At 40.3% G+C, this 72089-nt stretch overlaps 2 protein-coding genes across 2 annotated transcripts in view; both read right to left on the bottom strand.

The window, feature by feature from the left end:
• The window catches only part of LOC135477678 (integrin alpha-9-like), a 38586-nt gene extending 9985 nt beyond the window's left edge, over positions 1-28601 (bottom strand). The window contains exons 1-15 of the mRNA XM_064757864.1: positions 28238-28601; positions 20747-20868; positions 20023-20105; positions 19351-19498; positions 18232-18296; positions 16954-17011; positions 15859-15945; positions 14139-14224; positions 13548-13604; positions 6880-7020; positions 5108-5210; positions 3626-3808; positions 2540-2740; positions 1795-1958; positions 1-37 (exon numbers count right to left, since the gene is read on the bottom strand). The exon at positions 1-37 is cut by the window's left edge and continues 89 nt beyond it. Of these exons, the coding sequence (XP_064613934.1) occupies positions 1-37; positions 1795-1958; positions 2540-2740; positions 3626-3808; positions 5108-5210; positions 6880-7020; positions 13548-13604; positions 14139-14224; positions 15859-15945; positions 16954-17011; positions 18232-18296; positions 19351-19498; positions 20023-20105; positions 20747-20868; positions 28238-28407 (1705 nt within the window). The 5' untranslated portion in view covers positions 28408-28601. The remainder of the gene's footprint in view (positions 38-1794; positions 1959-2539; positions 2741-3625; positions 3809-5107; positions 5211-6879; positions 7021-13547; positions 13605-14138; positions 14225-15858; positions 15946-16953; positions 17012-18231; positions 18297-19350; positions 19499-20022; positions 20106-20746; positions 20869-28237) is intronic.
• Positions 28602-33241: 4640 nt separating this feature from the next.
• LOC135477884 (integrin alpha-4-like) lies at positions 33242-69600 on the bottom strand. The gene is made up of 22 exons (XM_064758095.1): positions 69564-69600; positions 62660-63331; positions 61324-61448; positions 58958-59049; positions 57437-57646; positions 56291-56339; positions 55602-55688; positions 51345-51430; positions 50235-50291; positions 48477-48620; positions 48095-48197; positions 46831-47013; positions 45764-45967; positions 44627-44799; positions 43723-43854; positions 42506-43017; positions 41023-41227; positions 39876-40034; positions 36885-37004; positions 36002-36097; positions 34306-34425; positions 33242-33816 (listed from the first exon to the last, which is right to left on the bottom strand). Exons 2-22 carry the CDS (start codon positions 62824-62826, stop codon positions 33496-33498), a joined length of 3345 nt encoding a protein of 1114 aa, XP_064614165.1. The 5' UTR covers positions 62827-63331; positions 69564-69600; the 3' UTR covers positions 33242-33495.
• Positions 69601-72089: the final 2489 nt, after the last annotated feature.

Below are 72089 nucleotides of genomic sequence, written 5' to 3'. Positions count from 1 at the left end.
GTTCAAAACCGACGTCGGTGTATTTGTCTTTTCTAGGCTGTCAGCAGAAAAGAAAAGGAAGGGAATATTCTACAGACCAAAACAGATATTTATGTTTATTGTCGTAAAACTAATAATAAAATATTTAGGATTATTAAAAACAAACAGCACAGATAGTAAAACCAGAGCAGCGACGATAAAGTGCTGCTTGTCAGATGGTCACATGTAACCGTTGAAATACGGCCCATACGGTCAATTTACCTCAGTTAGGGTTTTATTTTTAAGTGTTCATGTAAATGTTAAATGATAGCCAATTAAACGCCCCCTAGCACCATAACTTGATTAAGCATACTTGGGTAAAAATATAGTGATGTTTTAATTGCAATTTAGTAGATGTCACTGGTCTGGAATTAGTAGCGTTTACAACTAGCTGGAGACATTACTGAGATCTAATGCGACTGAAAGTGGGCCCAAATTACCGACAGATATCAGCTTATTGGGCCCAAAAAATTTCTTTACACATTAGTCAGTGGCAATTGGTATATCATGTGACAGGACAGTCGCATGCAGACATATCGGAAAAGGGGTGTGAGAATATGAGTAAGGTGTGACCCCAGTGAGTATTAGATGTAACCTGTATGAGTAAGGTATGGCTTCAGTGAGTAAATTGTGACCTTAGTGAGAAAGGTATGGCGTCAGTGAGTAAGATATGACCTAAATGAGTGAGATGTGACCTCAGTGAGAAAGGTATGGCATCAGTGAGTAAGATATGACCTAAATGTGTGAGTGAGATGTGACCTCATTGAGTGAGATGTGACCTCATTGAGTATGATGTGACCTCAGTGAGTATTACGTGTGACCTTAGTGAATAAGGTGTGACCTCAGTGAGTATTACATGTGACCTTAGTGAATAAGGTGTGACTTCAGAGAGTACTAGTACTACGTGTGATGTCAGTGAGTAAGGTGTGACCTCAGTAAGGTACGGAAGTGCGGGATCACCTGCGGCCTTGGGCAGGTTCTCATTGTTCATGAGATCTTGGCAAATGACCGTAATCGTGTGCATGAAACATTTTTGACTCTGGCGTTAAACAGCAATGAATTAAAAGAACTAATCCGAATCTATCAGATTTCAGTGACATAAGCTAACAGGTTTGGGGAACAGTATATGCCTAAAGATGAAAGCCGATTGTTTTAAGTTTTGGAACCTTTTCAGATCATTACCTGGATTTATTTCATATCCTTACACATCACACTTGATTGGTGTTTGGTAATAAATGGTTATTTTGCAAATTTGACTTCAAACTATCGATATTGTAAAGGCTCTTTTCTTTGGTTGAGCAGTGTTAAGGTGATATAAGACCTAACACTTACATCTTAAGTTCAAAGCGTTTTTTATTTGATTACAGTTTACTTATTTATTTATTTATTTATTTGATTGGTGTTTTACGTTGTACTCAAGGATATTTCACTTATATGACGGCGGTCAGCATTACAGTGGGAGAAAACCGGGAAGAGCCCGGGGCAAACGCACAACCAGCATGAAGGTTAGAGTTTTACACCGTGCTCAAGAATATTTCATTTACACGACGGCGAGACGAGTTCGGAATAAAGTTGGAAGCATAAGCTTTGCTTGTAGATAACATCGACGATAGGTAATTGTGAGGATGCTAGAGGTGAGGTCAAGCCTGTGGCATGGGGTCGAAAGGTCAAAGTTATCAGGTGGTGACAGTGATGTAAAGCGAGCGTCGATTATGGGGCGCATGCGCTGCAAGAAGCAGGCCAAGAACCTCAGAGGCTTTGGCAAACATGTTTTACCTGTATGATGACCTGGTAGTTGAACCGGACGACCTTCCCACGCAACAGCGTCAGGTTTCGGTGGATTGATGGAGAGATAATGTCGGACGTCATTATGAACTGGGCTCTGCCGCTCTCTTCATCCGGATTGGTCAGTGTGTCCGCTCTCAGCTCAAACTCGATGTCTAAATATATATATATATATATATATATATATATATATATATATATAATACAGAACTGTAATCACAACTGATCTGCAAGACTTCACTGTACAAATACAAGCAACACTACCGTAGGTTTACGCAATCTTACCATTTATTTGCGCACACTGATTTTAGCTATAACTAAATAAAAGTGAAGTAAGTATATTGCTGGAACCTATATCTGTTGATTTTTTTTTATTTTTAGACTTTGAATCATTTAAAATTTATCATGAAATACATTCGCATGTTTGAATTAAAAGGATGGTTTTATGGCGCATACTGCCAGTGGCAAGCTTTTCTCACGTCACATCACTCTTTCCTCTGTATTCACACCCGGGCGAAGTCTTTGTGAACATTAAATCCATTTACCTAAAAAAACTAATTCGCGCAAAATCTATGTAATCTATTGTTTATACCCGCCTTTGCGATAACAATTTGTGGGTAAACTGGTAACAGTGCGCTTGTATTTACGAGAGAACAATGGTCTATCCCGCACGGGGCCGTGTCGCCAATGCGCGGGAAATGGCGTCCCATTACAACAGGATTGCCATGCCACTCACCCAATGTTGGAGGACATTGTTTTCCTGTATAAGCGAACGTTAGAGTGACGTCAGTGCATACGTAAATCCTCTGACGAAAACGACAGCTGGGTTGCAGACTGATGACGTTATGTCCAATGTCAAGCGAAGCTGACACCGAAGCCACGGGTACAGTCCGTAAAGTGACCACGTGATCTGACATAGGGGCGCCCACTGCCAGGTCTGAAATAAAAAGTAGACTGACTGATGAAATGATTACCGTATAATTTAGCGCCACTAGTATAACTGAAGTCTACATGAGAACTTGCATTTGTCGGCAAACTTTAAATATTTATGAGATGAAGTCTGACAGTATAAAAAAAAATTGCTCGTGCTAGGATGCCATTATTTCGATAATTTCACAAATATTTTTTGTACCATTTCGGCCATTTCACAAGGTGTTTAACATTAGTTCTGTCATTTCACGCCGTTTTCAAAAATCTGTTGGTCAGATACGACAATATCTTGGCCATTTCACAATGTGGTTTCCTTGTGACCGAGCGTTTCTAATACTGGCATGAAATGCTTTGCCGAAAATACCAGACAGAACATCTCCACCCAGTCAAGATATAATGATACGGAACCAGTCAGTACCCTTATTTACGCTAAGTCGTAAGTCAATATAGTGCCAAGATTGCCGGTACCAATGTTAAGGTCTTTGGTATGACCTGGCACGTGACTGAAACCCTGGTGCGTCGCTAACAAAGATAGCACTGGGTTATTACGCTGCCTTATGCAGTCTAATTCATTTATTCATCTGACTTTTGTTTATCATCATATTGAGATTGTTTTCATATTCATGATGGCCGTTAGTTTTTTTTGGAAGCCCCAGGATAAACCACCAACATTTGGCAATTTACTGAGTAACTTTCCCACGTGTGACCATATTCATGGAAGATAACAGGTATTTAAGGCATGTGAGATTCCGCTAACGGCTATTGATCGCTTATTATCATCAACGTCTTACATGCAATGGAAGCGGGAGAATTATCAACTTCTTTGTTCAAGGGTGTGTCTGAACCCACACCTGACAACTAACACCTGAAAAGCAAGCATTAAGAGTATTACCAGGATATCCATTTTCATCCGTATCAAATGACTTGGAGATCGACCACCCAAACCCCCTCAAGTTAGGTTCAATGGACTTTCCCTGAATAGTTTGAGAGGGAGTTGTTCTTAAACCAGTTGAGCTCCCTTGATAAATGTAGATGGCACCAGTGGTGTAAGCGAAGGGAGCTCCAATGATGACATCTGAAACAATGGAGACGGCATAATACATCGGTGTGTTAAAATTTGTAAGGACGGTTGTGATGATCTATTCATGAACACGCCAGGTCAACGAATGTGTCAGAGAGTTAACATTTCTGAACACAACTTCAAATCCAAATTGATGAGGCTCAAATCATTTTGAGTTACTGTTCATCGATTTATTTGACAGGTGAGTTACGCCGTAGAGCTCGGGAAAAACACACGACCATTCGCAGGTTACCTGCATACTTCCCCAAATACCACCGAAGATGAAGCCAGAATGAACCAGGATTGAAATCACAGCGACCGCATTAGTGGGAGGAGTTATTATTCATGATTGTGACATGAAGCTGTTTTCATGGATTGTGACAATCACTTTGACAGAAGGCATGATTCCCAATCTTGAAAAGAGGCAGATTTCCAATCATGGGAGACAGGATTTCCAGTCATGGGAAAAAGGATTCTCCACCCTTGAAGGAGGCAGGATTTTCAATCATGTCAGGCTGGATTTCCAGGCATGGCAGATATTCATTAAAGTTGTCTTCTTGCATAGTAACTCAACCTTGAAGGTATTACCCTTTAAATCACTGTAGTGCGCTGTTAAGCCATTTACATTTGATTTGACAGACTTGACGCTAAGATTGTATTGTTGTTCGCAAAAGCGAAAAGGCAAAGAAACGGAGAGACGGAAATCATAGGAATAAGACATTTATTTATTCTCCAACTGGTGTTTTACGCCACATTCTAGACTGTTTCATTCTAGACTGTTTCACTTAAATGACGTAAGGCACAGGATACTGAAGAAACCAGGAACAACTCAGGGGAAGCAACTCTACATGATTAGAAGTTGCAGATGAACCAATAGAAGCTGACGATTGGTTAAGGGATTGTGGATTTTAAACAAACACTCCTATATTATGCTCACCCAAGGAGACAATGGTTCCCAGTGCTCGGTATCGGAGAGATTACCAACGCTCGACGATTTCCAGTGCCGAGAGTTGGGAGGAAGGAAGATTTGGCAATGTAACAGAAGAAAGGATTCACAATGTCTGTTGGAGGTAAGATTGCCAATGCTGGAGGATTTCCGATGATGAAAGACGCAAGAATTTGTGATGCTGAGAGAAGAGAGGATTACCAGTGCAAGTGGATTTCCAATGCTGGGAGTTGGGTTGATTACCGATGGTAGAAGATATTTAATGCTGGGAGAGCCAGTTTTCAAAATACAGGGAGGAGTGATGACTATGAAGCCTGGTGCATTTGCAATGCTTGGAGGAGGCAGAATTCACAATTCTTCCTACTCACCGTTGAAGTCGTCGTTGTTTAGATCACCCACGCTTCCGATGGTCGTTCCAAACCTGCCTCCGGCCACACCCGGGCCGACTAGCGGATCTCTCGCTACCATATACTGAAATAAAGAAGATGGCACTGAGAGCAATATTCACGGTATAAGAAATAACTAACATCAGAACACTGAACAAGATTTTATCACTATGAAGAAATTCCCAAATGGCGGTAACATTTTCAGAATTGTACTCAAGGGCGGAGTATTTTTTTTTTGCTTGTGACCTAAAGCTGTGCACCAATCTCATTAAAGTAGAACATACTGATCGCTTCCTGACTGTTCCATTATTAGATGTGAAGGAACACGGGTTCCTCTCCCGTCAGATGAGCTCTTTTTGAATGCATGCCAACGCCAATCTTTTGAACCAAGTGGAATCATTGCTTCAAAACACAAAACCATGATTTTTTTGTGTCATGAGCCGACTTTGGTTTTCGAATTTACGACAGGAGAAGTTTAACAGAATAAGCGATTGGAAGTAAGTGGTACTTCTAATTAACCACGATCCGGGTACTGGATTATTATCTGCCAAATGTAAAAAGTGGTTCTATCTGTAACCGGTATACTTCACCACAACAACAACCGCCGCATGAAAGGGATAAGCCCCCTACGCTCACATGAAAAGAAGTCTGTTTTAATTTGGCCATTACAAGAAGACTCGGTCTTACCATACAGGTATAAATTGTCAGTATAAACCTATGGCAACCTGCGGATGGTCGTGGGTTTCCCCCGCGCTCTGCCCGGTTTTCACCCACCATAATCCTGGCCACCGTTGTATAAGTGAAATATTCTTGAGTACGGCGTGAAACACCAAGCAAATAAATAAATAAATAAATAAATAAATAAATAAACGTATATATGTGAAATGTGTGATGACCGGTATGTGCAACGCCTCATCCACGTCTGAAGTAACATCTGACTCAAAGATACTCATTTTATTGCAAAGTTTCTTTAGATAGAAAGAAAGTCTCTTTTCTGAGTGATGCTGATTGTATTCAGTTAGTGCAACACACTATTCTTTTAAATTTAGCGTACGTGGGAATGTCTGCCAGCAGCCTGTGGATGGTCGTGGGTTTTCCCCTAGCTCTGCCCGGTTTCCTTCTCACCTTAATAATGGCAGCCGACATATTCATTCCACGTACTGTTTTAGATTGTATAAGATTAACAGGGCAAAGAAATGGCTCAGCTGATTAGCGCGCTAGCGCAGCGTAATGACCCAGTAGCCTCTCACAGCTGTCGCTGTGAGTTCAAGTCCAGCTCATGCTGGCTTTCTTCTCCGGCCGTAAGTGGGAAGGTCTGCCGGGAACTTGCGAACGGTCGTGGGTTTCCTCCGGGCTCTGCCCGCTTTCCACCCTCCATAATGCTGTTCACCGTCGTACAAGTGAAATATTCTTGATTACGGCGTAAAACACCAATCAATTATATAAAAAAAATTTAAATATAGCACACATATTCATTCCACGTACTAGTATAGATTGTATAAGATTAACACGATAACATATATCGTGTGTGAGTATCCAGTCATGATAACAGAACACATTCTGACATCACTCAGCACAAGAGACTTGCATTAAAATTAACGTATTTTAGTGTATAGATTTGCAAAGCACCAAACACGGATCATCCACTGTGGTTAATGATTTTAGCAGGATAAAAATTATGTCAGAATGGCGGGTGAAAGAGGCCAAATGCTCTTTTACATCTGTGCTCATGAATGTGATTTAGGTATGCTTACGTCAAGCTTGTTGCTTTTATACACGTACACCTTTCCTTCCTCATACGTTGAAGAGTATAATGGCGCCCCAATCAGCAGCTCATCGAAAGAATCGTTGTTTACATCAACTGCACAGACCGCTGCTCCAAAGTAAGAGCCAAACTACAACACAACACTCTCTGTGTTAACCTCAAACCATGCTATAGACAAACTGCCACATAACCAGTTGGTGCTTACATCAGTGGCATATACGAATGCTCAAAATTGCGAGCCAAACTTAAACATAAAAATATCTGATAAAACTATCAGCCCTTTCCTCCAGCCACGTAACAGTCAAACTGCAACATAACTAATCCGTGTTTAAATTCATTACATATAAGGATGACAAACCAAACCGCAACGTTAACTGTCACTGTTTACCATAAAGGCGCTGTCGGTAAATATCAGTTATTATTATAAAACGAACTGAAACACAGAACAGTCTTTGATCAACTTAACCTCCTGATAGGTGGCTCAAAAGCAGCAACATGACACCTCCATCCATGCGCCCGACCGCCGCGACACAAGACAAAGTTCTTCAGTACATTAAACGCCAATCATATTAACTTAAAAATAAATAAATAAATCTGATATTTAAACTTTCTTTTTCTTTCCACACGCAGATTGTAATACTTTTATGTTACCGTCTTTTGATGTAAGAAAGTGTAAATAAATAAAAGACTCGAAACAGCGTCTCCATTCAGACAGTCACTCTATTCCACTCACTTCATCACCTCGAGCAGTCCCGCAGTATGTTACTTACGTATTATTAGCCAATCGCTATGCTGCAACGTCATGAATATTAATATAGGGGAGCTGATCATGTGATGTATACATACACATGTGCTATGATGTAAACAAATGCACGTTGCAAACTAAGAAAATATAACACACCCCTTCTTTTGAAGAAAAGCTAGTGGTATTACATTCTTTAAGAAATTTTACTTCTAAAGGACTGCCCGAGTATACATTTTAAATGCAACAAATTTCAATTTAAAACAAAACAGATTACACTGCAAACTGTAAGTATTTGTAGAGTCAGTTTGATACTTAAAACTTGAGTTGGAGTCAAATGTCAAATGATATCCGTGGTTCACCAGGTTTTAAAGCTAAACACAAATTTATCCATCCATTAAACTTTCATAAGAATGTCAAGATCACACAATTCGGAACAATTTAACATAGTAAATAAAATTATCGTAGCACTTTGAATCATCCAAATCCATAAATCTGAGTAATGGAAAAACTGAACCTATCTGTAAATGCATCGCTCATTTCAATGCCGTGGAATGATAGAATCCAATGAACTGAATAGAATGCACACATTAGTCAGATTCACAAATTCACTGTTGGAGCTGGAATTAGCATTCTGACTGAGATCTGCAACTGAGAGCAAAACAAACTGTGCTCACAATAACACACACATCCACTTTATCCAGTTATGAAATCAGATAAAATCTTGGATGAGTTGTATTTTCCAGCGGTGGAGGTGTCGAGCCTGTTGATTTGTTGTTCGGACTGTTGGCCAGTGGTGCTGGTTTGGACGGAATGATGTGACCACGGTTCCGTTGATAATTTCCACCGTCAGATGTCGAGACAATATATGATCGTGGTATCTCGGCTACTTTTCTCACTATCGCTGGTTTCCATTTCCCATTGAGTTGTTGCATGTACCCATCCTCTCCTTCCCTTAATGGTTTTTGAGATTGGGTGTTAGGGTTATAGTATTTCTCACTGTTCATCCGTTTCTGTGAAAGTCGCCTTTGTACATCTTTTGCGTTTTGTACAGATGGACGGAGCGGTTTTTGTTGGACTGAGAGGTTGTCTCGAAGACGACGACTCATTAGTAGTTGGAGCTGGCGTAGCGGTTCCATCAGTGGGTGTATTTCTGTAGACTAATATCCCATGTACGGGTCAGTACCGTCGGTCTGGGCTTTATTCGTGATCCGTTTTGCTGTACCGACATACTTCTCAGAAAGTCCGTTAAATTAGTGATGGTAGGGGCTGTTCATGGTGTGCTTGAAACCCCTGCAGCGAATCTTTTGAATTCTGCAGATGTGTATTGCCTTCCATTGTCCGATATCAGTTCTTCACATATGCCGTGCTGGGCAAAGATTGATTTCATGTGATTGATGACACTGTTGGCGGTGATATTAGGTAACATGCTGATCTCAAAATAGTGACTATAATAATCAGCCACAATGAGATAGTTACGGTAGTGTCACTCAAACAGGTCTGTGCTTACAATTTTCATGGCCCGTTTGGTATCGGCGGTGACATCATCCGTTCCTTCGGTAGGGAGGATCTGTATTCGAGACATGTGCTACATCTGTTCACATAGTCCTCAATTTGTGAACACATGTGCGGCCAGTAGAGAAATTCTCTAGCACGTCTTTTGCAAAGTTCCATGCCGAAATGTCCTGCATGTATCCATTGCAGCATATCGACATGCACTGATGCTGGAATCACAATTTTGTCACTTTTGAAAACTATGCCGTTCAAAACAGTCAGTTCGTCTCGCACATGCCAGAATTCTCTCAGATCAGCGTGCACTTGTTGTTTAGTCTGTGGCCAGCCTCTGTGAATGACAGACTTAAGTTTGATGAGAGTTTGAACCTTCTATGTTTCCTATTTGATTTTTTCCAATTTTTGATCAGTTACTGGGATCCGTTCAAATACTGCATGAACGTCCTCTTCCAGGGTTGGATCTTCATGTGCGTCATGTCCAGATTTGTAATTTCTCGAGAGTATGTCCGCAATCGGAATTTCCTTTCTGGGACGAAAAACTACGTTTAAATCGTAGAGCTGTAAGCGCAGCATCATGCACTGTAGTCTGGATGGTGCTGAAGCCAGTGGTTTCCGCATGATTATCTCAAGCGGCTTGTGATCACTGTGTACTGTCACTTGTTTTCCATAGATATAAGAATGAAATTTCTCACACCCAAACTGAATTGCCAACATTTCTTTTTCTATCCGTGCATAGTTTTGCTGTGTCGGCGTAAGTGCTCGTGAGACGTAGGCAACTGGTTTGCCTTCTTGAAGAATGACTGCGCCAAGGCCTGATTCTGACGCGTCTACTTGGATGGTGACGTCATAGTATGCTAACACCGGTCCTGGTGTTCGCGTGATGATGTATTTCACCTGTTCAAATGCTTTGTCGCAATCCCATAGCCATTCAACATCTTCTTTTAAGTGTTCTCTTATTGGAGCTGTGGCTGTGGCAAGTCCTGGGGCAAACTTGGTGAGGTAATAGATCATACCCATCACCGTTTCCATTTCCTTTTTCGAGGTAGGGGTTGGCATCTGTTCAATCGCTTTAATCTTGTCTGGGTCAGGTTTCAGACCTTCCGACGTGAGAGTGTGTCCGTTGAACTTTGTCTCTGTGACCCCAATTTCCATTTTTGCAGCATTCAGGTGTAGGTTTTTGTCACGGCATCTCTGAAGTAGTTCTCTGAGTCGCTCGTCGTGCAGTTCTCGGGTTGGTGCGTAGAGCAGAATGTCATCAACCAAGACCTCAACGCCGTCAAGACCTTCCAGGGCTTCGTGTGCTTTCTTTTGAAAGATTTCCTGGGCTGATACAAGGCCAAAAGGTAAGCGTGTAAATGCCCACCTGCCAAAGGGAGAGTTAAATGTTGTGAGTTTACTGCTTTCATCATGTAGCTGGATCTGCCAGTGCCCTGACTGAAGCCGACTGAAGTATTTGGCACCTGTCGGTTTATGTATTATATCCTCCAATGTAGGAAGTTGATAGTGCTTTTGCATTATGTTTTCATTCAAATCCTTTGGGTCGATACATATCCTAAGTGTGTTTTCTTTTTTCGCGACTGCCACCATTGAGCTTACCCATTTTGTGCGCTCGTCAATGGCTGTGATAACGCCCATTGACTCCATACATTTTAGTTCATTTTTGACACGATCCCTTAAGGCTACGGGACACGCTGTGGTGCGTGCACAACTGGTAGTGCTTTGTCTTTGAGTCTAATTTTGGCTTTTCCTGGAAGACAACCAAGCTCTGTGTGAAGATATCCTTGTTCTTGTTGACCACTGATTCTTTATTCGAAAACTGCTTTGTGATTGGTTGATCAATTGTCATAACCACTTTCACCAGGTGTAGCAGCTTACAGGCGTTGAAGCCTAGGAGTGGTTTCGCTGGGCTATCCACAACTACAAACTCTAAGTTCCGAATAATGTTTTTGTACTTGCATGGTACCCTGCATTTACCTGTGACTTTGAGTTCATTACCACCATATCCTGAGAAAACGTGTTTGTAAAGGTACTTCGCTTGACAGTAATCCTTTGTATGTTTCTGTGGGAATGCAATTTACCTGTGCTCCAGTATCCAGTTTACACCTGGGAGTTTTGCCTGTTTCCTATTTCAGTGTTTGCATAAGCTTCATTTTCGTTGTCTTCAGTTTTATTAACTGTTCCTAAAAATAGCACATTGTCTTCAGTATCAGTCTCTGTGTAATGATCATCTTCACAAACAGCATGAGCTGATTTAGACCTACACATTTTCCTGAAATGATTTTTGATGCCACATTTCATACAATTTTTGCCATTGCTGGGCAAGTTTCTGACTTCTTATGTTCATATCCACACCGGCCACATTGAGAATTGTCCTGCTTGTCATTTGTGTTCCCTTTCTGAAACTTCTTAAATTTCTGTTGGTTTTGTCCCTGAAATTTCTGTTGACCAGTTTTGAATTTATTCTTTCCAAATTTATTCTCAAATTTTAGTTCGTGGACTTCAACGGGAGTTTTGTTCAACACTTTCAATTGTTCACGTGATATTTCTTGAGCCCTGACAATTTTTGTTGCTTTTTCTAGAGTCAGATCATCTTCTAAGAGAAGTTTTCCCTGAACTTCAGATGAATTTGAGCCCATGAGAATCCTGTCTTTAATCATGTCGTCTAGATCATGAAAACTACAGTCACAACCAATGATTTTTAACTGAGTGACCCATTCGTCCATCGATTCTGACTGACCTTGACCCCGTTGATAAAATAACTTACGTTGTACCGACGTGTTTTTCTTCGGGTTGCAGTAGTACTCGAAAAGTTCGAACAGTTTCTCTGGCTTCTTAGAATCTTCTTCTGAAAGTTCACCACTAGAACGTCATGCTCTGCAAATGTCTCTGCCTTTTTGTTCGATATTTATCAAGAACTGTGCGGCTTTTTGCTCCGCTTTCCACTTGTAGGCATCCGGTCCGGTGAACACGAGGTGCATCAGTTCTTTCCATCGTGACCAGTTTTCTGCAACATTACCGCTGTCGAAATCCATGGGAGACATCTGTTTCACGTTTGCTGCCATCTCGAGGGTTCTTCTGAACTTCTGACACCATGTAATACTTTTATGTCACCGTCTTTTGATGTAAGAAAGTGTAAATAAATAAAGGACTCGAAACAGCGTCTCCATTCAGACAGTCACTCTATTCCACTCACTTCATCACCTCGAGCAGTCCCGCAGTATGTTACATACGTATTATTAGCCAATCGCTATGTTGCAACGTCATGAATATTAATATAGGGGAGCTGATCATGTGATGTAAACATACACATGTGCTATGATGTAAACAAATGCACGTGGCAAACTATGACAATATCACACAGATTAATTGAGGTATATTAAGAAGAGGTTGGATTTCACCAGTTTTGTGTGATCATTTGCAGGCCTTTCCACTGTCATTGCTGGTATGGTTTTAGTGACTATGGTGTAGAAGTTTGCATTATGTAAATAGACGCCTCAGAAGTTAGAAGCTCAAGTGGAAGAGGTAAACTAACTGCACTTTGAAGTTGTTCAAGTACTTGTACCTGTTTTCCCTGATGTTCAAGTACTCTTACTTGTTCGCCCTGACGTTCAAGCACTTGTACCTGTTCGCCCTGATGAACAAGTACTTGTACCTGTTCGCGCTGATGTTCAAGTACTTGTACCTGTTCGCCCTGATGTTCAAGTACTTGTACCTGTTCACCCTGATGTTCAAGTACTTGTACCTGTTTTCCCTGATGTTCAAGTACTCTTACTTGTTCGCCCTGATGTTCAAGCACTTGTACCTGTTCGCCTTGATGTTCAAGTAAGCTTACCTGTTTGCCCTAATGTTCAAGTTTTTTTACCTGTTTGCCCTGATGTTCTCATATTCTTACCTATTCACCATGATGTTCAAGTACTCTTACTTGTTCGCCCTGATGTTGACGTATTCTTACTTGTTCGCCCTGATGTTCTCGTATTCTTACCTGTTCACCCTGATGTTCTTGTATTCTTACTTGTTCGCCCTGATGTTCAAGTACTCCTACCTGTTCGCCCTGATGTTCAAGTACTTGTACCTGTTTGCCCTAATGTTCAAGTACTTGTACCCGTTTTCCCTGATGTTCAAGTACTCTTACTTGTTCTCCCTGATGTTCAAGTACTTGTACCTGTTCGCCCTGATGTTCAAGTACTCTTACCTGTTTGCCCTAATGTTCAAGTTTTTTTTACCTGTTTGCTCTGATGTTCTCATATTCTTACCTATTCACCATGATGTTCAAGTACTCTTACTTGTTCGCCCTGACGTTTTCGTATTCTTAGCTGTTCGCCCTGATGTTCTCATATTCTTACCTGTTCGCCCTGATGTTCAAGTACTCTTACATGTTCGCCCTGATGTTCAAGTTCTCTTACCTGTTCGCCCTGATGTTCAAGTAGGGTGTCCTTAAAAGTCCTTTTCATGACGATTACCTGAAATTACACACCGAGACTCTCATCAGTCTCTGTAAGCTGTGACGGTTACAGTCTTCAAATGGGATCTGATGAAACAATGGCAAAGTAATCTCAGACTACAATATTATAGTCTAATACATCACACTTTTACTTAAAGAAAAGGTAGCTTCGGTTGTAAGAAATTAAGATGCTGTTCACATACCAGACATTGACCAAAGAAAGGTTGCATGAAAAAAAGACGAAATCTGAATTGTTATAAATTATGCGGGTAAAATTTTAAAAATATTTTTTCAAAACACCTGCCAAGAAGGGACGAAGTTTGAATTCTTACAAAATAATGGTGTAATGCTTTGAAAACATATTTTTTAATGAAATATTCTATAAAAAAAATCTTTCTCACAGAACAAGTGTGATCATTGCCTGCATTTGAAGGTGGGAGAATGTTGGGTATCGGGACACAAATGTGGGCAAATATTATAAACATCGACTGGAATTTAACGTCTGACAATAATTAAGATTGCGTCATTGATTATATGTCAATGCAGCTCGTACCTTGCCCGTATTATTCCAATTTGGACTTCCGGTCACTAGCTGGAGGTGTCGTGTGGAGAAGAAATGTCCAGATGTCATACTGTAAGCTGTAAACAAATCAATATTTACTTATTTGTGTGATTGGTGATAAACTCAGGATTTTTTCAGCTTTGCGTCGGCCATGGATTTACGGAACCGAAAAGTTAGCCAGCATACCTGAACATGTACCTAGCAAACCTGGATAAAAATCCGCAGCCAAACTGACCGTCATGGACTCGAACACACGACCACTCTGGTCAAGATCTTTCACAAACTGCCACTGAACGGCGCGGCCAGCCATTACACCATGGTGGTGATAATTTAAACATACAGTATGAAATAAGAGCATAAGCCCGGTTTGGCAAATATCACGTTTATGCATAGTCATAGGCTATGACTGAATAAATTTCGTGAAACAGCCTACGTAATTCAGAGGCAATGTTCTTTTTTCATAATTAGAAGCAACAGACCATTTAATGTTTTCCTTTTTTGTGTGTTTTTTTTAGGGAGGCGGGGTGGTGGGGGGGGGGGGGGCGTATTGGAGGGCAATCACAAGATTCAGCTATGCCCAAATCCGATTTCTTTGTTCAATTTCAGAAAACTTTTTTATGACACCGGGAATGCAGTCAACTGTTTTAAGGTGGACTTCATTGGCCATATTGATAATGCATGTCATCAGTGGAGTCTCTCCGATTTCTGTTCCGGAAATAGGAATTTAATGTCACATTTGCTTCTCTGTACATAGCCACATATTACATGGGTTAATTTCAATCAGACCTGAGCACAAATGTGTAGAAAAAGTTGTGTGACGTAACTGACGACATGCATCATCGATGCGGTTCATAATTGCCACATTGGTCGTGGGTTTTGTTCGGGCTCGGCCCGGTTTCCTCCCACCATAATGTTGGCAGCCGTCATATAACTGAAATAATATAAATGAATGAATAAATAGACAGATAATTCTCACCTTACAATCCATTTGATTGATATTCATTCAGTAAAATTATAAATCTTACACTAAGTAAAGATATTGTCAGATGCAGTTTTTATGCTCTTTTAACTGATAGTGTTTTACAGTTACTTCCCTTCAAACCAATACATATACTTCAATCAACAATAAATGCAGATCTCAAGTACAGCTCATGCTGGCTTCCTCTTCCGCCGTACGCGTATAGGTCTGCCAGCAACCTGCAGATGGTTGTGGGTTCCCCTGGCCTCTGCCCGGTTCCCTCTCACCATAATGCTGGCTGCCGTCGTGTAAGTGAAATATTCTTGAGTACGGCGTAAAACGTAAATCAAATAATTAAATAAATACAGATCTACATTTTGCCAGAATTGCTAAGTTGCTGTATGCCAATCTCTATTTCCAAATAGCAATAATGACATTGTAGTCGCTATTTTGTCTAAAGATAGGAAGACCTAGTTTTAGGGGCAGATAGTTGATATACTTCCTAAATTTACGCCACTATATACACGTTTCAATTGCAATTAAATATTTCTTGATTATAACCTGCCTATTATTTTTGCTTAACCTTTGGCTTCCCTTTCAAAATTATTTCCGTCACATCAGGACGGTGTTCCCTTGTACATGTAGCAGAGGGCCTTAATACCACCATATGTGGCTGCCCCACTGCAAAACCATGCTAATGACACCAGACATGACTCTCCAAACAACGAATACCATAAACAAACCAGAATTTACCTGTATAGCTGTTTGAAGGGAACTGCTCTCCCAACATGGAGAGTGAATAAACATCAGTGGTCGTGTTATCAATGTACGCTATCCCACCTGAAACAAGGCAAACAATGGATGTAGGTTTCATCAGCTAATGGGGATGGGGATTCCATCCAATAATGGGGATGGGGATTCAGTTTGCAAAATCACCAGAACGAACAAAAATACGGTATCAATAAATAAAATACGTGCAATGCACTATACCAGCACTCGCTCATTAGCGCAGTTGGAAGAGAATATGTTTACAATGTATATGTGTTTACAATTATGTCAAAATATGTCAAGTTCAACGAAAAAATAGAAGGTTCTTCTACACGCACATGACAAGGTGCACATCAGACACACTTGGATGAAAATTGCTTAAAACGTTTAGAGATATCGTGTTTAAAAAATCCTTTCAAAAATGTAACACGAATGACCCCAGAGACCTTGAAAAAATGGACCAAAACCACATAACATAGACACGGTTCTTTCAGGTGCATAAGTGCACATGCAGTCTAGGTTTGATACGAATTCCTGTATACAAGCGTTCAAATCGTTGTGTTTACAAAGAACAGAACAAACGGACGGACCGACGGCCTAACGCCAGCAACTACCACAATACCCGTGGGCCAGTGTTGGACGAGGAGTATGCATACAAAACCACGGTTTACGGTTTCTTCACAAGACGCTCAATTACTCTTGCCATTGTTGATGTTTAAAATTCTCCTTTTTATTTCCGTCATGAAATGTATATTTCCTCCGAACTACAACATTAATTGTATATCTTGTGTTTGACAACATTAAATGATGTATGAGTATACTTTCGTCCACATATTATGCGCATACAGTCTACTCGTTAAAACACTTTCAGGAAAAAGAAACCTAAAATACTTCCTGTTAGTCGTTTTTAAACATGGATCCCCGATGACAAATGACAAAGCCATTGCGCTGTTTTATGATGACGACAGATAAAAGCTACACTCCGTTTTAAACAGCTAAGTGGCAATTAGACTTTCTCTTCTTGTTTCTTTGTGCCACTAACAAGATCGGAGAATACAGCTGACGTATTTGAAACCTCACCTTTCCAATCATAATATCCCGGTGCTCCAGCAACTAATTCAGATTTGCCATTCACCGTCTGGAAAAGAAAGGTGTCAGCTGAACTGCAGTTCGCGCTGAGAATAATTTAGGATTGTTCATGTATGGCATAGTCCTTTTAAGAGGCAATACCGGAGATATTCGGTAAAAAAAATCGCTCGGCGCAAAAGCTGTTGAATTTTTGCTATTATTTTTACAGCAAAGGTTAACAGAGCAGATATTTTAACATTCACAAAATATCCGCTTTATCTATGTAAGTACGTTACCGTTCAAAGTTAGTAATAAAAGGCAGGGTTGCATTATAACTTATTCAAAGTTTAGAGTCACTTTAACACTATAAACAGTAGAGGTACGAGCATGATGTTTACTGATAGCGGATAATTTGAGCTATCCTTAGTCAATATAAAAATATTGGTTCGATTAGCGAATATGGACTTTTTGTCTAAAAATTTCCAGCATAGCCTTTTTAAGATAATTGTAACTCTGATCATGTAATACAACAAAAGAGCTCCTGCAAATGGAGGTATTTTAACAACGCTTGTCATTCAGTTAGTGCATAGAGATAAAACGGGACATAAACCTTAGGTATTTCAACTTAGCAAACCGAAATACTCTCTGAAAGGCATTTGTGTTCAAAACACACACTTTTGTGTGATAGCTTACTTTGTATAATGACTGCTGAATTCTCCTTTGCTCCCCTTTGTCCCAAGACAAGTGTCACTTACCTTTGTGTAATGGTAATGGATGCTGACAAGCCCCCCCCCCCTCCCCCCCCCCACGAAACCCACCTTTACTTACCTTTGCGTGTAAAAAACTGAATCCCACCTACGTCAGAATAAATATAACTAAAATTTATGTGACGAAGGTTGAATTCCACCTGTCTCTGGTGAAATGTTACTTACTTTTGTGTAATAAACGTTGGATTCCGCCTGTCCCTGGACAAATGTTAGTTACGTTTGTGTAATGAACGTTGAATTCCACCTGTCTAAGAACAAATGATGCTTATCTTTGGATGATGAACATTGAATTTCATTTGTCTTAAAACAAACGTTACTTACCTTTGGATGATAAACGTTGAACTCCACCTGTCGTAGAACAAACGTTACTTACCCTTGGATGATGAACGTTGAATTCCACTTGTCTTAGAACAAACGTTACTTGCCTTTGGATGATAAACGTTGAACTCCACCTGTCTTAGAACAAACGTTACTTACCCTTGGAACGTTGAATTCCACTTGTCTTAGAACAAACGTTACCTACCTTTGAGTAATGAATACTGAAGCCGCCTTGACCCATTCCCTTGATGTATTTGTCACCATGTACCACTGTAATAAAAGTGTGACAAGGATAATCAGGGATTTCGGAAATTGTAAATTTATCGCGCAATTCCACTTAGGAGAATTGTTCCCTATATTTGGCATTACCCAAATGTCCATGTATCCAAAATTTTGCAACAGTAAAATCTTTCTATGAATGTTACCTGCAAATGTTAATATACATGACAATGGCGTCGTTTAAATGTCTTTAATAAAGATCATTCTGCTTAACTTGAAAACCAAATGACCGAAAATCCGTTTGTTTTCCCACTAAATCCCTATAGTTGCTAGTTTTCAACCAATAAAGATAGGTTCATTGCTTGATTGACACAGGGATTTATTGAGCTATATTACGAGACATATTGCTGGATAGATTGATATCGTTATGGTATGGATTGTGTATTTATCTGAATCAATTTTCAATAAGATAAAATATACTAAACACGTACAGCACAGGGAATAAACCGACAGCAGTGACGACAGTGTGATAACTGGCAAATGGTCACTACATAACCAGTGAAATACAGGCTCCTGTCAATTTAACTAAGTTAGGGTTTTATTCTGACTGTTCATGTAAATGCTTAAATAGTAGCAAATTACACTCCCCATGGCACCACGGCTTGAGCCGAATAAGGCAGTCTGCAACGCGTAGCATTGCCCTGGAAAGCGTCTCCCCAGCAACACTGATTATGTAAGTAACCTACATTTCTCCTCCATTTGCCAGTTGTCACACAGCCCCGAAGATGGATCGTCCGCTTCATGGGGCGGTAGATCTCGGGCTGGTCAAAAGACCTTGAAAAAAGGATAACTTCCTCGCGTGGCGTTAAGCATTTAGAGGATAGTGCAACGACTGGTTGACCCGTATCAGTATAATGGTTCGGGTGGGGCTGTTTACTTGCCTTCGGTAAGTCGTCTCAGTGAAACAGCACTAGATAAAAAGAACGGTGGAAATCCGTCCTGCAACATGCAGGCACACCGCGTGCAACCCTAAGGACTTTTTTGTTGGCATATGCCTGAAAAATTGTTCATGACGACGTTAAACCCCAAGCACTCATTGACTTACATTTGTCCTTTACCGAGCTTCTCCGAGGTTTCATAGGCGTGTAGGTAGCAGAGAATCTGGGTGGATTTCCATAGCCTATCTCGTGACATCGGCCTTGAGCCAGATAAGCAGCCTGAATTCGGGTATTTTTCCATAATGGTGCGCAGGCTGACAAAAAAAGACCTCAACATTCACTGCATGAATCAAAACATTTTCTTCATTTTTCCTCAAACTTTTGTTGATTTTCCAGCCATTTGACCCCTCGGCCAGTGGAGTTGTTAGATTCAAACCTAGCGTTCGCTGTTTTGACTAAGGCTTTATTACTTGTTCCATAATGGTGCGCAAGCTTGAAGAAAAAAGATGCTCTCAAAATTCCCTCCATGGCTCAAAATATTTTCTTTGTTTTTTCGCCAAGCTTTTTTTTTTTATTGATTTTCCAACCTTTGACCCCTTGGCCAATGAAGTCGTTAGGCTCAAATATAGCATTCGCTATTACTTGAGTAACAATAACAGCTTTGATTATTCCTTGATCACTTGAAATGGTATTGACATAACCGACATTGTTATTCAGGAAGGTAGAGAGCGCTGTTGTTCTATCAGTTACAAAATTTACTTCCCTTTGCAAAGGGCCACACTAAGTGTGGACCGCCTCCTGAAAAAAGCTATGAAACATGGACTTCCGCTCCTACTCACAGTGATTCTGGGAGAAATCTCCTCGCCCACAGCAATGCTGAATCCAAGCCGTTGATTTTCTATCTGGACTGGTTTGTTATCGTCTGCCAATCACAATCGGTGCATCATTCATTTTCATGCCAATTGTGAAACATTCTGAAAATTCTTCGAGTTGTTCTGTAGTATATATATCTAAATTCTCTGTTTGGTGAAACGTACTTGGTGATGGTGCTGTTCTGTGTTTTATCTACGATTTCCTGTATTTAATAACACCTGCTGCCCAAAAAAAAAAATCAAAGAAGAACAGAAACGCATAGGTAAACACAAGCATAATTTAGTATATGATTTTCAACCAGGTCACAGAATGAGAAAGTCAAAATGCCAGGATTCATGCAACAAGCAACGATGAGACCAGGGACCGTATTTACCAAGCAACTTCACACTCGGGTCATATTGTGATTAGTACAAATTTTAAACATTCTGGAGCGAAGCACTTTAATTGTAACTGTGTTTGAATGTTTGAAGGCTTAAGACGTATGATAAATACGGGCCCTGGTTCATCTCACCATTTAGTGTCACCCCTTAATATGGTGAATTTTTAACATCTTTCGGGCTTTGCAAACTCTGCAGAGCCCAGAGGAGTCCATCGCACCTCACCAGATATCTAAAAACAATCCTGGTTTAAGGTCGCAGCGGTAGCCAGCGTGAACTTGATTCGAACTCTTAGCGAGATTACAGGACTTACCGCTGACTCCCATATCTAGTTCGGTACACTTGATTTGGTCATAGCTGCAGTCAAACACGGACCCGGTCTGGAGAGTACCTGGCTGGAAGGTCGAGTTAGACTTTGGGGCACCAATAATTAACCTGCAAAAGATAAAAACAGACATAAAAATGAATACAAATAAAAATGAAAACGTTATAGAGTGACTCATTGATGTATTGATTGCTCGTTCATTCATTTATTTCATGATTCTTTGATTGAGACTGACTGAGTGACTGAATAGGTGGCTAGATAGGTGTGAATGGCTGGATGGGTGGATGACTGAATAGGTGGAAGGATCGGAGTGAATGGCTGGATGAAAGGCTGGATGGGTGGATGACTGAATAAGTGAATGGATGGGTGTGAATGGCTGGATTAATGGCTGGATGGGTGGATGACTGAATAGGTGGATGGATGGGTGTGAATGGCTGGATGAATGGCTGGATGGGCGGATGACTGAATAGGTGAATGTATGGGTGTGAATGGCTGGATAGGTGGATGACTGAATGGGTGGATGGATGGGTGTGAATGGCTGGATGGGTGGATGACTGAATAGGTGGAAGGATCGGAGTGAATGGCTGGATGAAAGGCTGGATGGGTGGATGACTGAATAGATGATGAATGGGTGTGAATGGCTGGATGAAAGCCTGGATGGGTGGATGACTGAATAGGTGAATGAATGGGTGTGAATGGCTGGATCAATGGCTGGATGGGTGGATGACTGAATTGGTGGATGGATGGGTGTGAATGGCTGGATGGGTGGATGACTGAATAGGTGGATGGATGGGTGTGAATGGCTGGATGAATGGCTGGATGGGTGGATGACTGAATAGGTGGATGAGTGGGTGTGAATGGCTGGATGAAAGGCTGGATGGGTGGATGACTAAATAGGTGGATGGATGGGTGTGAATGGCTGGATGGATGGCTGGATGGGCGGATGACTGAATAGGTGAATATATGGGTGTGAATGGCTGGATGGGTGGATGACTGAATAGGTGGATTGATGGGTGTGAATGGCTGGATGGGTGGGTGAACGGAAGTGTGGATGAGTGTATTAGAGATGGAATGATAGGTGGATGGATGCATGTGAATAAATAGATGGGAGGATGATTTATGAGAAAGTGACTGGACATGGATTTCAGATGGAATGATGTGTGGGTGAATGAATGGATGGGGTATGGATGGATGGTAATGACAGAAGGGGTGGATGAGGTATGAATTTCTTGGTGGATGCCTGAGTCATGATTGAGTGGGTGGATGGGTGGAATGAGGAACGTTTTTGCCCTATCCATTTGAGAACAGGCAAAGATATTGCACCAATATCTTTAACTTTGAAATAGTGAGGTTTCCTGCTTTTTGCTGCAGCGAAAGGAAGCACGCTATAACAAACTTTAGAATAAAAGAGTTGCTTTTGTGGCTTTGTCGACAGAGGAAAAAAAAGAACAGCGATATTTTAATGTACAATTGTGTGTTTTTATCATTTTCTTGTGAATGAAATCAAACAGATTGACATGGCGATAAGACGAAATTTGATTTATAAAATGTCGCCTGTCGAAACCATATTTGTGCATGAAAAGCGTCACCTGGTAATATTTCTACAATATACAATATGCGGCATTTGAGCCTAGAAATGTCGCTTTGTAGCTGTAAAGATTTTTCTAAAAATGAGACATTGTAAGTTAATATATGTCTTCAGTGCGACTAAGATAAGACGGTAAAACGAAAACGTAGTATTTTAACTTTCCGTTCAACGGATTGCTCTTGCGCAGAAACAAAGAAAGGCTGTTGGTGTCTTCAATGTTATTTTCACTTCAGCTAATTAGCATGTTATGAAATGCACATGTGTAAAACTATATCTGGAAAACGACAATTAACAGCTAAAATATTATGAGGCCGCGTTGTCCCCATCAATCTGTGATCCAAAAACCAGAAAACCGCGATATTTTACACTAAAACACTAAAAGAGTTGAACATTTAAATGTTTAACAGTTAAATGTTACTTTGTCTCGCGTTAAATAGTAGAGAGATTCGACAAGTTAATGGCAAACTGGGCGTTTCTCAAGAGTTGGGTACACAGTGTTAACGGAGTGTGCGATGGCTACAACGAGCATCCATACAATAAACGTATAGATACTATATAATTCTTAATTCTTCTAATTTTCAGGACAGATATTATTCGTGCTAAAAGAAAAAATTACATTTCTCTCTCAGTTGTTTTTTTTTTTTTCGAAAAAACAAAGATTTGTTTATGGTATTCAATAGATGGACTAACCATGTGAGAAACTGAGTGTTCAGTTATATGAATATTGACTAAAACGAGCAGACCAGATATCCACAAAATTAGAAGAATTACAGTACACAGAGTTGATTTCGATTGGTAGTTATGTTAAGCTGCTACACAACTGCCGGCCTCCTGGTCTGTGGACGACGCAGACAGGATGCCCTCCCGGATGTTACAAATCGGGCAAATTGAAAGCATTGGTGAGCCATCCATCAGCTGTGATATTATTTATTAACATTGAAATGTTTTATGTAACTATAAATATGTTACATGCAACATTTTGGCAGTGTTGGAGGAGAGAAGGTATTCATTATCTTAAATATTTTCTTATATTCTCTTTTAAACTAAGCTGAAATGTTACACATAATTTCAATAATGTAACATCCAAAATTATATATATATATATATATATATATATATATATATATATATATATATATATATATATATTGTTATGTATGACTATTTAACGTCTTCATGTACTGTTAGTCTGCGGACCTTTGTGAAAGCATAACAGGCCCTGTTATATATGTACAGCGCGGACCTGATGGAAAGCACCTTGTTCAATGCTCTGTTTATTTAACTGGCTGTTCATTGGCTGTTAATTCTGTGTTTAAAAATAGTTGAATCCACCTGGGACGTATATAAGCCGTGTTTTCTGTGCAGAGGGGAGGTATTTTTGCTGCATCCACTGGGAGCCAGGAGAGTGTGCGATGCTCTCGTATCGAGTCCATTATATTTATATGAGCTGGTGATGCCAGTTTCGTTTGGGAGGACAGATTTTTATGCCGACACCGTTTGTGTACCACAGTAGTACTGATGTCTGGTTTATGTGAATTTCTGCGGAAGTCACGTTTATTGGTGTTCGGATCTTTATTATGATTATACAGTGTTGACTGTGTAGTTTGTTTAACACGCTGACCTCACCTGACCGACAAGGTCGTCAAGGACTCTAAACTGAAGTTTTCAGTTTTGCAAAGGACGTTCGTCCTGCCACAAGGTGACATTACTCTACGTCTCTGAACGGCTCGTTTGTGAGTTTCTGCGGGAGATGTGATTGTTCTAAAGTGGATTATACCTCCATGCCTGTATTTACCCTGTGTTGTGCTCTGCGGGTGTGACGTCATTCAAAGGCTTGACTGTTCCAGTTCTGTGTAACCTGTGTACTGTGTTCGTGTTCGCTAACCTGGCGAAGTACCTGTCTAGGACAATTTGTGACTTGTGTGAATTGTGTGTTTATCCCATGATCTTTACGTTAGATCTCCTGGAACACGTTCCTTGGGATGCAAAGGTGAACTGGAAACTTTTAAAGACCGGTAATACTGATGTGTATGTTGTTGTTGAACTGTCTGTAAAACTGTACGTCTCATTTTATATATAAAGCATTGTTTACATTGTAATATTGAGTCACTGAGTCTGTTTTCTGTTGCTGCTTTCAATACCGTAACAATATATATATATATATATATATATATATATATATATATATATATATATCTTCGAAGTTCTTCGCCTTCTTATATATATAGTTGTGGATGTTTTATTTATGATTATAAGCTAACACTTTCTAAGTTGTCACAAATTACCACTTTTTAAAATACTTAAAAATGTTGCAATCTGACACTATCTTACGTTAAATTAAAGCTTTTAATTGTTTTACTGCGCAAAGAAATGTTAAAAATCTTGTAACTATCATTATGTCAGAACTTGCGAACAACCATTATGCCCATTATGCCATGTTACATTTAACATTATGCCCTCTCATTTCAAAAACAATTAACCATGCTGTTTTATCTAGCACTTCAAGTAACTCCCCACTCACTTAAGGCTGTCATCAATATTGTCATTCAACATTTCTAATGTCAGGTAACAAGCGGCACTGAGAATTGTACTGTGCCCACGTCCTGTGTAGCCTATAGCCACTGAAAGCCAAGTAACTTTACCAACAGCAATGCCCGCTCCGATGCGAAGTTTTCTCCGCCCATAAGCAGTCCTGCCATCATATATAAGTGCAATATACTTGAATTCATATCGTGTGTACATCTGTACACATATCCCTGTCACCAAATTTGATATTTGCTATAGGTTTCGATATCACCCTTGCTTTACTCAATATATAAGTCTTCAGAGAATCTACTCTTTCGACAGCCAATGGCATCGCGGCCAGCGTACTTCAGGCAGGGCATTTTCAGCCAATCATTGATTGTCCCTTAAAAGTGTGTATTTCCTTGTGTCGAAGCCTTCAGAGAAAACTGAACCAGTAAGCCACACCCAAAGTTTACCTGAGGTAGACTCGACACTGTCCATTTGAGTAAGCTGTGTAAAAGTATAAAACTAAGTGAGACAAACAACTGTATAAGTCAATGGTTGTCATAGCATTGAAAATTGCTTCAGCCTATACATGACTATGTCAGTGTTTCGGGTATGTTTGGCCGCGTCTACCCTCATCAGATGTCCACGACAAAGATTAAGGTAGCATATGCTATAATTTGGATTTAAGCAGGATTTCACGCAGGTTGCAGCCTCCACGGTAGGTGATTTGAGGACAAAGAGGAAACATTTCATTAGAATCTTTATTTCCTTCAATCAGATGCCAGTATTTGTTAAGGGTGTTTCTAATATTCCTTTGACAAGTTTGATAGGTCGTTATAAACCGTTTGTTTGTTGGACACGACTTTTGTAGTCTTCTTTTTCCTATGGATTCTCATAGGGCGGTCCTCAAATTTGTCTTTGTTGAAAATGGAATCAACCTCAGTTTCCGAGTAATTTCGATTAAAAGAGTGTCGATTTCTTAAAGAAATCCGGCACATTCCTGCAGTTACGACAGTACCTGGTGATTTCACCACTAATAAAAGATTTAAAGCAGGGCGGGTGGTGTGCCGACCCTATCTGTAGATGTTGATATGTTCCGGTGGGCTTTGAATAGCATTTCAGATCAAGGATGCAATCCCGTTTGAATCTTTCTCCTTTAAAAATAGTCATGTTGAGAAAGTTCATTTCTGAATTTGAAATCTCATCGATAAATGTAAGGAATGAATATTCTTGGTTCGCAAGCTCAAAGAGATGTTCAGCAATACGTCTGCTAGACTTCATGGTAAGCTCATCATTTCCGAATCGTTTGTGAAAGATTATACTACTGCGATGTGAAAATTTATTCGGGATCCGACTGATGTGCCTGAATATGGCAATGTCACAAAGTTCAGGGGAAGGGACTGCACCCTGGGGCGCACTCACTATCTGCTTGTAATGTTTGTCGTTAAAGTTAAACTCATTAGAGTTTAGAATAAGGTCATTTTTCAAGAGTGACTGATAAAAGGGGCGATTGATATCGTATCCGGTAAATGCAGTAAATGCGGTAAATTTTTGTAGGAAATATAGTTGTTGGCATGCGGCAGGAAATATCAGGTAGATATTCATGACACCGTTTATCAAACTGCTTTGTGTTGAGTAATTCACATACATCATGGAATATCCTGTTCCGATTTCACGGTAGCGAATACCACCATAGAGCTGCCTGTTTGCCTACTTAGTGTAATCAGAGACATTGTGTATTAGAGTACTATTGTCCTTATCAGCTTTCGTAACGATAATTATACGGTAGGGCATGCGTGATTTATTAAGAGACTTCTTTTCTCCCTCCGAGAGGTTGTTCATACCAGTGACTTTATATGAGTGGTTTGGTTGCATAGAGATGATTCTCCACAGTCATTTGCTGGAGGATGGACAATTTGATATATGCGCTTAAAGGGAATGTACCTTTGCTTGTTATCTCTATTGGCATTGTGTAAATAAACCCTAGTTCTCTTGTCTTTTTCAAAAGTCCTAAAATCCCACATAAGATCTTGAGAACCAATATATGGGGTTGGGACAAAACTGAGTCTTTTAGATAGGAGAAGAATATCGTCCTCCGTAAGAGATATACGAGATAGGTTTCTGACAAACTATTTAGCACTGTCCAGCGCTTTCTCTTTTATTTCAAGCTTCTCTGTAGTGATACGTTCTACACATTTTGCTATACGGCTTTAACCTTAGTCTTAGAAGAGAATCTTGAACGCATTTTGTGCTGAGCTTGTGCGCTTCGAGCGGGAGGTATGCTTATTCTGCTAAAGTGGCTTTAGCGAAAAGTATGCGGTGTATGAAATAAATTGCTTTCACAAAAGACGTGGAAGTGCCAGCGCTAGAAAATAACTCTCTGCCCTCCCCCATTCCATGGTGTTATGATCTCCTGTCAGTGTCAATAACTAAGGTGGACTTGAACCATGCATATTTATGAAGGAAGTTCACAGCTTTGAAGAGTTAAGGGTTCAGTAAATTAAGGTAGATGATGTCGGATATCGCTGGCTAGATTACATGAAGATTATCTGTACGCCACATGTGGAAAAGTTCGTTAGAAACATGCCATTGGTCGACGGTTTTCCTTAACTGATAAAACTCACCGTCATTGTGAAAAATTAACAAGGTGTAAAATAACAATCAAATAAATCAGCCAATAATTCATTAAATAAATAAACGAATGTAGGAGTACGTCGGATTATTGATTTAAAAGACCAAGCAATTATAAATACATTTTTACGTAGTGCAGGGTTACCTCCGTGGCCGAGGTGGTTATCGTGCCCGCGCGCGCAATGACAATGTTCAAGTCCAGCTTATGCTGCCTTCCTCTTCGGTGGGTAGGTCTCCCAGCAACCTGCGGATGGTCGTGAGTTTTCTACGACAATTGCCCTGTTTCCTCCCACCATACCGCTGGCCGTCGTGGTATAAGTAAAATATTCTTGAGTACGGCATAAAACACCAATCAAATAAATAAATAAATACATGTAGTGCACACGTTTGACAGTATAACTGTAAGACGTCGCTCAAAACTGGACAAAAGTGGGAAGATGTTAGAAACATGCAAGTTTCTTTTTATATATGATGGCCTGAAACACGATGACGTTGTGCGAAGTCATATCGTGACGTTGCGCTGCGTCAAGAGGCCGTGTCGTTTTTAAATTGCTATAAGTCACTGACAATGGGGCTGCGTTGTACAACGCTGTCGCAACGCTGCCCCTACGCTGCCTCAAGCGTATTCACCATGGTGACAGATCTCTTCACCGTATGTTGTCATGGAAATTGCACCAGGTACAGTATACGACTGCCTCGAAGAACGGGCCCCAAGCTAAACCCTAACGACGACTGAATGAATGACTTACCGCACTCCCTGTGAGTCATTTCTCAAGATCCCCAAAGCAAATCCGAAGTCAGATCCAGCTGGCCCTTGTTGTAGTCGGGACAGATTGATGTCAATGTTAAAACATTCTGCTATGTGCAGTATTGAGGTTAAGGCGAGAGTCAAGCCCACAACTATGTCGTTACATAGCATGACGACTGCAGCAGCAGAAAAACAGGCGTACTGCCAGAGGTAATGGGACGTGATACACGAGGCCAGACCAGTTACATTGACAGATCAAGTAATGATGATTTCATCAAATCAGCCGGAAGTGACAAGTCCGAGCGTCCGGATTGAACCGACGAGTGACGGCCCGACACAGGGATGTGCCCATAACCATGTCATACCAGAGCCTATTCCGTCACATGACAAACCAACAGGAACCGTAACTCTGTAAGGCTTTCCTTTAGCTCAGCTCCCCATGACGCTTATCAGAAATGTAAATTATAAGTGGTTACTCTTAACTATTGTACATAAAGTTGTATTTAGTATAATTGCTAGCATGCCAATGTTGTCAGCTCACGCTGGAAGATTCAATTATACTGAGGGTTATTTTAACATGATCCCCAGCGCGGCTTAAAACCTCATCCGCCTACATCCGACACGACTTCCCTTTTTGGGTTTTAGCTGCATATGTGACCGATGTACGGAAGATTAAAAGGACCAAGAGTTTGTTTGTTTATTTGATTTACACGACGGCGGTCAGTATTAGGAAACCAGAGTGCCTAGCATAAAACCACCAGCTTTTGGCATGCTACTGACGAATTTTTCCACATGTGACGTAAAGATATGGACACGATATTAGTTGAACGTAGGTTAAGCAACGTATGTTAAACAACGTAAAAGGCAATATAAGGGTCGTTGGCCTCTTATTGTCGGCAAACACCCACAGTCAGAACTATTCAGTCAATCAGACAATCAGTCAGAATAAATTAACATTACAGTATTTGATGATTTAATGATGAACTGAGTTATCCAATAGCTAATTGCTTATTGCCGCTCGTAATGCAGATACAACCACACCGGGTCTACCTAAAGTGAGTGGCTATGCGTTTGAAAGAGAGCTCGTGATGTTAATTGTTGACAGAACGCGTTGATGTACAGTACATCTATATCCTTGGGTGCTCGTATGCATACAAACCTGACACAGATGTTTTATCTTTTTTTATTTTTCACTATTTGTCAGCCTTCCCATAACGAATTATGTACTGTATAATTACAGGATAATTAGGTCCAACTAGAAAATTTATATGTCTTCCATCATGTCAACTTTCACACAGTGCACATGCATACGTTTATACCGTCACGGCTGTAGGCAAACGCTGCCTGAGCTACACTCTACAGCATAGAGAGTAAACAGAGCAACAACGACAGTATGATGCCAAATGGTCACAGGCAACCAGCAAAATACAGCCTCTTCTCACCTCAGTTTACCTCAGTTAGGGTTTTATTTTAACTGTTCAAGTGACTGCTTAAATAGTATCAATTTAGAATTCTCAAGCGCCATGGGTTACGCTGAAGTAGGTAAACAAAAATGCAGAAATGCATTTATTTAGTCGTGGATGGCCTCGAATTAATCAAATGCTGTGTTATCGTCAGGATTAATACAAAAGGTTACTATTAAACAATAAATTAATTACTAAGGACTACGTTATTACCTAATTAATACATATTTATGATATGATCATTAACTGAGAAGGGTTTCTGACTGACCATACGGTGGTCAGATAACATTCGATGTAATGTGACAAATGTCAAAATGGCGTCCAATGGCCCGAATATACAAGGGCTGTTAATTTGAATGTAAGGATAACCCACCCTTCTTTGACATAGATAACAGAGATTATGAGTGTGCCAAACCAGCTGGCAATCACCCCCTATATATCCGTGTTACCCCATTGGCTCAACAAGATGCCTCATACGTAATATGTATTACTCAAGTCGTGGGATTTAATACTTGGCCAATACGGTCGGTTCTCGGTAGTCATACATCCGTATCTAACGCCCAAAACTCGACAGGACAATAGCGTACGGAATTCAAAGTATGACAGTTTGTTCCGATTTGAAAGTAAAAATATTTTCATATGTCATTCAAGCAAATGACTAAATATGGTGAGTCAGTATTCCTTATCATGCGGTGACATGTGACAAGGAAGGTTACAGGAAATGGAGAATAACATTACATGTATGCCTTAGTCAACTGGTGATTCTACGTGATACGTTAAGAACAATCTGCACAATGTTCGTCAATAAAGCGTAGATTTGAACCTAAATAGCCATACAGTGGACTTTTGTATTAAAGTTAGTGCTATTCAGGTGTGTCAGTGTGATTTCTCCTCCTTAATTCTCGAGTAAAACCTGTACACGCGAGTAAAACATGTACGCGGGAGTAAAACATATACACTCGACAAAAACGGCAAAACTTCACCCAAGGATTGCTGTTACACGCTCTGAGGTTGGACACGCGACTAAAACTAGCGCCATCCTCACCCCATATGTGTGTGTGTGTGTGTGTGTGTGTGTGTGTGTGTGTATATATATATATATATATATATATATATATATATATATATATATATATATATAGCTAACTCTGGGTCTACTGTACGTGCTTTGAAATACATGATCTAATGTCCCTAATAATAAGGCCTGTAAGATTTTGTCACTTGAAACAAGTTCTATTATAAATATATGACTGAGCTTTCGCCGCAAATCTGCATACAGGCTATCATTATTTTGCAATATTTGACGTCCAAACCCACCCAAGAAGATAATTAGGAAGGTTATCAATTTTATCTTATTAATTTCCTATATTCTATACACCACCTGATGTTAAAAATGGGAGAGTGACCCTACCGTGCCATAAAGTGACAATGCCACGTCGTAAACGGCTGTCCCCCTGTTGTCCTAACGTTGTACATGTATATTTCGAAACCAGTGTATTGGGTGATAGACCCACTGACTGATAAACCATGGGCATTCCGACCCTTATTCACACATTGCTTCTTTAATTAAGCTTATGGACAGATAACATAAGTCTGCGTTGTTATTTCAAAATGGGTTTATTTAGATATCTTTAGAGGACAAACATGGCAGTGATAAATACACGAAACGTGCAGACCACGTGACTCGTACACGTACAAACTATTCACATTGCATTAGGAGCAAAGTATTGAATACAGCATGTGCAAGCACGACTGATACAACAAATCAGTCCAAGGATGAAAAGTTAAAGCTTTATTTTGAACGCTATGAGTAGAGCTTGCGAATGACTACCAGGTGTAGTGTATACAATCTATCCATATATACAATATATTTTGTCACATTTTACGTCAAAAATACGTACCATCGGCTTACGTACACTCATTTCAGCTGTAACTTTACATCATGTAAATTTACAGTCAGAATGAAGCTGTTGGTCTATAGGGAAAAAATGCTCTGTATATCAAACTACCTGTTTATTTTACTGTAAAATTGCACCGCTTTAATTGGAGTAATTAAACTTGAAGACTAAAATCATTTACATTAAATTAGTTAACTTATAGGACCGTAAATATATTTTTTTTAATATTATCCAAATAGAAACATGCCCACATTTAACTGACTCGGGATTTACGCAGGCCTGGCCTAGACAGTTTAGGCGCTTTTGCCAATTTATAACGAGTGATTTTGCACCAGCAGTCAGACAGATTGTATGTCTAACGTCAGGAAACACGACCTACCTCAGGTTTAATTGATTTCAGAAATGTTCTAAAACCAACTATCCCAAGAGTAAAATTAAACCCTTGACTATCGAAAAATCATGCGTAAGTGAGCAAGAGCAGTCAAATTTGTGTTGAACTATACTACCTAGACTACCTAGATTCTCCAAATGCCAGTTCGGATTTCCGAAGAACCTGCTTGCTAAGTATACATTTGTACACAGATTAATTGAACTTGAATAAGGAAAACTTAAGAAATAAGCACTATGTTATTAGTAAGCACAAACGAATGGAAACTATTTACATTTATACTGGTGTGAAGTTTGCATTCCCCAAAATCGATTATAAACAGTACAAAAACACTGTATGCTCTGCGTCTTTATAACTTTTCTTTGTTGGTAGAAACAAAATGGTCATATAATGTTCTGGTACTCAATTAAATTCATTTATCTGATGAATAATGAATAAATTAAATTTAACATTTTGCTGTACAATATATCCAATTCATTTATTTTAGTTGTGTATTTAACAGCTCGTACGGTATCACGATCTATATAAACGGGTATAAAAGACGAATTATAACATAATGAATGAAGGATATAATTTTTTGCAGTTACAAAACAATGAATACAATATTGTCCAATATATACATATATTTACATGCACTCATGTAGATTTTTGTGTTAATACTAATTTCAGATTAAAGGAATAAATACACTGAGAAAGGTAACGGAGTTCCAACTGCAAGGTCTTCACATGAGCTGTTTTTTTTGTTGTTGTAAAAATGAAAAATCTATAGACACGGAAGTTAAATGTCATACAGTTACTATGAACAAAGTTGAATGTGATCAACAGTCTGAGATTCTTGTCATTGCTATAGCACAAAATTTAGGGCACATTTAAACCACACAGTTGTCTCAACGTGTCACGTTTAACTCCGACGGGTGTCACAGTGAAACGCTACTGATGTGACTCCGCTCAATCAGCATCATGTAAATTTCAGTTCGCAGCAAGGTCATCGCAATATTCACCTTCTTCTTCACAAGCAACGCATCCAGGGTTGCCTCCCCCTGTGAATGAACTTTCTGCTTTTGCATTACAATGGGATACCAGCAGAAGTCCAAAGTGGGGCGTATGACGTCATTTTAGTGCCGCTAATCGTTCGACTGGTGCTTCAGTAATGCCACGTCAGAGTGAAAGATAGAATGTGAAAAGCTGGATGAAATGGCCAAAATAATGTAGAGCCGCATAAATAAATGCTGAAGAGCCGCATAAATAAATCTCTGAATGCAATCTCGTTTTGGCGTAATACAGTTCATTCAAGTTTTAACGTAAAATTCAAGGCCAAACTGTACTCCTGGTGGATAAATATCACAGGACAAGGAAGAATAAAACTTTCGCATGAGTATATGGATCCCATTTAATGAAGCTAGACCCAGTCATTCAGGACTTTTTTTCAATTTTTACCGACAAAGAAGAACTGTAAATTTCTAAATCAGGCAGTGCCAAGAAGCTCAGTAAATCTTGCAAATGTTTTCACCTAAACCCTAGTGCCGAATCTCGTCGCTTCGTCATAAGTCAAGTTTGAAAAGGCTCTGTCTGGCCGATCAAAGATAAAGTTTTTCGTTTCGCGTGACGTAGACCGCGAGAGCGTGTCAAAGTCAACGTCATCAGGATATCGGGGAGATTCAGGTGGTTCCGAATCTGTGTGACCGGCTGCCGAGCTTACGTCTTCGGGTATTCCCGTCTCGTTATCGGTGGAGTTCGAGTTGGTGCCTCGACCGCTGTCGGAAGGCGTCGAGTCCGTTCGGCTGATCAGTCTTTGAAGCTCTTCTTGTTTAGCTCTCCGGAAAAAGCCGATCTGTTAACACACAAAAGAAGGAAATGGATGATCTGTAGTATAATTTTGGAACAAACTGCGTAAAGTAAGCCGCCTCCATCGGCCTAGTAACTAACAGCCCAGTTCATTTATTTATTTATTTGATTTGTGTATTACAAATATTTCACTTTCACGATGATGGGAGGAAACCGGCAGAAAACCATCATCTGCAGGTTGCTTCCAAATTCACGTACGGCCACAGACTAAGAGGAAATCAGTAAGCGCTGGACTTGAAAGTCACAGCCACCACATTGGTGAGGGATTTCTACGCAACCTTGCCTCGCTAACATGCTAACAACTCTAACACGCCGCCCACCCATACTCCTCGCGGTGTGGAGTGGGAGGGGGGGCGATTGTTCCGCCTGTTCACAATGCTTTCCTCTTTATAGAGCACAGGTGTGTCTGAAATGTCACTTGATGTCTTAACACTTCGGTTACTCCACAAATGAAATGCACTATGTTTTCACTGACCTTCCATAATCCAAGGTAGACAAACATTAGCACTATCACTCCACCCGCTATACACACCACCAGAATCCACGTGTTCAGACGAGATCTCCCGAGAACTTGCGGATATATTTCAGTGGTCACCTGGAGGCAAAAGACAAACAGTGTTTTCAGTGATATCAAAAGTTACTTAACAATTGTATAACTTAAATGCACGCAACACAAACAAAATGAAGGTCTGCTGGGAGTAGCTGGCCGGAGACCCCCATTAGTTTTCCATAAGCGACAATGTTAACGTTTAGCGCTGTGGCTCAGTCCCAAATATTCCGTTGCCAGTAACCTTTGGTGCATACCTGGCCCAGCCTGTGAGAAAGCCATAAAAATCTTGACATAGGTTGACTGTCAAAATCTGGACCTTTCTATGCCGGCAGCTGGGAGGGGTGCCTAGCAACGCCAAAGGGGCGTCACTCCCAGCCTCATCACCACCTGTCTCCCTGTGTCCTCTCGCCCAGAATTTCAAACTTTCATCAATAAAACTCATACCTGCCCAAAGCTTAGACAGTTTCCATCATTTTGATACCAAGCATACACCAGTACACCAAAAAACGGCAGACTGGCAGCAAAAAAAGACTTTACACCCTAAAATACACAGAATTCTGAAAAACGGAAGTTGTAATAGGGGTCTGTGTCCAGCTAGGATTCAGGGTTTACTCAGTATGTACTTACTATGACAGTATTCTGTGAGAAGCTAGATTGAGGGCTGATTCATTGTATACTTACTAATACTTGTAACGCTTCTGTGAGAAGGTGCAGTTAGGAGTGTTTCTGTCTTGAGTGTGTACTTATTATGAAAGTCTGTAGTTGGAAGCTAGATTCAGGGCTGATTCAGTGTGTAATTACAATCAGAGTGTTCAGGTAGGAGCTAGAATCAGGACTATTTCAGTGTGTACTTACTAGTACATGTACCTCTCCCGTGAGAAGCTTCAACCAAGCTTCGTACAAGATTCAATGTGTACTTACTACCACAGCCTTCTGTTGGAAGTAGATTCAGGGTTGATTCAATGTGTACTCTCTATTACAGTCTTCCGCGAGAAGCTAGATCCAGTGTGTAGTAACTATCAGAGTCTTCTGTTGGAAGCTAGATTCAGGGCTGATTCAGTGTGTACTTACTATCACAGTCTTCCGTGAGAAGCTAGATCCAGTGTGTACTTACTACCACAGTCTTCTGTTGGAAGCTAGATTGAGGGTTGATTCAATGTGTACTCACTATTACAGTCTTCCGCGAGAAGCTAGATCCAGTGTGTAGTAACTATCAGAGTCTTCTGTTGGAAGCTAGATTCAGGGCTGATTCAGTGTGTAATTACTATCACAGTCTTCCGTGAGAAGCTAGATCCAGTGTGTACTTACTACCACAGTCTTCTGTTCGGAGCTAGATTGAGGGTTGATTCAATGTGCACTCACTAGTACAGTCTTCTGTGAGAAACCAGATCCAGTGTGTAGTAACTATCACAGTCTTCCGTTGGAAGCTAGATTGAGGGCTGAATCAGTGTGTACTTACTACCACAGTCTTCTGTGCGAAGCTAGGTTCAGAGTCGATTCAATGTGTACTTACTATCACAGTCTTCTGTGCAAAGCTAGATTCAGGGTTCATTCAGTGTGTACTTACTATCACAGTCTTCTGTTGGACGCTAGATTCAGGGCTGAATCAGTGTGTACTTACTATCACAGTCTTCTGTGCGAAGCTTGATTCAGAGCTGATTGCATCCTGCTCAATTTGAATAGCACCAATCGTCTGAAGCTTGATTATTCCGTTTGCCTGTGGACAAAAGATCAATCAATGTACGATCTCTTACTAATCAGGTGTTTAACATCTCCTGTCTGCTTCAAAGCCATGTTGGTCATATGATGGCGACTTGAAAAATAAGATGTTTTTATGATTTTAGCTTAAAACAACAATCAAAACACGAAAAGTCAAGAATATAAAAAGAGTCCAGAATGGAGAGTTAACCCAGAGCAGCGACGACATTGTCATAGCCGGATTTCACCGGTTACGAGTGACCATTCGCCAACTGGCATACTGTCGTTATTGCTTTGATTTTACTTTCCGTGCTGTACTGTCGTGTTTTATATCACAGCTTATCTGAAGTGTCTTTGTTACACAGGAGAACAGCATTGTGAAGATGTAATCTAATGTGTTTTCCAGGAGGGTTTCGAAGTAATTTCGAAACATAGTCCAATTTTCGTATAAAACTGAGATCCTCCTCCCAGAGGTTAATTATCTCTACTTCCCAGTTACTATTTATTTATTTGATTGGTGTTTTACGCCATACTCAAGAATATTTCACTTATACGACGGCGGCCAGCATTTCGGTGGGTGGATTCCGGGCACAGCCCGGGGGAAACCCACGACCATCCGCGGGTTGCTGCCAAACCTTCCCACGTACGAGGAAGCCAGCATGAGCTGGACTTGAACTCACAGCGACCGCATTGGTGAGAGACTCCTGGGTCATTGCGCTGCGCTAGCGCGCTAACCAACTGAGCCACGGCGACCCCCTCTACTTTTCAGCATTATAATATTTTCATATTAGAAAATGAATTATTACCTGAAGGTTAATGATGGAATCCTCGTAGATTCGACCGAACACTGTGAGGATAGCCTCTGCTCCCGGCTTTAACCTCCTCAGCTGACAGGGGACAGTCACACAGAGGGCGTAAGAGCAGTTCTGAAAGCACATCCCAAGCACATGCATCCTCGTAATTAGTGTTTGTTCATTTCAGTTTGATAGCCCATATACACCAAGTATCAGGTAGTACAAGAGCGTTAACAAATGGGGTACCATTTCCCGCGCAAAGACGAGAAAGAATGCAAGCTGAATTAACCGTAGTTCTCTTGCAATGAATCTGGGTACAAATTTGCAAAAGTGTAGTAAAGTTAAGCCAGGCTTAGATCTTAAGACCAGTCTCATCCAAATACAAAGTAAATGTCACTTTATTCTGGACTTCTCTTTGCATGTAATTCGTAGTTTTTATACTTTCATAGTTCTTTAGTGGTTTGTGTTATACGTCATTTTGGGAATTGGCCTTGCGATTATTGATCTGGAACGTCCTTATTGGTTGACGACTGGTATGCGAATGTCGGTTTCGGCGCATAGATCAGTACACTTTTGAACATCTATTACGGTACCCGATTGTCGACAACACGTCATCGCAAAGGCAGAAACTAACGAAAGGTTACACTGCTTAAGACCGAGTTACTATTTGTGGGAAATGCTACCTATTAAATAAGAAGAACAAAGACAACAATTATGATAAACTTAATTCAGCACAATGCCATTATTTAAAACAAAATGTCACTTCCTAAAAATGGCTTTTAAATGTAAAACTCCAAAAAAGACCCAAATACATGTGCAAGCATCCTATAGTCTATTTCATTTAGCCAGTCGCCTGTATTTGGCTATCTGTAAAATCAGTCATACACAATATGTGTCAATGAATTTTGGTAGTGAGTCGGCGAGATTTTACAGACAGCAAAGTACAGGCGACTAGCTAAATGAAATAGACTATAGTATTTATTCACTTTAGTCTGTTATGGGCCACACAGACCTCCGTAAATAAAGGAAAATACTGGTAACATATTACCAGTGACAAACAAAATTCAGTGAAGGACCTGGTACGGTAAGGCGGAGAATCGGCCCCAGAGAGGTAGTGCAAATTAAAAAATCCCAGCGCAGCTCTGTAAATTTCCAAATCTTGATAATATATATAAATCTTGTGAGAAGTATCCATAAAAGTTATATGGCCATAAAAGAAATGATTGCGCAATAATAAAACGCTGTGCTCTTAATTTACAATATGAAGATCAACGTTAGCCAGAAAAATATCTTTTCTGAAACTTTCATGTGTGTATTTCTATGTGTTATCAAGTTTTGTTTTGGTTAACGTTTGTCTTCATATGTAAAACACAAACTTTATAATGTGATCAATTTTGTCATATTTGGCAAGTTTGAAATAAGTATTTCTGCTTTAGTCTGTCAGTCATGGTACAGTGGACTAACGACGTCGCTGTTGAGAAGAGCTTGTACCTTTGGAGTAGTTCGAATCTTTGTGGCAATCTTTATTTTTCTTTTGTGTGAGTTAAGTTAAAGGCCGTCTTGTATTAAATAAGTGTTATCTTAGATTAGAATGGTTTAGATATGGTATAACGTAATATTTGAAAACTATAGCGTTATATATTTAGTTAGTTGATTAGTTCATAACTGTCTGTTCAAGAATTTTTCAGAACGTTACATTTGTGGTTTTCACAATTCTACAGTGTTTAATGTAAAAAACAGATACTGAATCGGGCTACAAATTTCGATTTCATGACCTGCACATCGAATGAGTGCATGCTTGAGAGCTTTCTAAGTCGCATAATAGCCATATAACAGGAAGAGAGGAGTAAAACAGAGCTGAAAATAAAAATTAGCCTTGATGAGCCAGTAGCTGTCACTAACAACTTAGTTAGTTTCGTTGCCTTAGGTGAACAATGTCTTTCACTGGGGCCGATTCCCCGCCTTAACATACCAGGCCCTTTGCATTATTTGCGAAACAAAAAATACTTCTTTAAGACAGCTGTCTAAAAAGATACCCCAAACACTGGCATACTAGAGTATTTAGTGTACTAGTATAGTGTATTTCAGACTGATACAAGCTAAATAGACCAATTTACAAAAAAAGATGAGAAATTACGTACCTGTACGGAATCAATGATAATAGCTACATATATGACAAGTAAAGTTTTATAAAAATTTTATACAATATTTAAAAAACACATCTTTAAAATGTTTTTTATTTAACTCGCACAATTATAGGCGTATACGTGAATTAAAAGTGGAGGTCTTGTCATATTCCTTCGGTACAGATGAAAACAACTTCAACTTTATACTCCTCTTGGTGGATATGCCCATCTCTATCTTTGCTTTACATTACTGTCACCAATAAACACGTTTGCACATTGAAAATATCCTGTGTGACCCATGTGGGCTTCTTTAGCCTTAGCCTCACCGCTAGTGTCTTCACGCGAACCCACAATCAGCAAGAAAATTGCCTCGTGCAAATCTACCACACGCTTCAACACGCCTCCACACGCCTCCTTTTCCTTGGGTCATCAGCCAATGAAAAGGCCCCAATGATCCACAGAGTATATATACCGGCCTACAATATTGGACGCACTGTATCGCGTGTTGCCTGCTGTCAGAGATTATCGCGTATTATATCTTGTAATTCTCGGCAAACATTATCTAATCTGTATGTGTCAACTAAAAACAGATAAAAACAGCACATTACACATTAACACATTTATATACTTTCGAATATCTCTGGTAGTTTCTCTTGAGCGTTGTTTTGGAAATTGGCCTTGAGATTAGTATCCCGGAAACGTTCATTTTAGTTGACGGCTGATATACCAATGTTAAATTGATCGCCGTGACCCCAGTGGCTGAGTTGTTGAAGGCTACGTGTGCAAAGATTTACTATCGCTGGCAGCGATGTAAAGCAAACGTAGAGAGCGGTGCATTCGCTGTAAGGAGTATGTTTCAACCCTTTTTTTCACTCACCACATATAAGTCGGTCATTTTGCCGACATCTCGCGGTTTTCTTCGACGCTCACTTCGGTCAATCAAGGAAGCTGTGGCATTAATAACCTCGAACGGCGGTATATGAGAAGTCTGACATCCGCCAGCAATGTCACGTGGATTTCCATTGGCTGGAACGATCTGTTGACAAAAGTTTATAATTGACATTGACATATTTATACAAATATTGTATAAAAATTTTATAAAACTTTATTTGTCATATATGTAGTTATTATCATTGATTCCGTACAGGTACGTAAGTTTTTAGCTTTTTTTGTTACATGCTGGCTCCCTCTCCGGCCGTTAGTAGGAAGGTCTGCAGCAACCTGCAGATGGTCGTGGGTCTTCCCTGGGCTCTGCCCGGTTTCCTCCCACCATAGTGAAATATTCTTGAGTATGGCGCAAAACGTAAATAAATAAATAAAAAAATAAAGACCGATTATTACGTACTCTCGAAATAGGTGCAAGGGTATCGCATTTGCCCATTTTAAAGTCCAGATATGATATCCAAATAAAATTGGACAATATATGGAGCAGATATTGTATCAAAACCAACAGCCAATCGGAATAAAGGAAATCGTTGAATATGCAAGATTTTGACACGGTTCCGACTTTACACAAAATAAATCCGCACACAGAATTTTGCACAATTGAACAATATTTGGAGAAGTTATTGTATGAAAACCAACGGCCATTGAAAATGACAGCATTCATTCATAAAACCTGCCCAAATATCGGGCGGGTTTTCAGACGTAATGTGAGCTTCACAAAATGAACTTGCTCACAAAACCTTAGAAAAAATCGAACAATATTTTGCGCATTTACTGCAAGGAGACCACAGCGGGACGAACGGAAGGGTAAATCCAAAAATTATTGATATCCTTATCTTTCACTGAAACGTGAGATACACATGTGAGAAAAGAAGTAATTAATTAATTTATTTATTTCATTAGTTGTTTAATTCTATACTCAAGAATTTATCACATAATTTACCCAGTTTACTAGGTGGAAGAAATGGGGTGCCCAGGGTAAACTACCGACTTTTGGCAAATTAATGACGAGCTTCCCCACGTATGATGCACACCATATTGATAAAAAAAACAACTGGGCTTCATTTATACTGACTGACCTGAACAGAAGTAATCTGATACAGCGGTTTGCCGTCCCTCGTTCTGATGGGAACGCTGACGTTGACGTTGACGTAAGGCGTTATGCTTCGCCCAGTGTTCGCGACGCTGAATTGGTGATCAAGATGCAGGAGGCGTTGTAAGGGCTCCTCCTGCTCCGATTTTGTCTTCTGTTGGCGGTACGTCAACTGTTCAGGCCGTGAAAACCTGGACGGAAACAAGGGTCATATTTATTAATAGTGCACATATGCCTGTGGAAATCATGTCTATACCATTGCCTTGATAACTGTCTTAGAATCGAGACAGAAACGTTGCCAACCAATAAACCTAACAGCTGTTATCCATATAGCAACGTGTCAGTCTCTTCGTAATGCCGTACACGTGGTAAGTTATTGTGCGACATGGACTAGGTACCCTCCTAAAACTAATCCGTTAATTTTAACATAAATTCTGTTGTCTTAGTGATGTTGGAATGCATTCTGCTATTGCAAGATTGTCCTGTTAAACATAACACATATATTCTATTAATTCAGCATAAGGAGTCTTTTAAACTAACAGAATATTATCTTGATTATAACATAGTATTAGGCTATTATATTAAATTACATTCTTTCATCACTCACACAACAGACTTCGTGTTAAAATAAACAGATTACTGTATTGAGTGAAGAGGTATACATTTTCCCATGATGGGCATTTTGTGAACAATGCTTAAGGGAACTACGTTTTATCTTGGCATATTGAACAGTCTCAAATAAAGACATTGTTAAACAATGTCTGGTGTTTATGAATTTGGGCCGCTATCTACTGTCGGGTTCTTCATTCTAGTGACAGTTACAATCAACAGGTAGTGCATGTTGAGGAATGGAAAATCAAGAATTGTCAGCTCTACACAAGTGATAATCAAATATCACTTATCGAGATTCTGACAATTCCTGATATCATGTCCCACTAACATGCACTATATGTCTTACTATACCATAAAATACAGTGTACTTGCACGGTTGGTATTTAAAAAGCTGAATTCGTACAACCACAGCTGAGATAACCGTCGTCTTTGTTGTTTACTTTCCAAACAAGCATACGTCAGAGATCACACAGAAGGAGGTAACTGCAGTAGAATAAACGCATGTGCACGTGGTCGCTGGATATTAGCGCGAGATCGTTGGCTAGTGCCTCGCGAACGTGGTATAATATTACCTTATGAGCGAGACGTTGTTTTGCTTGAGGGCATTATTATTTTACATATGTCTTGCAGAATATCACCTCATTGTGTATTGTTTTGCTTGAGCGCATTATTACTGTACATATGTCTTGCAGAATATCACGTGATCGTGTATTGGCCAGTGGAAACCAAGAATTACTGTATATGACGTAACAGTTATACAGTTATAGGCCAGAAACCAGCACATTCTTTGATTGACACATTCTTTGATTGACTATTGCACATTCTACAGAAGCCTGAATCAGTTCCCCCAAACTTACCCCGTTGTTTTCAGCTCCACCTCTCTGTGCAGGGAAATTCTCAACGTATTAAAATTGTCGTGGAGAGTGAAATTCCTCTCTTCGCTCTTTGTTGTGGCCTCCAATTCTATGGTGGTGAAAGGGCCGCTTGGCTCAATCTCCCGGACGTCAAGTTTCACCAGAAAACTCACTCTGTTTCCGGTTCTAAGCGGGTTACCAACGTTACACTCAAGAACTGTCATGGCTGCCTCCCGCTCACTCCGCAGTTTCCTTGACGACGAACACCGGATTTTTGTAATCCCTTCCGGGTTATCACGTGGCACCTCAATAGTGTCCACAGCCGCCACTTTTATGTCGCCCTGGCAACGCAGCGTTACCATGGAGAGGTAAGCCGCACCCCCTCTGTTGGTGACGATGACCTTTAAGGTAAGAAAGGGCGTGGCACCGACCAACAGGGTTACGGGAGCGGTAGACTGGAGTTTCAAGTCCGAGATGCATCCACGGTCGGAGTCGCACTCTTTACGAAATGAAATCTACAAATTACCAAAAACAATTTTAGCATCCTTGTAGTTAAACCTTTCAGGATGTGTCTTATTTATTTATTTATTTAGCTGGCTGGTATTTTTACGCTGTACTCAAGAATATTTCACTTATACGACGGCGGCCAGCACGATGATGGCAGGAAAGTGGGCAGAGACCGGGGGAAGCCCACGACCATCCGCAGGTTGCTGCAAGACCTTCTCGCATAAATATATATATATCAGTTTTATGGAGCCTCCGTGGCCGAGGAGGATATCGTGCCATGGCGGCGCAATTACCCACGGACCTCTCACCAATGCGGTTGCTGTGAGTTCAAGTCCACCTTCCTCTCTGGTCGAACGTGGGAAAGTCTGCCAGCAACCTGCCAAATATCGTGGTTTTCCTACAGGCTGTTCCAAATTTCCTCACACCGTTTCCATAATGCAATACCTTTTTAAAACTAAACAGAACTAAAACTTACAAACGACAGTCGAAAAGTGATCTCCACTTGGGTCATTCCAGTGAAGAATCACAACAGATGTAACAGTACATAATTAATACATAATGGTTGACGTATAAAGCGAGAAGCTGTTTACATGCTTAGAGCAAAGTGAGGAGTCTTCGTGAAATGACCATTCAGCTCGAATCAAACAAACAAATGAAGCGAAGAGAAACTTGTTATACATGTATAAACCTAATTAACGGTTAAAGGTACGTACCGTTTCTGTGATTGTTTGAGGTATTTTGTGGTTTAATACTGAACACTGGTTCGGCTTTAGGTCAGGTGAGCAATAGTTAGTTTTGCTGAAGTTCAGCTCGAACACCACATCCGTGAATGTATCCAGTTTCGGCTGGAACGGAAAAAGACAAACCTTAAAAAACTCCCATCAGCTAGGTGATATTAAGAAATCGGGTACAGAGTATCTACTCAAGCACTATTTACCAAATTATGACTCAGTAGAAATCTTGTATAGATACTATACCCAAGCACTTTTTACCAAATTATGATTCATAAGACATCTCGTATTGAGCCTAAACGCCAGTATTTGTATTCTGCAAGAACCTTGATGTTGATTATGCACTGGAATCTGTAGTTTTGTGCTCGGTTGAGACAAACCTTACAGTTGATTCTGCACTAAAATCTGTAGCCTCGCACTTATCTCAGACAAACCTTAATGTTAATTCTGAACTATATTCTGTAGTTTCGCGCACAGCTCAGATAAACCTTAATGATGATCAGAAATTCCATAAAGGTTCCACCGCAGCAAGGTCACCATATACTAATCTAATGTTGATCCTGAATGAGAATCTGTAGCGTCGTGCGGTGGCCTCCGTGGCTTAGTTGGTTAGCACGCTAGCGCAGCGTAATGACCCAGGAGGCTCTCACCAATGCGGTCATTGTGAGTTCAAGTCCATCCAATGCTGGCTTCCTCTCCGGCAGTACGTGGGAAGGTCTGGCAGCAATCTGCGGATGGTCGTGGGTTCCCCCCAGGGCTCTGCCCGATTTCCACCCACCATAATGCTGGCTGCCGTCGTATAAGTGAAATATTCTTGAGTATAGCGTAAAACACCAATCAAATAAATAAATAAATAAATGTAGTGTCGTCCTCAGCTTAGACAAACCTTAATGATGATGCTGAACTTCTGACGTTGCTCCATGCCATTGGACAGGTAGAGCTTCTTGTGGATGGCGGGGCTGGCCGAGCTTGGTTCTCCATCAGTGGGAAGGATCTGTGCCCTGCCCACTTCGTACTCATCATCAGGGTGGGTATCTGCTAGAAACTCGTACTCTATCTCTGCGATAAAGAACGAGAAAGAAGAAAATAAATCAGGGACCGTATTTTCATTGAATTGAATAAGATGAATACTTTGAATAAATAAACAGTGTAAGCGTAAGTGAAATACCTATTTTATTATCGACAACTTATATACTACAATGGTACACGATTCGAATACTGATTTCACTCACACATTCCTTGCGTCTTTCCAACTTCATTGAAAATTATTGACTGCTTGTCTTTCCATGATTCCGTCCTAATTTCCAATTTTATATACTTTTTTAGGTTTTTTTGTGGTTTGTTTACCGTCGTTTTGGGAATTGGCCTTGCGATAATCCACCTGGAAACAACCATTTTGGCTGGTATGCGAATGTCTATTTCGACGCATAGATTTTAACCAGAGGATGAAGAGAAAGGTCACAAAACCTTGCAAGATCAAAGGGGAGCTCTGAATTTGTCTCTGCTCTATTAACCTAGCGGTTCTACACGTATGTTCCTTTCTGTTCATATTTTTCAGTGCATGTGTTCTCAGAAACACCTCGGATAATGCAAGGCTATAATAAAGTTTATAAGAAAGGCTGAAAAAGTTCGTAAGTAACTTGCCAAAGATTTGTTGTTTACTTTGGACAGTAAAGAATATGACTTTAAACAACAACAGCAACACAAAATCCAGTTCCAATGGAATTCATGACCTTTAGAACGAAATTTACATATTATCAGATAGATTTGTGTTCACACGTCAATCCTTCCTTTTTGAAGAAAATTCACATTTGAGAAGAGTAACCTCGCCTTATGTGAACTGCATGGTCTGCAATTGATACTTTTGGTGGTATTTACGCACTAGACTGGGAAGCTACTTTAACAAGCCAGGTCCCTGTGTACTGTTTGTTCGCATAAACTGGGTAATAGGGAGGCCTAATTGGTACGGTATGTGTCAAACCCAGTATTCACAATTATCTGATAGAGAATCACTCATAAATACCTATCTCCTCGGGAGCGTACTGTCCCGTGTATAGGAAGGTCAGATCCACGTGAATACAGGCGTGGGGTCGATCCTTGTAGTAACAATCGCGTTCCAGCAAGTTAATGACGTCACGTTCGAGGTTGATTGACGCGCGTACTGTAGCAACCGGCCTCGTTTTCAGGACAACCACTTTGTCTGACAGAAAAGATCCGACGGCGAAATCTGGAAACAAGCAGATGATTTTGTGCGCCCTTTATCGAATGGGGGTTGTCCTTGATTACTGATTGATTGCAGTTTACCTTGAGATCACAGAAAAAAAACAGTGTAGTACATTGTGTAAGGTTAGAGGAGTGAGTGAGTGAGTACTTGGGGTTTAACGTCGGACCCAACAATTTTTCAGTCATATGATGACAAAGGAATCCTTAGTGTGCATGTAATGTGCCTCCTTGTTGTACGACGGATTTCCACCGCTCTTTTATCTAGTGCTGCTTCACTCAACCGACTTACCAAAGGCAAGTAAGCTTTTCCGCCCGTGCCATTATACTGATACAAGTCAACCAGTTGTTGCACTATCCCCTTTATTCTGAACGCCTAGCGAGGAAATTACAACTTCTTCTTTTAAAGTCTTGCATGTGACTCCATCCAGGAATGACCCTGGATCTACCGCTCCCAAAGCGGACGCTCTACCAACTGTGCTACTGGGGCCGATATAAGGTTAAAAGGATGAGGAAACACAAAAACTGCGCAGACTTAATGTGAAAAGTATAGTTTATTTTATTTTTTCAATTCTAAGAAGACAAAATACGTGTAAAAATAAATTTTGCATAACATCTGTTACTTTCTCCTGAAAGAGAAATCGAAGACAACCATGATGGAGATCACTTTTACAAATGACAGTTCATGCTAAATTTGTATCATTTTTATTATACTTCTTTCTATTTCTATACAGAAATAACAACAAGAAATTGGAGGAGCTGTTTTCTGATCTGTATCCCTGCCCTTAACGATAAATGCATATTTAATCTTGATGTAACCTCTTTATACTACCTTTAGTTGATAGGCCTAATGTCGGCGGATTAGCTTACCTTGATAACCGTTATTGTCGGTGTCCTGGGGTTTGGAGAGAGCCCAGCCGAATCCCTTCAGTTTCTCGTGAACGGCTTGTCCCCTGATCTCCTGGGAGTACACCTCAGACAAACCCGAATAGCTCCCATGATAGATATATACCGCACCCGTGTCATCAGCGAACGGTGCTCCAATAGCCACGTCTTTGAGAAAAACAAATTACAATAACTATACCGGTTTTCTTGTTTTTTTCTTTATTCCTGTATTTGATTGTTTATTTTGGTTGTTCATTAGTGGAAGAATTCGGAATACCTTGAGTTAACCACCAAGGTAACTGACAAACCGCCTGACTGAAGGTCGCAGCTATCTCAGCAAAAGCCTGACTGGAGGCATGAGCTGATGTGTGTGTGGAGTCTGTCATTGCCAGATAATAAGCTGGACAGCTTTTTTCCAGTACACATGCGTCATGACCCTCGGCAGTTACTCACAGTTCAGCAAAATTCGTGTGTTTTATTCCACTCGTTGTGACATCCAAGACTTTACATGGGTTCGAGGACAGTTTCAAGTCGAATATTTAGAAAAATACATTTTAAGAAATTAGATTGGAGCTGAATTCTAAGCTATCTGAGGCACCACTCGAAACAGCTATACCTGGCTTATTCGTCTGGCCCATAAATGTGCTTAGTGGGGAGGATTGGTGTATGGTGATCGTTTGATTCGTGATTTAAAAGTAAAAAGTTAAATAAACTTTGGTTTCTACGGTGGTCTATTGTGACCATAATGGGACCAATGACGTAATATCAGGCTTTTGCAACATAATGTAGATTACGTGTTTAATCATTCAAAATGTAGAGGTATGAATGCATTCACCGAATGGATCTTGAAACGAACTATTGCAAGCCAAAAAAAATATTCGTTTATGCCTCTCGGTAACTACACATTAGCATAAAGTCAGGTGCATTACAAGTATTGTACTCGATTGAAAAAATTATACAACATTAAATCGTACCATGCTTCAAGACAGTTATTAATGGTCTTCCACCTGATGTAAGACTCAGTTTGGTGTTTTCTTTGCCTTTAAATGTTCTCTGAAAGCAATTGTGTTAAAAAATACACAACATATGTACTCACAGGCACACAGTTGTTTCATCTTTTTGCAGCTATACTTTTAATGTGTATCAAACAATGTACCTATGACACACATCTTGTTACATCGCGATCTGCACAAACACATGTGTACAAAAGGGTACATATTTCCTCTTTGCGAGCGTACGCATGCCTTACCGTTGTAGTTATCTTTGTCGATGTCTCCTATTCCCATGATGGCGGTCCCAAATCGAGATCGATACTTGTTAGGTCCTTTCAAAATTCGGTCATGAGCAATGGTCTGAAACACGACAGCATATAATCCTCCCTTCATTTTAAGATTACATATTATCTTGCAAAAGTTGAGGCAAAACACAATTTTACAAATTATAAAAAAAGTCATCAGCTATTTTACCGATTAATCATTACGTAAATGTACACAAAGAATTAACAAAGATACATCTTAATTTAGTTCATGGCTTAGTACACTCCGCTTAATTAATGTCAGTGTGTTATTAAATTCAAATATGAAACAAAGAATTCCAGAGAAAACCTGTGAATGTCGGAGATCACGTCTTACCGGAGGTAAACCTCGACTGATGTAGGAGTACACGCGACCTTCCTCGGTGACGTCAGAATACAGTGGTGCTCCGACCAGTAAGTCGTCGTATGCATCGCCATTGAAGTTCGTGACGCACAGAGATGCGCCAAAGTAACTTCCAAACTGAGGAGAACACAAAGAAGCGAGTTACAATGGACGAACAGCAAGACGAGATAAAAAATATGAACAGCAAGACGTGATACAAAAGATGAACGGCAAGATGTGATACAAAACACGAACAGCAAGATGTGATATAAAACATGAACGGCAAGACGGGATAAAAACACGAACAGCAAGATGTGATACAAAACATGAACGGCAAGATGTGATACAAAACATGAACAGCAAGATGTGATACAAAACATGAACATCAAGATGTGGTACAAAACACGAACAGCGAGACGAGATACAAACCACGAACAGCAAGACGAGATACAAAATATGAGCAGCAAGATGAGATCCAAAACACGAACAGCAAGATTAGATACATAAAAAGAACAGCTAGGTGAGATACAACATACGAACAGCACGATGAGATACAAATTACGAAAAACGAGATGAGATACAGGATACGAACAACAAGACGAGATAAAGAATACGAACAACTAGATGAGAAACGAATTATGAACAACAAGATACAGAATTCAAACAAGATTAGAAACAAATTACAAACAGCAAGATGATTCAGAATACTAACAACCAAAAGTGTTACTTTATACGAACAGCAGAACGATTTGTGCATAAACACAGAGGGAAACATGCATCTATGGTCGTTTTAAGTTTCGTAATATTAATATAGGCGTATATTGTTTATTACACAACCGAAAAATACCACGATGGACGATTTCTACATACAACTTTAAACATTTTGTTATTGACAATAACGGTTTGTATGCAGCAAAAACATCATGATACAGTGGTCGGTCTCGGTAACTGGATCTCACGTGTCACAAGGCAAACTAAAGTTGTTGCCTGTACTGATTTTTCGATAACTAGATCTGAAGGTCACCAATTAACCTCACAAAATTCAAATGTAATACACCCAAAAAATTAATCTGTTAATGTTAATATGTTAAATATTAAGTGGTGATACAATCTATTCTGTTCTTGCAGCAAATTGTTCTGTTAAATATAACACACATATTCTGTTAATTCAGCATAGCGATTTTATAGGACTAACAAAATATAACTTATTGAATATGACAGAATATTGTGTTATAATAACAGAATACATTCTAGCATCACTCAGGCAACATACTCTCTGTTAAAATTGACAGATTAATATTTTGAGTGTAGTCTGTCCTCCTGCTGTCTTGTCGACAACTAGACCTGAAGTTACGCCAATCTGACCGAAGTCAGATCTACACATGTAGTAGATGTGCACTATAGTTAATGGTATGTATATATATCTATGTTTGGGGTGTAACGTTGTACTGAACAATTTTTCAGTCATGTGACGACGAGAAGTCATTAGTTGTGTGTACATACATTGTGTCTTCTTGTATCAAGCAACACCATGCCGCTGAAGTGCTGCCGAAGACACCAGATATGACACCCATTCACATTATACTGACCCGGGTGGGATTGTACAAAAGACTTTAAAAATGGTACTTGCTGCTACCTCGCTTGGCGCTCAGAGATCAGAACCAGGACATATGACTGGTTCTGAAAAAGCCTGGAAAAAACAAATTGGAATCGTCTGTACTGAGAGAAGATATCTATATTGGAGACACATACCTGCTCGCCAACCCGCTCCGTTGCGATTTGCTGGAAAGTCTGGTCAAAGATTATAACCTGCAAAGCAGATAGACTGGCTGAGTGACTGAGTGACTTATGTGACAGAGGATACGTGAACTGGATTTGCTATGCGTAGGGGAAGAAATTCATAGATTACATCATTGATGTGTATGTGAGTAATATGGACTTGTTCCCAAGACCATCTAATTCCTTTTGGATACCTAATTAGAAGGACGTTTGCTCTTTCCTTATTTTAAACGCTACGTGTACGTGGGAAGAAGTTCCAGCAATCTGCGGATGGTCGTGGGTATACGCCGTATAAGGGAAATATTCTTGTGAGCTTAAAATAAAAAATATAAATTCTTTAAATACAAAAATCTCACTTATGTGACAAGCAAGGTCGCATTCGCATTTCACCGAATGCTTCCTGCGACAAAAAAAAAAAATACGTAGAATATCATCCGTAAGAAATAAGAGCAACAACAACGAAACCAGCTCGTAGAATGACTTGAAAATACCCATGTGTAAGTTTTGTGGGAAAAGTTGAATCTTTATACAGGCTTGGTGATATTCAACAACATTCCTTAATTACCGCTTTACGGTAAACGCAGAAAGAATATTATATAATGTTGCCAATATACCGATAATGAAATAAAAACTCCTTGTATATTCGTATGACAAGCAAACTGTTCGGCTCTTGAATGGCGATTAAATTTCCCAGCCATGCCAACAACACTGCAAATCAAATATTCAAGTAGGCAAAACTAATACGGGAAGTTCGATAACGTACATGCCGCAATAATTACAGGCAGTGTGTCTACTGAGTGACAAATTGATATTGAAATCGCGAAATTGACAACGCAGTCATGAAGAATGCGACACTGCACAGCGGCTTCATGGTAGTTTGTGGCATCCGCACAACCGCCACACAGAAGTTTATGGTATCCGTACAACCGTCGCACGGTACTTTGTTGCATTCGTACAACCGTCGCACGGTACTTTGTGGCATCCGCGCAGCTGTGCAGTATACCGGGCTGAAACCTTTGCTTGGTAAAATATATCAAAGAAGCGGTAGTAATATAAGCTGTAACAACGTGAGATGTATCTTACCTTTCCCACGCCGTTCCAGCGAGGCACTCCTGTGACAGAATAATCCGTATAGTCCGAGAAAAAAGAACCAGAAGCTACGCTGTACCCTGAAGTAAAGACGTGGAATGCAGATTTATTTATTCATTCATTTGATTGTGTGTTTAATGCAATACTGAATAAATTTTCACTGACACGATGGTGGTCAGTTTCAACGATGGGGGAAACCGGAGCGTTTTCTTACTCTCTGTAAGCTCGTTTACAGAAATGTAGGTTTTATGTACAAAAGCATTAGTGCAGAGCTCACTTTCACATCACGTACAGCATATTAATTTTAAGTCTGAACTTAAGTTACTTGTACCTGAAGCTATGGTATGTTTCATTTAGATAGCCGCCTATATTCAGCTGTCTTAAAATCAGTCATTCTAGCTACCAAAATTGCCTTTAGTTAGTGACCCGTAACAACACAAGCTCTACAAATGGATATGGTGGAAGTACATATTTTTCAAAAAAAAAACAAACAAACTTGAATACTTTTTGTAATACATTATGTAAAACCATATAAGCTCAGTTTTGACGCCAAGAACTCCTTGCCTTGGGTGACGACACAATTGTTCGAAAACAAGTGGCATGCTAGTGAATGGGCGTAGAGAGTAATTTGTTTTACAACAGGTGCACCAACATGTGGTTAGAACAAACTCCACGCAGTAACAGGGCCCACACTACACTCTAAGCGAATGGACTACAATAATTTTTATAACCAAATTTCTCAATATCAAGCTTTAAACCCATCCCGCCGTGAGATCATATACTACAACAGATAAAATTAAATTCATTTATTAAGGCTATTTTAAACTAAATGTGTAAACAATTTAAAATATGCCAGTATCAGAAACAGGGTTTACAGTAAAATGGATAGCAATTTAGGTAACTCGTGTCGTCCTCCATCAAAATATGTTGAACTCCACCCAATATCCAGCATGCCACGGTTTTTTAAAATAATTATGACGTCACTCGAGGCAATGGGTTAATGCCGGTGAAATCATGATTATGGAGTTTAACATAATGATCTAGAAAAAAGGTGTTATAACGTCATTTTCCTTGCAGTAATGTGAACTTCAAACATATCAACGTGTAGAGCTTATAGCAATCAAGGTTTTGAGGTTCAAAACTCGCTACGAGAAAAAGCACCAAACGTTTTGGAATTCAAAACTCGCTACGAAGCACAACACTCAACGATTTCAGGAACAAAACCCACTACGAAGCACAACACTCAACGATTTCAGGAACAAAACCCACTGCGAAGCACAGCACTCAACGTTTTTAGGATCAAAACCCACTACGAAGCAGAGCATTCAACGTTTTCAGGATCAGTACCCACTACGAAGCATAGCACTCAAAGTTTTCAGGATCAATACCCACTACGAAGCAGAGCATTCAACGTTTTCAGGATCAATACCCACTACCTAGCACAGCACTCAACGTTTTGAGGATCAAACCCCACTAAGAAGCACAGCACTCAACGTTTTGAGGATCAAAACCTACTACGAAGCACAGCTCTCAACGTTTTGAGGATCAAAACCCACCACGAAGCACAGCACTCAACGTTTTTAGGATCAAAACCCACTAAGAAGCACAGCACTCAACGTTTTGAGGATCAAAACCTACTACGAAGCACAGCACTCAACGTTTTCAGGATCAAAACCCACCACGAAGCACAGCACTCAACTTTTTCAGGATCTGTACCCACTACGAAGCACAGCACTCAACTTTATCAGGATCTGTACCCACTACGAAGCAGAGCATTCAACGTTTTCAGGATCAATACCCACTACCAAGCACAGCACTCAACGTTTTGAGGATCAGTACCGAGTACAAAGCACAGCACTCAACGTTTTGAGGATCAGTACCGACTACAAAGCACAGCACTCAACGTTTTGAGGATCAGTACCGACTACCAAGCACAGCACTCAACGTTTTGAGGATCAGTACCGACTACAAAGCAGACCATTCAACGTTTTCAGGATCAAAACCCACCACGAAGCACAGCACTCAACTTTCAGGATCTGTACCCACTACGAAGCAGAGCACTCAACGTTTTCAGGATCAATACCCACTACCAAGCACAGCACTCAACGTTTTCAGGATCAATACCCACTACCAAGCACAGCACTCAACGTTTTCAGGATCAGTACCGACTACGGAGCACAGCACTCAACGTTTTCAGGATCAATACCCACTACCAAGCACAGCACTCAACGTTTTCAGGATCAATACCCACTACCAAGCATAGCACTCAACGTTTTTAGGATCAGTACCGACTACAAAGCATCGCCTTCAGGGCTTTGTGATTCAGAAGTCAACTGTGCCAGCCACAGAACTCACTAGGAGTTAAAGCACTAAAGCTTAATACCAGCAACAGATAACAATGTTTTGGGGGTTTACAGTTCATGCATAATGCTTTGTATTCTATCACTTGGGAAAAATCTGGTATATTGTGAGAAATACACTGTGCAAAGGATAAAATCATTTATGCAACAAAGTCTTGATGTGTCTGGACAAACGTTAGTAACTTAATATCTCCTTCAATGTGAAGAATGTGATTCCGCGAATCGATTTTACGGACAAAAGTCCTCATCGAGAACCGGATCCTTCTAGGCGGATATGAATGTGTTATGGGCGTCAGTTTTACTGAACAGTGAACGGAAGAGATTCTGCATCAAAACAAATGCCTTCCTCTCAGGCCGTAAGTTGAAAAGTCTGCCAACAACCTGCGGATGGTCGTGGGTTTCCTTCTACCATAATGCTGGCCGCCGTCGTATAAGTGCAATATTCTTGAACACCGATCAAATAAATAAATATATCAAAACAAATTCCAGTACGCGGGCTTTATATGTCTATGATTAAATTAAATTTATATTTCGTATATGTCCTATTATATGTTATATATACCACCGGGAATAAATGATTTCACGACGTATAATGGGTCAAAAGTCTAATCTTATCGGGATGTGTACAAACGGTTTGATATACATACTTCATAAAGCGCATGCGCCGCCCTTTAGCATTCGCTTTACATCACTGCCACCACCAGGTAATTTTGTACAGAAGTCTTGAACAACGCCCGAGGTGACTGGGGTCACTGTGGTGAGGCAAGATGCGACGTCAGAAAACGCAAAAAGCTCTGTCTCAACCTTTGTTTCTAATAATACTTCATACACATGCGTTCAACATGTGTATATCTGACGTATTCACAGCACGATTCCAACCAGTGCCTGAATAATTTAATTGATGAATGCTGATGTAGCAGTCCCGTTCGAGGACATCAGTGCTGAGTCTAACCCAAACAAGCCTACGTACGTTGCTCCAAGTTTGACTAGTGATGGCAGTGTGTGTAAAGCAGGCGTAGAGAGCGGCACATGCGCTGTAAGGAGTATGTTTGACATACTGACGGTGCTTGACCAACAAATCGTCACGTGGAAGCACATCGGAGGAAACAGTGGTTCGGAATTACCGGACATGTCACAGGATAAAATCCTGCGCCTGCGTCACTGGCGGTGTGTCACCAAAAGCAACTACAGGAGGGTAAGTGTTGGGAAAAGAGGACAGGGATAACAATGGTGTAATTGAAATGGTGAGAGGAGGATGGGTGACCGAGTGGGTGACGGTATAACAATGGTGTCCTTGTACATGAAAAGAGAGATAATTAACATAAACACTGTCGGCTTTGTGATTCCATAACAGCATTGCTCTATCTCAAAGGCTTATGTTTAACTATGTTTTACACTCTAGCACATAATGTGTCAAATTTACAGGACGCTGTGTTTTATGAATAATCGCAGAATATATTATATTATTGCTGCATACTTTTACGTAATTATATTACAGGATTTTTCCATTAAACAAAAATGCTGGGAAAAAAGAAAAGCCTTATGAGATGGACAGTCAATAATTGTGCGTAAAAATATATGTACATGTTTAAATTTTTTTAAAATTTGGTTTTAAAAAAGTATTAAAGGCATTCAAATACTTTTCATTCTACGGTGGCCTTTATGAGCCGCTGTTTATGATCAAACATTTTGTTTGTTGTTGAATCAGCCATTAACACTGACGCCAGGCCAACCAGTCCTGTTTCCTTGCTCTAATCTCTCAGTACTGAGCACCAAACGAGGCAGTAACAAGTACTTGTACTATTTTTCAAGTTCTTGGTATGACCTGACCCGGGTTTGAACTCAGGTCTTCCGACTTCGGTATACAGCTTAAGGGGTAGGCGGCACGTACCTGCATACACATCATTTTGAGAGTCATCTTCCAGCCAGTAAGGTCTGTAGTAGGGCTGGCTGTTGTTTTTGATAAAGGTCACCCCACCTGAAGGTACATAGAAGTATACATTTAAAAAATGAGATATATATTAAATCTGCCTTAAAGCGAAAAGCCAAAGAAACGAAAAAATGAAGAGCCATAACAATGATCATGGAAAATTGATTTACTTATTTATTTCATTGGTGTTTTACGCTGTGCCCGAGAATATTTCACTTATACGACGGCGGCTAGCATTATGGTAAGATGTATACCCGACAGAGCCCGGGAGAAATCCCATGACCGTCTGCTGGCCACTGACAGGCCTTGAAACGTGTGACAGGAGAGGAAGGCAGCACGAGCTGGTCTTCAACACACAGCGATCGTATTGGTGAGAGGCTGCTGAGTTATTACGCCGCTCTGACATTCTAAGCACTAGTGAATGGAGGCATTTTGATCAATATTATGGATAGAGGGAAATGGAGTGTCCGCCGAGCTTTAGAAAGCTTCAGAAAGTTACTGAAGAACCAAAAGTATAACGTGCCAAAGGTTGTTGGTTTACTCTGGACATTTCGGTTTCCTTCACCCGTTAATAAACAAAATATTCACCATCGTATAAGTAAACAACCTTTTTTGTAAATTAGCTACATGATCAGAATCCCAAGTCCTACCTCTCCAGTTAAACAGTCCGGGGGCCCCAACTAGCAAGGCTGAGTTATCCTGGGGGAAAAGAAAACAATGAGAAACATTACTCTCCCTGTCACTGTAATTGTAAGCAAAAGATCACATACCCGTACCTGAGAACATTCCAAATATTATTGACAAGGCTAAACTTCGATACCTACAATGCAGATGTTTCCTCTCGCCATAATTCCGACCAAATCTGTACAAGTGAAATATTCATGAAAACAGCGCGCAACACCAATCAAATATTTAGAAAAACCCAGACACCTTCATGTAGTACGAATTAGAAGTTGTGGTGAGCTCTTGAGACTTGGAACTTGGACTTGGAACTTGGAACTGCTCCTCTTAGTGACGGGTTAATTTCATTGTCTATATCCTACGAATCTTCACAATAGCAAAATGTCACAGATATAACTAAATTCATGGCCCTGTATATTTAAGAAATATTACGACAATCAGTTTGTTTTTTATACATGTCAGCTTGAAATTTATTGAAACCAAAATACCAAAGTTACATAATGCTTTATCTGCACTTTTTAGGTTATTTATTTATTTCTTCATTCGATTGGCGTTTTACGCCGTACTCAAGAATATTTCACTTATACGACGGTGGCCAGCATTATGGTGGGTGGAAACCGGGTAGATAAAACACTTTGTCCTACTTGAAATGCAATCCTTAACCCACTTCCAATCCCATGATGCATTCCACACCCAGATGGTGACGTCATCACCCAGGCGGTGACGTTATTATGCAATGAGCCTACCCTCAGTCCTATGTTACTTACGTATTTGCCACAGTCAAGAATATCCCTCAAACATGTATATACAGTACGATGGCGGTCAGTTTTGAGGATGGAGGAAACCGGCGGGTCCGGCGTAAACCACCGACTTTTGGTAAGATACTGACGAACCTCCTCACAGGAGACGCACAGATATTCACACCATATTGTGAGAAGTGGTCTTTAACAATCGTCGTTAACAGCTTATTCTTACCAAGGCCCCACAGGTACATTGTTGTGAAAGCAAGAGAATCTAACAAATTTCATGTCTACGTCGGATTTTGAACTGCAACTTTGTGTGTCCCAGCGATTGAAAGTATCTTTGACCACTAAACTCCGATCCTTTTTGCCTACCCTGAAGAATTCCGCGGAGATTCCAGCCTGTCCCATGCCTTTCAGGTAGGTATTGTCCCTCGTCACCTGCTCGTCACGACTACGTCGAGACTCCAGGGGATGGTAGATCTTCTGAAATGTGACGTCATCGCTGTACCCGACCTCATGACACCGACCCTGAACAAGGTATTGTTTTTGATACTTTGTATTCTTCCACAGCGGTGCGCAGGCCTGCGGGTCAGAAAATATCGTCAGCTTTTTTACACCAGAAAAACAGAGTATGAAGACAACTTAAACTCAAGACAAGCAATAAAGGAACTTATCGTAGTAAAGTTAATAGTCTGCTCCATCTTACAAGGAAACAATATTTCAAACGTAAACTCAACAAAGTAAATCAAGGCATAAAAAAAGACCCGGAAAACCATTAATGAACTACTGCGTCGAAACAAAAAAGAAAATAAGCGGTAAGTTTTCAACGTGGACTCCGCAAATGAACAATTTACAGATTTTTTTGGACAACCATTTGGATCAGAGTTCAACCTGTCGCATGTCTCTCCAAATGTGATCGGAAAACGGAAGGTAATTCCTCGCCTGGGTCAGATTGAATACGTACATCCCTCGTGAAGTTAGTGTCAGATGTAATATCTACTCCTCTAGCACACATTATCAATTTATCTCTTACTTCTGGAACTGTTCCGAAAAGTCTAAACATTGCTCAAGTCTCGCCTGTTTATAAATCTGGTCAGACTAACCACATTGAATATGATACACCTATTTCTGTCCTGCCTTGTTGATAACAGACTCTTTCATTCAGAGTTTGGGAAGACATTTTCGCAATAAATCTGACTTTGCTAAGGAAAAATAATGTGAAGTCACAATATTTTTTTTTAAACAATGACTCTCCCGAGGTGGTTTCTTGCCAGCTCACCCTGACAAGTTACTGCAGTATCCTGTCCATATGTACGCATTGTGACACGGGCAGCCGTTCTCAGTTTCCTGCTCTTTATTATGTCGTTCAAAATGCATCACTTTAACACTTACACTTACTGCAAGTGTATCCACTATAAGACACCACACTGACAATCGAGAGCTAATAGGTTTTTTTGACGTGACAGCTAATTATCACGTGACGCTTTCAGCGATAGTGATTGGCCAAGTTCATAAGGGGTTTCATCAACATGGCTGTTCTGAGTGAATTGTCCGTCAGTGCCATATCCTCAGTGCTGAACTTCATCTTCTCGGCTTTCAAAACTTTATAGAATTTTTCTACATATTTTTCTGTGATAACTGTCCTATATACTCTTTTCTAAGTATATATAGTGGCCGACTTTATGTGCACTTTAACATAGTTGCATTTTTTAAATTCTACTTAAGCAACGGGCCTATAGGGGGCGTGTAAGTAGTTACTATTTAATCATGTAATGGACAATTAGAATAAACCTCTATCTGAGGTAAATTCACCAGCGGCCGGATTTCACCGGTTGCGTGTGACCATTTACCAGTTATGACACTGTCGTCGCTACTCTGGTTTTATTGTATTACCAGTATTTTATGGAACTGTCTAGATCGACTTGTCCACACGTCGAGGCTGGAGCCTAACCCTTGCCGGGCGACGTCTTCGGCATTCTCTTCTCCTACAAGCAAAAAACACAAAATATGCATTATAAATACTAAGATTGACCTTAAAGGGACACATAATCGATGCTGACTGACTGAAATGGAGATACGGTTTCATCGGTTAAACCGTGGAGTCTTGGTCACGCTTGAGTAAATTTACCACACCTGAACTCCAACTTAGGCGAGGCAGTCTATCTCTCACAGCAGCCAGTCAGACTCGATTCTGTATCCAGTTAAGTCACTCGTGTTTAGCTGAGACGAATAAGTGAATGTTTTTGGTGTAAGATTTCTATATTAGGAATGATTGTCAACAATGAGCGTGTTTGTTTACTTGGGGTATAACAGGGTTTCCAACAATACATCAGTCAAATCACGAATCAGGCCTATAAGGGACAGTTTTTTGGCACTTTAAAGATAAAAAAATAAAAAATGAAAAATACCCATGAAATGATCTTTCGGATATTATTCTACATTGGTTGTATTCGGATGTATTCTCCACTGGTTGTATTCGGATGTATTCTACATTGGTTGTATTCGGATGTATTCTCCATTGGTTGTATTCGGATGTATTCTCCATTGGCTGTATTCGGATATTATTCTACATTGGTTGTATTCGGATGTATTCTCCATTGGTTTATAAAAAATATGCATAGGGGTTTATAATGTATAACTTTACCTGTTACGTATATTTACACGAGTATACCTTTTGCTGCACAAAATCTGGCTTCAAGCACCATAGAATGTATGCTTCATGCATGTATATTATTGATTTAACGTCGTACTCAACAATTTTTCAGTCACCTGACGACAAGGAGCCATTAGATGTGTATACATATGTTGTGTCTTCTGGTGGTAGGGCGAGCTCATGCCACCAAAGTGCTGCCCCCCACTGAAGTATCATGAGGAAGACACCAGACATGACACCCCACTCAATCACATTATACTGACACCGGGCCAACTTGTCATGTTTCGTTGCTCTAACCTCTCAGTGCTGAGCACCAAGGGAGGCAGCAGCAAGTACCATTTTAAAAATCTTTGGTATGACGCCTATCTGGTGGTTTGATCCCGGGGTCTCCCGACTTCTTTATGTTTATTTATTTATTTATTTATTTATTTAATTATTTATTTATTTATTTATTTATTTGATGAGTGCTTTACGCCATACTCAAGAATATTTCACCTGTACGACGGCGGCCAGAATTAAGGTGGGTCGCTGCCTAATGACGTTCTAAATAACGAGCGGATGCATGTCTAATAACTATATTTGAATGTATACATTTGTTGTTTATATCCATAAATATCCACATATGCATTTAATCTGAATTATGTCAATATTTATGAATTATATTAATATAAATTGAGACTATATATACCAAATGATGGTTCAAAATACCCACCATACAAAACTTAGTTTTAGGTGTCTTTTTCTCTTAAAAAAATCGAAAAAAAATATTGAAGACCACATTTACAACTAACTTTTCGCAATCTTTCATCTGAACTTTATGTAATTTTTACTTTTTCTCCACCTTTAACTGTCAAATATTCTTTGATTGCTTTATTTCTATGCTGAACACACGAATACGTGTAGTACTACATCTCTGTAGTTGATGCCGGAATACAACACTTAGAGAATGTTTAGAAGACTTGAACAGGGCTGGGAAGTCAATGTGCTTCAGTTTATTCAGTATGGCAACAAAATTCCACCGTTGAACCAAAAAAAAAAAAAAAAAATCCTGATAACTACATTTGAAATATCCATGAAATGTTCTTTCGGAAGATGTATCCTCTCTTACATGGGACGGTCCGGAAACAACCCAGGCCCTTGGGTTTGCCTAACAAAATAGGCTGCTTTTGAAAAATCCGTCGGATGCGCGGCCGCTCACTCTATAATGCCATTCATATACAGTACCAAAATTGCCTTTCGTCAGTGACACGCAACACTTGCAGCTCGATATAGACAACACCCATTTTACTTCATGAAAATGACGTTTTTTTAATAACTCTAAGGACGTCTTTGTGTGGAAAACAAGTTTTTGAAGTTTAGCCTTGATGCCATTTAGAAAAAGTATTCCAACTGCCTTTTCTTTACGATTATATGAGCATCGATGGAAAATATCGACGCGTAGCGCCTGTTGCTCTACATGTCCCAGATAAAAGGCAATTTTATCAGTGAGCACGAGCGAATATAGGCGAAAAGCTACAGAGACACAGGCTACAATACACTTGCCTGAGGCTTGCTGAGCCAGTCACACATAGATATATAATTTTGCCTTTTGTGTGTTTAGTCTCACCCGTTTCCCCCATGTTAAGCTGACGACAGACAGCTGGCTTGTCGAGCTGACATGCGTATACAGCACCCGGCTCTGTCCATGTCGGCTGTGATGTAAGATTAGATCTGGGAGCTCCCACTATAATCCTGCCGAACAACAATAGCAACAATTTACGCACAGAAAACAACGAGAGCTGGGGATATGTACGGAAGACCGTATGGACCATGCAACTCTGGAAATGCCGATTGTCTACCTTGGACGATAAAGGTCTTTCTGTCTATATATGGAAGGCGAAACAGGTCATTCGTATTATAAGATTAGTGATGTCAGTTAAGAGAAAATATACTGTAATATAAAGTATATACATATCACCAGAATTGTCTGATATCGATCATTTTAAATATGTATTCAATATGCTTTGCTAGTTTTCTTGTAAAAAACGTATTTTATTTCCTAATAATGATAACTTTTATATCTGCATAAGGTAATAGCCGGACAAAATATGGATCATATATTACCGGCTTTATATAAAGTTTTATTTCTTTTCACAATATAAGGTCACATATTAGCCAAGCGTACACATAATTTTTTCCCAATTAAACAAACTAAATTTGTGAATTGCAACGGGGTGTTTTAATATCTGTAATTTGCATTGGTAGTTTTGAATCGAACAGGATAAACTGTAAATAATTGCATTACATTCGAAAAAAATTGATTAACAGTATACATCGCGATAAAATTAAACTGATGCTCAGGGCTCAGTTGTTCGAAAATCTATCACCTAATCCTGGTATTAAGTTAACTTTTGTATATAAGATTTTAACCAAATTCACCAGCCAATGCCGTTGACCATAATCAAAGAATAAGAGTAGTAGATATAATTCATATTTAATACACTGTTACGCAATTCTTTTGGGTTAAATACAAACATTAAAGACTTGTCTTAAAATTAAATCTGGTGTTAAGTCTTAAATCGGCTTTGAACAACTAGCCCCAGGTGCTTTGTAGCAGTGGAACACGGCAGTATCAAGTTTCGACGTTGTGACATCTCGGTAACGCGCCCTTGCGTGCCGTGACGTCGTCGCTTTGTGGCGCGCGAAATGAAGTCAGTGCATTCTATAGCATTTTATTTGCAGGAAACTGTGTCTCCCACCAGCGAGGCCATGAGTGCAACAGAACTAAGACATACCAGTGAACAGTAATCAAATCACACTGTATACATATAAAAAAAGTTATAGTTATAGTTGATGTGTGTGTATAGCCTACATGCTCTTTATGGTTTCCATTTTACATGTATGATAGGTGGATGTCTTATTCCCTTCACTGCCTCTAAGAGAAAACACGTTTTTTTCCTTACCTTGCCTCATCATTCACCAGTATAATTCCGACTGTGTATCCAAAATATGAGTTATTCGGGCCAGAAATCAGGCCAGACAATTCGGTATCCACATTAAATCCCGAAATAAACACGTGACATCCAAGATATACGAAATGAGCACAAAACAAGAAAAACGTTCTGTTCATCGTGCTCTTGTATATTTTCAACGCTGACTCACACTGTTTATGCAGTAAATCCAATTAAACTGTGCAAAAAACTTTTTGTCCTTTCAAAACCGCTGGTCAAACACAAACCTCGTCTTGCATGATGTTGTTGTTGTTAGTGAGACAATGTTCACACTTTTGACGAGACACACAATGAACTGTGTCTGTGTCCACTTTAATGTTGTCTTTTTCAATGCTCGTTTTTTAAAATCCTTTTCACGTAAACACAATTAGATAAGGCGAAATCACATTTTTTCTCCAAATATTGATTCTGCAAATGCAAGAATAACTTATGTAAAATCCGTATGGCTTTCACCAGCCATGTATTGTCTGCTTATACGGTAGGGTGGCAGGTGTTCTGTGCTGCAGCAGGCGATGCCTCAATTGTCAACCATATCTGGCGGTCATTTAGCTGGCAAGCCTGTATGTGATGGTAGGCTTGAGTGGTGGAGGGGAGGGGAGAGGGAGTGGGGTGGCATCTGCTGTCCTGAAACAGAGAAGAACACAAGAGACAGATAATATAGGACATATATCAGCTAGGGATTAAGGGGTGACATCATTACACCCGGGCTCAAAGTGGACAATTATGCACACAGCTCCGAATAATTGCTCCCCATCCTAGGGCTACTTAATGACCAATAATTGCTTAGCCCTTTACTGTTCATACAGTGCACGCCAAGGTTGTACCAGTATTATGCGGAACAATTGTCCCGCTCTTAATGCGGGCGAATTTTACAAATTAGGTTACAACTTTCGACAAGTAAGATGGCATGCACACGATATACCAGAAAAGAGGAATGATACTCCCGTCTCTCCGAACTTTAAACCAACTGACATATTATAAATAATGACTTAGAAACTTAATTACATAATGACAACTATATACCCTATAAGACAAAACCATTAAAGCTTCTCCCAATTTCGAGACAGACAGTCTAGATGAAGAATTATATTGCGGTAATAGTTGTCGGGTAGTATGCTCTACATACAACCTCTTCTGTGCCCATAAATAATGCAAGCCAACGTTCCTACATTTTAAGGATTAGAGAATCAACTCCGATTAGGTATAATTTAATGCACAGTCCGAGAACGGTATTCGTATATTCTCGTCTTCAAGAGAACGCATTAACTATGCCGCGTATTGCGATTGTGACGAGTAGATTTCGTATATACTCGTCTTCAAAAGACTGCATTAACTATGCCATGTATTGCGATTGTAACGAGTAGCTTTCGTATATTCTCGTCTTCAAAAGAACGCATTAACTATGCTGCGTATTGCAATTGTAACGAGTAGTTTTCGTATATTCTCGTCTTCAAGAGAACGCATTAACTATGCCGCGTATTGCGATTGTGACGAGTAGATTTCGTATATACTCGTCTTCAAAAGACTGCATTAACTATGCCATGTATTGCGATTGTAACGAGTAGCTTTCGTATATCCTCGTCTTCAAAAGAACGCATTAACTATGCCGCGTATTGCAATTGTAACGAGTAGTTTTCGTATACTCTCGTCTTCAAAAGAACGCAATAACTATGCCACGTATTGCGATTGTAACGAGTAGATTTCGTATATACTCGTCTTCAAAAGACCGCAATAATTATACCCTGTGTTGCGATTAAAACAAGTAGTTATCGTATATACTCGCCTTTAAAAGCGCACAATAACTATGCCGTGTATTGCGATTGTAACAAGTAGTTTTCGTATATACTCGTCTTCAAACGACCGCAATAATTATGCCGTGTATTGCGATTGTAACAAGTAGTTTTCGTACATTCTTGTCTTTAAAAGAGCGCAATAACTATGCTGTGTACTGCGATTGTAACAAGTAGTATTCTTATATAATTTAAAAGAGCGCAAAAGCCATGCCATGTATTGGGATTGTAACATCAGTCAAACGAGCACAGCATTACGACATCCTGCCAAATGTTGATATCTTGCATTCAGGCTTTTCGTTACGTGAATGGTCCCTGTTAAAATACATGCAGGATATAAAAAAAACTCTCCGTCCGGCTCACTATCACACTGGTCAACGGACAGACAGAGAGAGCTCCTAAATACATCTTATATCGGATTCTTGCTCAACGTCGTACCCAAGACTTGCTGGGTGGTTAGTTTGCTGGGTGTTCAGTTTGCTGGGTGTTCAGTTTGCTGGATGTTCAGTTTGCTGGGTGGCCAGTCTGCTGTGAGGTCAATTTGCTGGGCTGTCAGTTTGCTGGGTGGTCAGGTTGCTTGGTTGTCTGTTTGCTGGGTGGCCAGTTTGCCGGGTGGTCAGTTTGCTGAGTGGCCAGTTTGCTGGGTGGCTATTGTGCTGGGTGGTCAGTTTGCTGGGTGGTCAGTTTGTTGGGTAGCCAGCTTGCTGGGTGGTCAGTTTGCTGGGTTGTCAGTTTGCTGGGTGGTCAGTTTGCTGGGTGGCTAGTTTGCTGGGTGACCAGTTTGTTGGGTGGTCAGTTTGCTGGGTGGTCATTTTGCTTTGTGTTCAGTTTGCTGGGCGGTCAGTTTGCTGGGTGGTCAATTTGCTGGGTGGCCAGTTGCAAATTGGTCAGTTTGCTGGGTGGTCAGTTTGCTGGGTGGTGAGTTTGCTGGGTGGCCACTGTGCTGGGTGGCCAGTATGTTTTGTGGTCAATTTGCTGGGTAGCCAGTTTGCTGGGTGGTCAGTTTGCTGGGTGGTCAGTTTGCTGGGTGGTCAGGTTGCTTGGTTGTCAGTTTGCTGGGTGGCCAGTTTGCTGGGTGGCTATTGTGCTGGGTGGTCAGTTTGCTGGGTGGTCAGTTTGTTGGGTGGCCAGTTTGCTGGGTGGCCAGTTTGCTGGGTGGTCAGTTTGCTGGGTTGTCTGTTTGCTGGGTGGTCAGTTTGCTGGGTTGCTAGTTTGCTGGGTGACCAGTTTGTTGGGTGGTCAGTTTGCTGGGTGGTCATTTTGCTGAGTGTTCAGTTTGCTGGGCGGTAAGTTTGCTGGGTGGTCAGTTTGCTGGGTGGCCAGTTGCAGGGTGGTCAGTTTGCTGGGTGGTCAGTTTGCTGGGTGGTCAGTTTGCTGGGTGGCAACTGTGCTGGGTGGCCAGTATGTTTTGTGGTCAATTTGCTGGGTAGCCAGTTTGCTGGGTGGTCAGTTTGCTGGGTGGTCAATTTGCTGGGTAGCCAGTTTGCTGGATAGCCAGTTTGCTGGGTGGTTAGTTTGCTGGGTGTTCAGTTTGTTGGGTGGTAAGTTTGCTGGACGGTCAGTTTGCTGGGTGGTCAGTTTGTTGGGTAGCCAGTTTGATGGGTGGCCAGTTTGCCGGGTGGAGTAAACAGGAATACCGGGGGTAAACCACCAACCTTTAACAAGTTACTGGCAAACTTCTTGACGTGTAACGTACGGATATGCACACCGTAATATATGGTGGTTAAAGACACGTGGCCTTCAGCAAACTTTAAACCGCGCAAAATGATCACCAAATGAGAGCGAGATGGGGTGGGGAAGTAAAGATTGCATATAGAGCTGCTTTGTTGCATAGAGCTCATTTTAATTTACATAACCAGTCGTGCAAAATATATATGTAGCAGTAATTAGAATTAAGGTTAAGTTCTTGCATGCAAACATGCAATGTATTTATTCTCGTAATAGGCAAAGAATGTAGCCTGTGTAAAAGCTTGCGTGCAGTACAGTTGTGATGACATTAAGAGAAAGAACTTGTATATATCATGACAAACAAAGGTTGCGTTACAGCTCAAAGCTGTCGTTTGCATTAGAAATCTCTATATAGTCTAAAAATAATTGGGTTACTCTCCCAAAAAAAAAATAATCTGTTAAATTTAAACTGTTAAAAATCTGTTATGCGATTTATGCTAGAATGCATTCTCCTACAGGTTATTCTATTAAATATAACACAAGTATTCGCTGGGAATTCGATGAATTCGACATAGTGATTCTATTAGACCAACAGGGTGTTATGTTGAATATGACCGAATAGTGTGTTATAATAACAGTATACATTCTATCATCACTCAGACAACAGACTATCTGTTAAAATTAAGAGATCAGGTTTTTGGGTGTAAGATTTTGGTCTAGCCTATTAAATACATGTAACCTGGTAAACCTCAGAAGGAGATGAATATGAGGTAGAAATGCATGGAAAGCCATGACAAGGCTTCTAAAACTCATACAGAACAGTTGACTAAATCTTCACGTATACGTTGACCGTACCCAGCGCTAATGTTTGTTTACAGAGTAGGACCCAGCGAAGGAAGTCTTTATGAAACGTGCGGATCAAACCTTTATAAGTGAGAGAATCGGACAGAGCAAACCTGTATAGGTGAGAGAAACGGGCGGAACAAACCTTTATAGGTGAGTGAAACTGGAGGAACAAACCTTTATCGGTGAGTGAAACGGGCGGTGCAAAGTTTTGTAGGTGAGAGAAACGGGAGAAGCAATCCATTATAGGTGAGAGCAAAGGGCGGAGCAAACCTTTACAGGCGAGAGGATCGGACAAAGCAAACCTTTAAAGGTGAGAGAAACGGGCGGAACAAACCTTTATAGGTGAGAGGATCGGACAGAGCAAACTTTTATAGGTGAGAGAAACGGGTGGAACAAACCTGTATAGGTGAGAGAAACGGGTGGAGCAATCCATTATAGGCGAAAGAAACGGGCGGAGCAAACCTTTACAGGCGAGAGGATCGGACAAAGCAAACCTTTATAGGTGAGAGAAACGGGCGGAGCAAATCTTTATGGGTGAGAGGATCGGACAGAGCAAACTTTTATAGGTGAGAGAAACGGGCGGAGCAAATATTTATAGGTGAGAGAAACGGGTGGAGCAATCCATTATAGGTGAAAGAAACGGGCGGAGCAAACCTTTACAGGCGAGAGGATCGGACAAAGCAAACCTTTAAAGGTGAGAGAAACGGGCGGAGCAAATCTTTATGGGTGAGAGGATCGGACAGAGCAAACTTTTATAGGTGAGAGAAACGGGCGGAGCAAATATTTATAGGTGAGAGAAACGGGTGGAGCAATCCATTATAGGTGAAAGAAACGGGCGGAGCAAACCTTTACAGGCGAGAGGATCGGACAAAGCAAACCTTTATAGGTGAGAGAAACGGGCGGAACAAACCTTTATAGGTGAGAGGATCGGACAGAGCAAACTTTTATAGGTGAGAGAAACGGGCGGAGCAAATCTTTATGGGCGAGAGGATCAGACAGAGCAAACTTTTATAGCTGAGAGAACGGGTGGAGCAATCCTGTATAGGTGAGAGAAACGGGTGGAGCAAACCTTTATAGGTGAGAGAAACGGGCGGAGCAATCCATTATAGGTGAGAGAAACGGGCGGAGCAAACCTTTACAGGCGAGAGGATCGGACAAAGCAAACCTTTAAAGGTGAGAGAAACGGGCGGAACAAACCTTTATAGGTGAGAGGATCGGACAGAGCAAACTTTTATAGGTGAGAGAAACGGGCGGAGCAAATCTTTATGGGTGGGAGAATGGGACAGAGCAAACTTTTATAGGTGAGAGAAACGGGCGGAGCAAATCTTTATGGGTGAGAGGATCGGACAGAGCAAACTTTTATAGGTGAGAGAAACGGGCGGAGCAAATCTTTATGGGTGAGAGGATCGGACAGAGCCAACTTTTAAAGGTGAGAGAAACGGGCGGAGCAAACCTGTATAGGTGAGAGAAACGGGTGGAACAAGCCTTTATAGGTGAGAGAAACGGGCGGAGCAAATCTTTATGGGTGAGAGGATCGGACAGAGCAAACTTTTATAGGTGAGAGAAACGGGCGGAGCAAATATTTATAGGTGAGAGAAACGGGCGGAGCAATCCATTATAGGTGAGAGAAACGGGCGAAGCAAACCTTTAGAGGTGTGGGAATCGGGCATTGCACATCTTTATGGGTGGGTGAAACAGGGCAGAGCAAACCGTTAGGGTTGGTGGAGAGGGTAAATCGGACGAAGGAATCCATTAATTGTGACTGCGGGGAATCAGAAGAGGCAAGCTTTTATGGGTGTGGTGGAATGGGCGGAGTACACCGTTATGGTTTACTTATCTAGCCTTTGTACCGTTAAATGATAGTAAATATTTAACTTCATGTACATGTTCCTAGCTTTTGATTTGCGATTTAGATGTATGTAACTAACTTAACAACTTACCTGTACATATTACGAGTAAATATATAACTGGTGAACCTGCGGATTCTGTGTGTTATTTGCAAGTACAGTAAAACATTGATCTTAATTTTAACAGAAAGTCTGTTGTCTGAGTGATTGTGAAGTGTATTCTGCTATTGCAGAGGTTGTTTTGTTAAATGTAATACACATATTCTATCAATTAAACATAAAGATTCTATTATACTAACAGGATATAATGTTGAATATGACAGAATATTATGTTATCATAACACAATACATTCTAGCATCACTCAGACGACAGACTCTGTTAAAATTATTAGATTAATTTTTTGAGTGTAGGGACCAATTTGGCTATACTCTCTCTTAAATTATCCGAATAGTTTATTTACTGTAAAACAATAGAGATCAAGGTTGTAACTTAATTCTGGCGTCACGCAATGTTCGGTTATATCTGGTAAGCAAGCGCCACGGCGTATGGTCGTCAGATGGAGAAAAAAGTACAATGTTAACCCTTGCACTGCCGTGTAAAGTAGGTCTACAGTAGCTGCGTTACATAGCGTATAATGAAAGGGCGGATAATCCAATAACATGATGTTGTAAAATAACGAAATTCCGTTTAAAAGTCAAACTAACCTTCACGACTTATTCTTGACAACTTCTCCCATCAGGTAGTCCTATACTGTAGGGTCCCGTGGAACGTCCTAAGATAAATCCCCGTTTTGCCAGACGTCTCATGGTGTCGCATGCGTGTTACCGCGTTGATCTCACGTGCAGATGATAGGCTGAGACATCTTGTAGTGAAGTGGGTGCCACAGGTCAGCGGGCCCGTCTAACTCGGGTTCCACAGTTCGCAGTGTCTTCCGTTTTCCAAGCATATTGTACCTTGGACAATAGGCGGAAAGGAAATCGAGGTTTAAGCGAGAGAGTACATAAACCCACTGACACGATATATCGCCTTAGCAACGCTCGGAAAAGCTAAATCGGTCGGTATATACGGTGTATATACACCAGCCACTTTTCACAAATGACATAGGTTACAGTATCGTCTGTATGACTGGCTATTATAGCTTCATACGCACTTGTCCTTAATGCACTATGAAATTACCTGTGAATTTAGGCGCAGACAGGATATTGACACATTACAATCGTTGTATAGCTTTTCACAAATTGCTACGGGACAACGATGGCATGCACGAGGCGCCTGGCTCCCGCGTTTGTTATACTTTTTTCTACCCCCTTTTCATTTATTTCATTTCATTTATTTAAAGAGAAGGTGTGTATTTGTAAAAATACATATACATGGTGTAAGTCAGCAATTAGTTTTCGCTTTGTGGCGAAGAAACACTGCCTTAACTAGCAAGTGTTATATTGTCAACATTTTCCGCATGTTAAACTGACACCACATGTTTAAATGCTGTAAAATGTTTAAAAAAGTTTTAAAAAGCTTAGCAATGTATTGATTGTTTGCAAGTTTTACCATATTAGATTACAAGATTTTTAACAGTTACAGCAAAAAATAGAGGTAACACATCATTTTGCTGGTAGACCTTGCCATGTGCGACCGGAGAGGAAGCCAGTACGAACTCACAGTGACAGCGTTGTTCACAGAGTCCTCTGTAACATTTATAATACCGAAGACTGTGTTATTTTACAACATTTTCTTACCATTTTGTTCAGTGTTAACTTTTAAACATGTTATAAATTGTGTTAACTGAACCAATATGTACTTCTTGCCTTTCTTAAATATTATTAAAGTTGCAAATAATATTTCATTTTAAAAGCGTAGTAATTAGAAGATGATGCTTAAAATAATACCTCTAAAAGATCAATGAGACCACAAGTTGTATACCCATAGAGGCGTATATTAACGCACGACATTAGGCAAGAGTTGGAGAAACATACATAAAACACTGTAGTGCGATTTCTGGTGAAATAGTGGAAAATAAGTTCTAACAGTTGCTTCATAAAGAGCATTGCTTTGTGAGAGTGAGGTTGGATGAAGTGGGTTGGTCGGATGAGGAGGGAGGTTGGGTGAGATGGGGAGGTGGGGTGAGATGGGGAAGGTGGGGTGAGATGGGGAGGTGGGGTGAGATGGGGAGGTGGGGTGAGATGGGGAAGGTGGAATGAGGTGGGGAGGTGGAATTGAGTAAGATACAGTTCATGTCCAGCTAATGCTAACCTTCTCTCCGGCCGTACGTGGGTGGTCTGTCAGCAACCTGCGTATGGTCGTGGGTTTCCCTGGCCTCTGTTTGGTTTCCTGGCACCATAATGCTGGCCACCGTAGTATAAGTGAAATATTCTTACGTACGGCGTAAAACACCAATCACATAACTAAATAATAAGATAAGCCCAAAGTTCCTGCAAAGCATACAATGCGCCCCAAAATAAACTTAAAAGATAAGTCTGATATATGACAGGGTCAATTTTGTACACGTAAACATAAAAAAGAGCAAAACCCAAGAGTATAATTAAACAAAATAATAAAATTCAAACATGAACTTAATGGGATATTTGTTAGGGCACTTACAGGGTCATGAAATAAATCGTTATTTGTTTCTTTAATTAAAGGATGCATAACATGTTTCCTTGAAACAGTTACAAAAAAGTTTTAGTTTAATTTAAAGTTAATTTAAAGCTATTTGTTCTCTAATTAAAGGATGCATAATATGTTTTCTTGAAACAGTTACATAAATTTTTTTTAGTTTAATTTAAAGTCAAATTAAAAAGTTACTGCATGTTTTCCCATAAAGGAGGAATGATTAAATTCTTACTTCTTCGATGAAGGTCACTTATATGGATATAGGAAACCGGAGAGTCCGTCATCACCCATACAATATTTATTTATTGATTTGATTTTTTCGTGAGGCCTAACTCAAGAATTTTGCACTTCCGGTCAGTTTTATGGGAAGAGGAATCCTGAGTGTCCGGCATCACAGCTATTAAAGCAGGATAGAGAATATAAGAACGTTGGTACTTTGGATAAGTTCGGATTTTGACTCTCGCATAAAACGTGAAGTATCCTTGCTCAAGTAACTGGCTGTATTTAGAGGCGTTATCTTGGTGTGGGGAGAAGATTTCTTGTATAGATGTCATGTGCTTCGCTATGACAGTAATCCGAGCTGTATTGTTCTTGCCCGTGGGAAGCGGAACTGGGCTCTC

Source organism: Liolophura sinensis, chromosome 11, assembly GCF_032854445.1.
Source record: "Liolophura sinensis isolate JHLJ2023 chromosome 11, CUHK_Ljap_v2, whole genome shotgun sequence".
In the NCBI taxonomy this organism is placed as follows: domain Eukaryota; kingdom Metazoa; phylum Mollusca; class Polyplacophora; order Chitonida; family Chitonidae; genus Liolophura; species Liolophura sinensis.
This window is presented reverse-complemented; position numbering and strand designations above follow the sequence as displayed.

Excerpts from the sequence above, each read along its gene's own strand:
- LOC135477884 (XM_064758095.1), bottom strand. The coding sequence starts at position 62,826 with ATGAACAGAACGTTTTTCTTGTTTTGTGCTCATTTCGTATATCTTGGA. Across the intron at positions 55,689-56,290 it reads CGGACTGTTTAACTGGAGAG|GTGGGGTGACCTTTATCAAA; the intron begins GTAGGACTTGGG and ends ATGTACCTTCAG. Across the intron at positions 48,198-48,476 it reads TCAGTCGAGGTTTACCTCCG|ACCATTGCTCATGACCGAAT; the intron begins GTAAGACGTGAT and ends GTCGTGTTTCAG.